The sequence below is a fragment of the Phoca vitulina genome, unplaced genomic scaffold (genome assembly GCF_004348235.1).
Source record: "Phoca vitulina isolate PV1807 unplaced genomic scaffold, GSC_HSeal_1.0 scaffold23, whole genome shotgun sequence".
Taxonomy (NCBI): Eukaryota; Metazoa; Chordata; class Mammalia; order Carnivora; family Phocidae; genus Phoca; species Phoca vitulina.
The window spans coordinates 23183253-23255341 of record NW_022589726.1 but is presented as its reverse complement, the minus strand read 5'-3'; the positions used below and the strand labels follow the sequence as shown (position 1 = coordinate 23255341).

The window sequence follows — 72089 nt, the reverse complement described above, 5'->3', positions numbered from 1 at the left end:
CAGCTGCCTCCTTGCTGTGTCTTTACATGATAGAAAGAGAGATAGAGTTCTCATGTCTATTCCTCTTCTTACAAGAACACCAGCCCTATGGGATTAGGGCTCCACCCTGATGGTTTCATTTAACCTTTATCACCTCTTCACAGGCCCTGTCTCCAAACTGGGGGGTTAGGGCTACAAAATATGAATTTGAGGGAGACACATTTCAGTGCATAGCAGAACACTGGAACTTTCATTCAATATCAACAAAACCATGTTCCTTTAAAGTAACACACTAGAAATCTATATTAATCAGACTAATGCAAAATTCAAATATACAAGGTATACAGAACAAGAAAATATTCCCAAATCAGGGGATCCTGGGTGGCTCAGTTGGTTAAGCGGCTACCTTCAGCTCAGGTCATGATCCCGGGGTCCTGGGATCGAGTCCCGCATTGGGCTCCTCGCTCAGCAGGGAGCCTGCTTCTCCCCTGCCTACCATTCCCCTTGCTTGTGCTTGCTCTCTGTCTCTCCCTCTCACTCTCTCTGTGTCAAATAAATAAATAAAATCTTTTAAAAAAAAAAAGAAAGAAAATATTCCCAAATCAATCATTCCATGATTTCTATTAGTTTATTTCGTTAGTGTTTTGTTTCAAAATATGATAGTTATTTTCTCAATATGTCTCTATTTTAAAATGATCTTTACTAATAAGATTTTTTTGGGGGGTCCACATGGGCCCAAGTATCCAGAAGACAAATACAAAATTCTGTCATCTAAATATTTGCTGACACAAAAAGAGATGTTGATAAACTCTATCCACACCAATAATTGTTTATTCCCTTTCAAGAGGTTCACAGTCTGTCAAACTATCTGAATTATTTCTAGTCTGCAAATAAATTTAATGGAGCAAATGCTTGTTAGGTCACACTTGGGAGAAGGTGGCACCTTTATTATGAAAACAGTCAAGGTCTGATTTTTAATCTGTAAAAGCAATACAACAAAATAGATTGGTCTAGATAATGTCTAAGCTTTTTTTCCTCATCCAAAATTGTAGAATTTATTATATTTTGAGATTTTGATTTTCAAAAAAACACAATCAGATAAGAAAATGTGACTTATTTTTGTCATGCAAATTTCATCCTAAACATGATAGATAGCATGCAACTTTATAGCAGTTCACTACTGGTAAAGGATAAGGTTCCAAAAAGTGGTTGGATCATTTGAGCCAAATTATTTGCCAAGCTAAATACTAGTTAATTATTATTGGAGTTGCGAGGTCCTGGATTATGTCAACAGTGAATGTTTGTAAAATACTATTCTGTGCAAAACAACAGTACTAGCATGGGAATAAAGATAGATGTATAGAATACAGACCTATAAAATAGAATTGAGAGTCTAGAAAAACCAATATGTCTATAGTCAACTTTTCTTTTTTTTTTTTTGAGAAGGGTGCCAAGACCATTCAAGGAGAAAAAACAATCTTTTCAACAAATGGTACTGGGACAGCTGGATAGCCACGTGAAAAAGAAGGAAGTTGGACCCTTACCTCACACCATATACAAAAATTCAAGATGAATCAAAGACCAAAACTAAATAGCTTAAACTATAAAGCTCCCAGAAGAAAACTTAGGGTTAAATTTTCATGACCTCACATTTGGCAGTGGATTCTTAAAGCAATAAAAGCACAAGCAAAAAAAAAAAAGAAAGAAAGAAAGAAAAAATAGATAAATTGGATTTCACTGAAACTAAAAACTTTTGTACATCAAAGGACACCATCAAGAAACTGAAAAGACAACCCACAGAATGGGAGAAAATATTTGCAAAGGGACTTGTGTCCAGAATTTATAAAGAACTCTTACAACTCACTGATTAAAAAGACAACTCAATTATAAATGGGCAAAGGATCTGAAAAGACATTTCTCCAATGAAGATAGAGAAACGGCCAATAAGCCCATGAAGAGACGCTCAACATTATTAGTCAGTCATGAAGGAAATGCAAATCAAAACCACAATGAGATACTAGAATCACTAGAATGGTTAGAGTAAATGTGTCAGATAATGTGTCAGCAAGGACATGGAGAAATCAAAACGCCCACATACTTCTAATGGCAATTTGTAATGGTACAGCCACTTTTGAAAACAATCTGGCAGTTTCTCAAGCATTTACACATAGAGTTACCATATGGCCCACTAATTTTACTCCTGGGTGGATACCCAAGAAGAATGAAAACATATGTCCACACAAAAGCTTGTATGTGAATGTTTCTAGCAGCATTATTCAGAATAGCCAAAAGGTGGAAACAACCCAAATGTTTATCAACTGATGAATGAACAAACAAAAAGGGGTGTATATACATAAAGTGGATTATAATGCAGCTATAAAAAAGGAATGGAGCACTGGTACATTCTACAACATGGATGAATCTTGAAAACATTATGCTACGTGAAAGACAACATATTATATGATTCCACTTATATGAGATGTTCATACTGGGCAAACTTACAAAGACAGAAAATAGATTAATAGTCCCTTAGGGCTGGAGAAAATGGGAACATGGTTTCTTTTTGAAGCTAAAGAATACAAGGTTTCTTTTTGAGGTAATGAAATGTTCTAAGACAGTGGTGATGTGAAATACTGAATCCATCGAATTGTACATTTTAAGTGAAGAAGTTGTATGTTTTGTGAATTTTATCTCAATAAAGCTATGGGAGAAGTCAATGAAAACTTGATTCTCCATACACTGGGAAAGAATCCATTGTGCTGGTACATTGTGGGGGATGGTTTATAGATGAGGCTTTGACCAAAGGCAGAGGCCTCTACATAGTTTCCTCAATTTTCTTTCATGGCTACAAATTTATGTCACTAACGGGTGGATGTTCATTGCCCTGTAGGTAAAAACCTGCTCTAAAACCACTGACTCTTTAGGAACAAAACCACTTCCAGATTTTATAAAATTTGAAGTAAATTGAAGCCCACAGTAAATTGAGTTTTTTAATTACTAAAAACTATTGGAGGTGTTTTTTTTAAGGAAAACTTCCTTTGTAATTTTTCCTCAGTATGCAAGAATAAGAATGTCTGTTTGAGATGTGCTAATATGCTTTCTAATAAAACAATAATTTAATCTAATTAAATGGCCAAGAGAATATTTTGGATGGGTAAGCTAACCTGCCTGAGGAAGGCATGGGGGCAGTAGAGAAGTGGTTCAAAGTACCATGGACTTAGGCTTCTGTCCTGACTCTGTCAAAGCAAGCTGTAAAAAGATGTCAATTTCCCTTTCTTGGCTTCTAAAATGGGTATAATTATAGTTCAATCTTCATGAAGTTATAAACACATTAATTGGAATAATAAAATGGATACAGATTTTATATGGTGCTCACACTAAAGGTTTTCATCATTATTATTTTCAATTAGGCATTCATCCCTTGGCGTAAAAGTATTCTATTGGAGGAATATATAGAATCTAGTGATTTATTCTGGCCCTCTCTTTTATTTTTTTTTTTAAAGCATCATGGCAGATTTGCCACTGACTTCAAGGTTTATACCACAGAAGATGTGCTTCACTTGTAATTGGAGCCAACATGATGTTTCCCTGAAGATGGGCCGGATGCCAATCACACACACTTGTATCCAGAACTTGGTACTCTACTTTGTCAGGGTGTGACTTACATCATAATTGCTCAAACCATATTTTGTTAAGTGTGAAAAACAAATGCTTCCCTTATGTCCTCAGTAATAGAAAGTCATTATACATCTTGAAGCTGCTTCATCTTTTTGTCAAGATATAGAGTATGGGAAACTAGATTGATGGTGCCTCTCTCCTTCCAACCTCTGCTCTCAACATCTACCATTCTCCTTTAGAAAGGGTGAACATTTTCCTCAAGGCATTGAGCAGCTTCACTGTAGGCTGTAGTTAAGTCCCTCGAATGTGGAAAATGAGGAATTGGAGATGGGGGCACAATTCTTGGTACTTGGATGGCAAGTGATTTACCAGTTTATCTTGCTTTCATTTGTAGAGCTTAGCTGTACAGTGTAAATCTTGTCAAAAACCTGTTCGATGATTCAAGATTTATTAAGAGCAATGCAATGTCCTGTGCATTTTTGAGGAGTCACAAAAAAATTAGTCAGTGACCTCCTGGAGATTATAACTCCCTAAATCAAGACCAAATATCATATGCCCATTTTCTCATCAGAGTGGAAAACACCTGAGCCTCATGGTAAGCATACCATAATATGGGAAGCAGAATGCAGAAAATAAGCTTATTAGATGAGAATGAAGAATTTAACATCTGCTGATTGAGAAATCCTACTTCCTAGGATAATTGCACAGTTATGTCGTAGCCTAGATTGTTTGACCAAATATGTGGCTTGTGAGTTTTTCACAAAATGAGGTGTTCCCTTTGATAGCAGTCACATTAAAGAGATCCATATTCAGCGACAATCAGTGGTCAAAAAACCCTTTGCTACAACTTCTAGGTAAAAAAGATGCTTTCATGTTTCTGAACACTAAATATTATTGTATAAGGTATAACAGCATTACTTGAGTTCTGAAATGGCCCCTTCTCAACAGTGTATAAACACAGCCTCATATACATCCAAGTCTGCCCAAGCAGAGGCCAGATAGAGGTAATTAATTTTTCATGACATCAGTTATCTGGGGAGAACAGAAATTGCAAAAACATTGCCTTTTAAAGATCCTATCTGATCTATGGTTAAGATATATACTTTCATTAAAATCAACAAAACAATGTACCAAAATTCTATTGCGTTTACCAGGATATAAAAAAGTTTTAGTAGCGGTTTCTTTTCCCCTTCCTTAATAGATTTTATATTCAAGTCAAAGATGAGTGGATCTAAGACAGCAAGAACAAAAGTTGAATATAGATGTTAAAATGCCTGTTCTTGTGGGGCAGCCAGGGCATCACGGATGTTAAAGTGACATTTTTCTTCCTGCTTTGTTTCTATTTTCTTTTAATTTACAAAATCAGATCATTCTAATCTAGAATTTTGAATTCTCTCTATTCTTAATATTTGCATTGTGATGCGACCTTTTCCCCATGTTGTTAAACACCCTCTGACGATGTTTTAGTGACTGCATGATAATTATATTTTACGTATGCATCATTATTTATTTAGCCATTTCCCTAACAAAATGTTAGACATTTTGTGGTCTCCATTTTGGGTTACTATAAATAATCGTTCAATGAACATCTTTATGCATATATATTTTAACAATGGTACTGATGTATAATTGACATACAATAAACTGTAAGTAAAGTGTAGAACCTAGTAAGTTTCCACATATGTATAGACTCGTAAGTTTCCACATGTGTATAGACTCGTAAAGCTATCACTACAATCAAAAAGCTTTCTCAGGTTCTTTAATCTCTCTTTAATTGCTCTTTACCCCCATCCTCAGAAAATCACTGATCTGCTTTCTGCCACTGTGTATTAGTTGGTATTTTCCAGAATCCTGTACAAAGGAATTATAAAGTATGTACTTCTTTTGTCTGGCTTTTTTCACTCAACATAATTATTTTGAGATTGATGTGTGCTGTTTTATGTTTTGAGAATTCATTCCTTTTATTGCTCAATACTCTTCCATTGTATGGATATACCACGATGTGTTTATCCACTCATCTGTTAATGAACATTTGGTTGTTTCCAATTTTTTGGCTATTATCAATAGAGTTCTTATAAACATTTATGTACACATCTTTGTGTAGACATATGCTTTTATTTCTGTTGGGTAGGAAACTGGAAGTGGAATGGCTGGGTCGTGTGATGGGTGTATATTTACCTTTTTCAGAGTTCCAACAACAGGGTGTGATGACAATTCCAGTTGTTCCAATTCTTACTGATTCTTATTATAGTAAGTCTTTCATTTTAGATATTCTGAATAGGGTGGGATATCTAGATATTCTAAGTAGATATTTTAATAGGGTATGGTGATATTACATTGTAACTTTAATTTGCATTTTGCTAATGGTTAATGATGTTAAGCCACTTTTTACATCCTTATTTGCTATCTGTATAACATCTTTGGTGATGTGTCTGTCCAAATCTTTTTCCCATTTTTTATTGCATTATTTGTTTTCTTATTATTAAGTTTTGAAAGTTCTTTACATATTTGGGATATAGGTCCTTTATCAGATGGGCCATTTGCAAACTTTTTTCTCCCAGTCTATCATTTGACTTCTCAATCAAACAAAACAAAACAGTGTCTTTTAAATAGCAGGTATTCTTGATTTTAGTAAAGTCTCACTCAGGTTTTATTGTATTGATCTTATTTCTGGTATTGCACTTGAGAAATCTTTGCCTAACTTAAGGTCACAAAGAATTTCTTCTATGTTATCCAAGTTTTATAATTTTAGATCTTACATTTAGATCAATGATTCATTTTGTGTTAATTTTTATACACTGTGCAAAGTACGGAATGAAGAGGGTTTTTTGTTCTTTTTCTTTGTATATGGATTGTAAGTTGTTCTATTTCCATTTGTTGAAAAGACTATCCTTCCTCTAGTAAATTGCACTTTGTACTTTTGTCAAAAATCAATTGACCATATGTGTGTATTGATCTATTTGTCTATTATGTTAACCACATCATGCTGCTTTGATTACTGTAGCTTTATAATATGTCATACTATCAGGTTGTGTTAACCCTCCACTTTTATTCCTTTTCTAAGTTGTTTCAGCTCTTCTAGGTCCTTTCATTTCCTTATGAAGTTCAGAGTCAACTTGTCAATTTTTACCAAAAAAATCCTGCTTGGACTTGGACTGGGATTACGTTGAATCTATAGATGAATTTGAGGATAATTTACATCTTACTAATATTGGGTCTTCTGATCCATCTCTCAATTTATTTAGGTCTTTAATTTTTCTCAGCAGTATTTTTCCTTTTTTTTCTTTTCTTATTGCTTTAGTTGAATCTCTAGTTCAATGATGAATGAAAGTGGACATCCTTTCCTTGTTTTCAATAATATAAAGAAAACATTCAGTCATCTTTCATCATTAGGTATGATGTTAGCTGTAAGCTTTTTTTGTAAAAATTGTTTTTTAGGCTGAGGATTTTCCTTTCTATTCCTAGTTTACTGTGGGTTCTTACGAGAAATATATGTTGGATTTGGCAAAATGCCAAATACAAATGGATTTTGCCAAATGTACCTACCTGAGATGATCAGTTTTTCATTTTAATCTTTTAATATGGGTGGATTATACTTACTGCTTTTCTAATGTTAAAGCAACCTTGCATTCCTGGGACAAATCCTATTTGCCATGATGTATTATCCTATTTATGTAATGTTGGATTCAATTCACTAAACTTTTATTAAGAATTTTTGCAGTAAGGGGGGCGCTTGGCTGGCTCAGTCAGTTAAGCTCTGACTCTTGGTTTTGGCTTGGGTCATGATCTCAGGGTGGTGAGAATGAGCCCTGCGTCAGGCTCTGTGCTCAGTATGGAGTGTGCTTGAGATTTTTTCCTTCTCCCTCTGCCCCTACTCTCTCCCTCAGATAAATAAATAAAATCTTAAAAAAAAAAAAAAGAATTTTTGCACTAAGTTTCACGAGGGATATTGGTGTATAGATTTCTTATCTTATAATGTCTTTTCTTTTGGTATTGGGGTAGTGCGGGCCTGCTAGACTGAGTTGGGAAGTATTTGTTCCTCTGCAATTCTCTTGAAGAATTTTTGTAAAGTTGGTATTATTTCTTCCTTAAATATCTGGTAAGAATCACTAGAGAAGTCATCTGAGCCTGAAGTTTTCTTCGGGGGAAAGCTTTAATTTCAAATTCAATTTCTTTAATAGATATTGAATTATTTAGGTTATTTATTTTTTGTAAAATGGGCTTTCATAGTTTATGCCTTTCAGAGAATTTCATCTAAGTTGTCAAATTTATTGGCATAATTTTTTTAGAAGTAATATTCCTTTATTATCCTTTTTATTATCTGTTGAGTCTATAGTGTTATTACCTCTCTCATTCCTGATGTTGTTTATTGTTTAACTTGTTTATTCTTCTCTTCCTCTCTTTCCCTCTCTTTTTTCCCTGATCAGTCTGGCTGGAGTTTGGTGGGGTTTTTTGAATTAATTGTATTGATTTTCTCAAAGAACTAGTATTTTGTTTCATTCATTTTATGTTACTTTTCTGTTTTCTCTTTCACTGATTCTCACTCTGATCTTAATTATTTCATTTCTTATGTTTACTTTGGATTTTATTTGCTTTTTATTGTCTAATACTTAAAGTGGAAGCTGAAGTCAATGATTTCAGAAACTTCTTTTTGAATATAAGCATTGTTGTGCTAGAAACTACCCTTTGATAATTCTGTCAGCTGAATCCCACTATATCCCACAAGTTTTGATATGTTTTGATTGCATTTGCTTTCAGTGCAAAATATTTTCTCATTTCCCTTTAATTAATTTATTACTCAGGGGGTATTTAGAAGTGTGTTATTTAGTTTCCAGATATTTGACGACTCTCTAGTTATCTGTCTGTTACTGATTTCTAATTTAATTCCACTGTGGCAAGAGAACATACTTTGCATGACTTAAATCCTTTTAAATGTATTTAATCATATTTTATGGCTCAGAATATTGTCTGTCTTGGTAAATGTTTCATGTAGACCTGAAAAGAAATATAATTCTTCTGTTGTTGGGTGAAGTGTTCTGTAAGTTAACCATTAGATCAAATGGGCTGATAGTGATGTCCAAGTCATTGATGTATGAAAGAGTATTTCATTAATAAAAAACCTGAAAGCAGTTCTTAGAAATGTTGTTCTGCCAATTTAGATCTTGAAATGAGAAGTTTAAATAGTTGGCTGATTATACCAGTTGATGGTTTCAGTCAGATCAACCTATGAAATGTTATGGTGGTACGAACACCATGGCCCAATTGCTGATGATACAGTAATTTAGTGATTTGGGGGGAAAAAAAGCTTTTAGTTGCAGAGACTTTTCCTCAAATAAAATTTTACCAGGAACTTCAATACATATATCAGATAAAAGTGGAGCTTTTCAGCTTTTATGTGGACTTCAATTACTCAATCTCACTCTGAGCCTTACTCTCCTTCCCCCAGAGTCAACCCCTGAGATAACCCAGCTGAAGCTTTCAGATACCACAGGAAGTATTGAAAACCATAGATCTACCCAAATACTCTGCTAAATAAGAAAAGAAAAATAATTCCACTCAAAACACCTACTGAAACAAGGTAAATAGACTTCAACTCTTGCATCAATAATATCGATTGATAAACTACCTAGTGGACTACTTGAAAAAGTTTCTGAAATTGATTCCTGTCTCAACAGTAAAATAAAGGGTCATGTTCAATTATTGATGTCTGCCAGGGGTGCAGGGGTGGAACTGGAAGAGCACATGCCTTGCATTTGATATTCTGGGGCCTGAGGTATAGACATGTCTGGTGTCTAAACCTGGTGGCACATATGATCTCCTGAGTTAAATTATAAGTGTGTTAAAGTAGGAAAACTACCCAATGGCATTAGTCAGGCTTTTTCAGATTGAAATCTGCAGAACGTGCTTAGGTAACCTTGTGCGATAGAGATTTCTATAAGGATACACAGGAAAGTGAGGAACTGCGGGAAGCCATCCCAGAATTTCCTTCATGGCAGGTCAGTGGTCCCAAACGTCTGGCAAGGGAACTGAAGTGGGGACAGCTCCTTCCTTCCCCAGTGCTCTGCCTCATTATGACCCACCTGCTCTCTTCTTTTCTTCCACTTCTCCTGCCATAACTAACTCCAATTCATGTTGTCTCAAGTTTTCTGCTTTCTATCTTCTTTCTGTATATTTCCCTACTACAGTCCTCTCTGTACATCCCAAGTTCAAATTTCCCACAGATAGTGATAGGTTAATGAGTGACCCTCCAGAATGCAGTGTCCCTTTGGGCATAATTCTTATGCCAGGTCACTGGGCAGCCTATAGATAAGTGTCCTTACATCAGGTGCCCATCCCTAGTCCAATCACCTGTGGCTAAGGTCGCAGAATCACAAGGTACAAAGGATGGAGAAGGGACCATGTGTCTGGCAGGAACTCTGAAGAATCCCAGCAGAGGGCAGCGTACCTGGCAGGCACAGAATAGGACCTATCCATGACAGCCAACTCCAACAGGATAGTGTACACGGACTGACCTGCCTGGTACCGGTTGACGAACACATTTCCTTATGATGGGCTGCAGCAGTGGTTTTCAGTCTACACTAGGCAGGAAGTCTTGAGTTCTGCCCACAGGAGACACTTAGTAGGTAGGACTCTGAGCGCCCTCTGCCCATTTTCAACCAGAGCAGTTTCATATGATTCACTATTACGTATTGGATTTTCAAATAAAACTTCATTTGAAGATAAGATTCTACTACTCACAAACAGGGGATGGAGAGCCACCAAGCTATAGGAGCAGAAAAACTTTTGTTTGGATAATTTTTTTTTAAGTAGTGAAAATTATATTTTTAAAGAACAGAGTTAATAAGATATACACTGAAATATAAGATATCAGTTAATGTACTTTACTCAGTTTTCTGTAAAATGCTTTTGGGAAGGGTAAACAGGAAAACAGAATAAGTTTACTTAACATTATGTTTCTTATCCCAATTGTTTTTATGTTTTGGGTGTTATGGGAATTGCTTAACCATAACTGTAAATATATATTTGATGAGTAGGATAAAAATGTTGATGGCAATGAGCAGATGGCACATTCAAAAACTTAAAATAACATATTATTACAACTATTTTACTTGATTTTGTTTACAGATACAGAACTGCCATATCAGGGTAAAAGTTTATGTTAACTGTTAGTTACATTAACAGTTAACTATGATGAACTGGGATACAGCACAGCAACCATACACATTACTTATATGTTAGATCAAGGCATACATTATATTTTATTATAACAATCATATTTGTTATGCTCAGTCTTTAGCGTAGAATGGTCATCTGCTAAGAACATTTTTTAAAACCTGAAGGCATCCTGATGGTATTTATAAATATGAATTACTTTTCTTTTTTTTTAAAGATTTTATTTGCTTATTTGACAGAGAGAGAGAGAGGAGAGAGGAAACACAAGCAGGGGGAGTGGAAGAGGGACAAGCAGGCTTCCCGCTGAGCGGGGAACCCAATGCGGGACTCGTCCCACGACCCTGGGATCATGACCTGAGCCAAAGGCAGACGCTTAACGACTGAGCCACCAAGGCGCCCGTGAATTATTTTTCTAATTGAGGAACCATATTCTTACTCTAGGACTGGGGACGTCCCAACCCCTGCCAATTACTTAAAACATGACTTATCCAGCAAAACTGTCAAGCCACTGTGACTTAATGACATGGCAGATAAAAGTATCTGAAACTCTCGTCCAAACAGTCCACTCCTTAGGTTGAACAAAAATACCCCCGATGGATCCTTCCCTTCAGAATGCTCCCCAAATGCCCGCTTTAACAAACACAAGGCAATAGCTTTCCTTTGCCTCCTCTCAGACTCCTAGCATCTGATTTAAGCAGAAAATTATTCAACTGGTCATCTTTCCTAGACACTTGTTAGAGTAAACATGTAAAAAGTTGCAGCTCCTCATCTGGGAGAACACTCAGAGGTGCGCACTGTTGTTCTATGTCTCCCCAGTCCTGGCGGGGATTATGCCAGCAGATTCTCACTGTTGGTACTACTGAGAGCAGAAGGGAAAGGGAAGGGAGGTTGGAGGGAACAACACAAGCATGGATCATTTCCAGTTTTTTTTTTTAGATTTATTTGTTTATTTATTTGACAGAGAGAGAAAGAGAGCACAAGCAGGGGGAGTGGCAGGGAGAGGGAGAAGCAGGCTCCCACTGAGCAAAGAGCCTGACGTGGGGCTCCATCCCGGGACTCCAGGATCATGACCTGAGCCGAAGACAGACACTCAACTGACTGAGCCACCCAGGCGCCCCTCATTTCCAGTGTTATCCAACATCCTGATTGTGTTGACTCCATTGTCAGGTTTTGCTTCATGTTTACATAAAAAATGAGGAGGTCAGGGTGAAAGCAGGTGTCTTGGACTTTACATGGAGAGTCATTTGCATCAAGGACAACTAACAACAGTGGAAACATGGCAATTTTTCCAATGCCTTTGTTTTTTTAATAAAACAATAACTGGCTGCCAGTACTCAATAAATAGTAAATCACCCCTTCCCTTCTCATGAACTCTCTTATTTGCCAATGAGCTTCTTCTAAACAAGTCAGTTAAGATGGAGCCTTGATGTATTTAAGTGGCTATGCATAAACATAGTTATGGGGCAAAAAAATAACCATGCCATAAACACATTGCAATAATTAATTTTTATTCCTGTGTGTACTTAATCCTGTAGTCTGGACCTTTGATACAGTTCATTCAAAATAAAAATAAGGCCCTAATATAATCTTAGGAAGACCTTTTCCTCTGAAATAAATGTCCCTGTGTAAATGTCCTAATGCTATGGAGGAATTAAATGGCTTACAGTTGGATTTATAGTTCAAACTTGAAAGCCCTCTTTCTATTATCAAGGAAACAGTACATCACACCCAGCATGGCCTATATGAAATCGTGAGGCTAAGGGGCAGGCTTCTGAGGCTAGGTTAGCCATTGTGCTGTACCATGAGTCAATTTTCAGATGGCTCTAAGTATACTCTTAAACCTACCCAAGACCTAAGAAACTGTGCTGTCAGTTAGGAGGGAGATTGAAGGGGACACAGCACACAACTCAGCCCAAATGCATCACTGTTCCTGGAATAAAATCCAAATCATGACCTTCTGGGGCTGGCAAGTACCATCCACTTAATGCTGAATAATAGGTATCCCTACCAAAGGAGAACGGACACCCAGCTGGTACACAATCAACATGGGCGCAATTTAGAAGTTAGCTCTTTTTGAGAGAGGGAGGCAAACCACGGGAGACTCTTAACTATAGAGAACAAACTGAAGCTTGATGGAGGGAGGTGGGTGGGGGGTGGGCTAAATGGGGGATGGGGATGAAGGAGTGCACCTGTTGTGATGAATCACTGAATTCTACTCAATATTCCACTATATGTCAACTAACTAGAATTTAAATAAAAACTTAAAAAAATAAAAAAAATAAAGAAATAAATAGCTGATGGGGATTAAGGAATGCACTTGTTGTGATGAGCACCGGGTGTTGTATGGAAGTGTTCTATCACTATATTGTACACCTGAAACTAACACTGTATGTCAACTAACTAGAATTTAAATAAAAATACACAAAAAATTTTAAAAAGTTAGCTCTTTTTCGTAAAGATTATCATTAGAAATATAGTATATTCAGGGGGAGATAATAAAAGAAATAGGACACTATGGTAATTTGTAACACCGATGGGTAGAGAATGGTGCAATACACTATTCTACTTTCATAGATGTTTAAAATGTTTCCTTCTGGAGCTTAAAATGCAGTTTAAAAAGTAACTCCACCCTCTTTCCTATAAAAGAGACTCTAGAGAATATTTTCTTTATATATAGTCCCACAAAATAATACAAAGTTAATTTAAATCACTGAAACACAAACTTCATTTGCTGACTGTTTTTGCATGTTTATAAATCTGCACAAGTTTTAGAATTTAATCTTTGAAAAGCCAAATCAAATAAGGCAACATAATATAAGCACATTTTCCAAGTCCCTCAAAGTCCATGATTTCAGTAGCAGAGGTTGCACTAAGAGAAGAAAGAAGGCTCTATCCCCGGGCGCCTGGGTGGCTCAGTTGGTTAAGCATCTGCCTTTGGCTTGGGTCATGATCTCAAAGTCCTGGGATCGAGCCCCGCATCAGGCTCCCTGCTCATTGGGGAGTCTGCTTCTCCCTCTCCTTCTGCTCCTCACCCCTGCTCAGTGCGTGCTCTCTCTCGCACTCTCGCTCTCTCTCTCTCTCAAATAAATAAATCTTAAAAAAAAAAAAAAAAAAGAACAACTCTATCTCTGTCCTAAAAAGATTTACTCTGATGGATGCCCTGATGTGACACCCCTCGTATGGGGCCCTAAGAGAAGAGAAATGAAATAGGTAGATAATTGGACCAAAAGTAGTTATGTGATTTCCAATTCGATAATAATGGCTTAGGTTGAATTATAGGAGTGGACTGGTTGGGGTGGGGCATATCATGCCGGTGAAATCTGGAAGATCATTGTGGAGCTTCTGGGGTCCAGACCCGATCACCTGATATTCACTGAGACCTGTTGTTAAAGATAAACAAAGCCAGGCAGTAATTAAAGCTGTGAGGGTAGATTTTATGCAGTCACAAACTATTGCAATAGGAAAAAGAACCCAACGTGAACTGAACTCAATGCAGTCAAAAGGCAGAAGCCGGGGGTGCTAAGGAAAGGACCCTGAAGGGTGTTAAGGGGGCTTGGTCCATGTGACTAGATCATCTGGATTTGTTAATTAATGTTTAGCGGAAGAGAAGCAAACATCTCCTATCTTTATGACCCACAGGAGGCATCATGCAGGTTAAAGCAAGACAGCCCCCAATGTAGGCCCTGACCCTTCCACGGAATCTGTTAGCAGAGTCATCTCCCTGAGTGTTCGCATTCCAAAGACTCTCAGGTCCCTGAGAAAACAGTTGGGTGGTAGAATCTCTCAAAGGGCAGAGAAAAAATTGACAATTGCAAGCTTTCTAAAGAATTTACCTGAAGATGGATTTCAGGGGCTGATCTGCTTATCATCGGGTTTTGGCCTGGAACAAATAGTAAATTCTCTGGGAAGCACTGAGCTTTTTCAGGCAGGTCCTTAAGAGGGGCTGGAGTAAACCTAGGAGAGTGGCCTTGAGCTGTTAGAAACTGTGCTAGAGTTGATTCAAGTAGATGGGAACGGATGAAATCGTTTGTGCTGAGAGTCTGCAAGGCCGAAGTTGAGATCAGGCTGAGAAGAGGGTTCAGAAGAGCCTGACTACAGCTCGGTCAAGGAGAAAGCCTTTGTCATGGCTCAGACTTGCACTAATATGATCCTGTTGCATATTAAATACATCCCCACTCCTTGAAAACCAAGATCATGGTACAAGCACAAGATGCCTCACAGCAGGTGCGTTACTTGCCAGGGCAAGAGAAAGAAAGGAAGTCCTAGTGGTGAGTTTTAAGATATAATTTCCAGGGGGCGCCCAGGTGGCTCAGTCAGTTAAGCTTCTGCCTTCAGCTCAGGTTCATGATCCCACGGTCCTGGGATCGAGTCCCATATCAGGCTCCCTGCTCAGTGAGGAGTCTGCTTCTCCCCCTCCCTCTACCCTTGCTCCTGTGCTCTCTCTCTCTTTCTCATGTGTGCACTCCCTCTCTCTAATAATAAATAAATACAATCTTAAAAAAAAAAAAGATACAATTTTCAGTGACCAAGATCCCTGATTGCTTCAATGTGAATTGTCATTCGAGATGTGAGAGCATCTACAGATGCTCAAGGATGTAATCCATGGCAAGATGATCATTTTATGCCACAGGGGAGAATCAAGAGGGGATGTAGAAAATGCAAGGCCTTTATTAGATTAGGACAGGAGATAACTGTGAATTTACTTTGTAGAAAGGACTGTTTATGTGTTTATTTTCCTTATCAACACAAAACCCCTTTCTTTGTCCTTCTCTTCCTTTTTATTTTTTTTCCACTTTACTGAAATGGAGAGAAGACATTCCTTATTAACACTTAAACAGAAAATAATATATGTACCTGGTTAGAAAATAGAAATTCAAACAAGGCAAACACACAAAATGAAATGACAAGCCACATCCCCTCACGCGAATTGACTCCTTCTTGTCCAGGCTTTCACATCAGAGGGAATTGCTACTCAATAGTGTTTTGTGATTCACTCAGGACACAGAGGGACTTGTATACGCATCTATGCATGTGCATGTGTTCATGTGTATTTTTCTACTTATATCTCTTCTTTTTTTAATCTATTGAATAGGGGATCATACTATATATCTCTGTACTTGTTTTTTTTTAAACTTATTACCAAATATTGAAAAACATTCCACGTATAGATCTACATTATCTTTTATGTACCAGTATTTGTATCTCTGGACCTTCTTTCTTTTATTTTGCCAATTTCCTACTGATAGGAATTGATTGTTCATAGTTTTTTGCCATTACAGATAATACTGTAATTAATGAAATTTGATATCCATAGAATCTAGGTGAACTTCCATCAATATATCTGTATAGCAAGATCCATGTGATGGGATTGTTCCTTCAAAGGATATATGCCATTAAAATTTTTATAGATAATAACAAACTGCCCTCCAGAAGGGTATTCAAATTTACACTTCCATCAGTAGGATACAAGAGCCTTTATTCCCCCAAACCTTCACCAGGAGTAAGTATCATCTAACTTCCTGCCCCCCCCCCATGTAATAGGTATTTCATTGTTTTGCTATTCATTTCTTTTATTATAAGCATCTTTCCTATATTTATTGGCCATTCGTATTTTTGTACTATAAGGTTCATGATCATATCTTATACCCATTTTTCTATTGGCTTGCTCACCTTTTAATTTATTTGAATGAGCTCTTTGTAAATCAAGAAAACTAGCCTGTCCATCTGTCAAAAGCTTGTAATGGTAAAAATAAATTATCTTCCTTCATCTTAGCAGACGGAATTATTAAGCCCTCTTATAAAAAGAATTTCAGTCTGATCCCATTTAAAAATGAGATATTGGAGATGACAAAAGCCAAACTATCACTTACTTCAAAGGATAAGTGAACAGTACTCAAGGGAAATTTGATCAATAAGAGTTGGGAAAGCAAACAAATATCCATGCCTTTATAATCTGCAGAAAACTTGCACACCAGAACTTCAAAAAGCTGACTCTTTCATGTAGTTCTTCAATACCTTTCAGAATCCTGAATCTTTCCAATTTTAAGTGATGCTGCTGACAAATGTTAAGTCTTATTCTGAACACCTCAACATCACTGCAAAATAGTGGTAAGCAAATCCTTAAACTAAAATGATATCAACTTATATTCGAAGATAAGGCATAGTACAGCAAGAGAACTATGCTGTCGAGTAGCCATTATGATTAGAGTCGGGGGACTTGTCTGTCACTTTCTTGTCATAAAACCTTAGGTAACTCCGTCTGGTTCTCTGTGTCTTAGTTTTCTCATCTATAACATTAAGATAATAATTTTTCTACCTATCAAATAGTTGTTTTGCAAATTAAAAGATCTCGTGGTAAAACATTTTTGCAAGCCACATAGCACTCTCAATTACTTTAATTGTTGGAAAGTAAGTAATATATTTATAAATCACATTCAGCAATGTCTCATCGGCTTCCTGATTGTCCTCCAGCTTGTGAAAGGTTGTGGTACTGATCACAAAACCTAATATAAAATTTTCCCATAATGTAGGTATAAAAAGAACCTTAAGTTAATTTTATTTTCTTCATATTTAAACAATGGCATATTTTGATTAAATGTGCACATTATAACTTCTTATTTGATCATGTTTAATGTATGTCTTCAAATACAGGAATGATTAGAATCAGAATCATCAACAAATCCAAAGCAGTCCTTTGCAAAGATGATTTATCTGTTAACAGGAAATGAAATATTTAAGGTATATAAAGTAAGACTCACAAGAATGCTATTAGAAAGATTTCTATGTAAGAAGTGTTTCTAAAACGTTCTTATTCTAATTTCTAAACATTTAGGGAAAGCTTTTTTGTCTTTCAAAAAAGGCATCTTTTTAATGCTTAAAATTACGAGGATTATGTAGTCCTAAAATCTACATTGTACCCAGAGATGCTAATATGGAAGCTGAGAGGTTTGGGCCATTTTAGAGATTTGAAACTTTATTCAGAAACACTCAACCTTGTCATTGAAGAGGGCCTTATTATTAAGTGCAAATGGCCTGTTTTGTGGAAATTGCCAGTAAACAGTGTGATGATCTGAGAAGCAGCCCTCATTCTGGAGGTTCGAGCAGCATAAAAGTCCAGGCTACCATTTGCAAGAGAATTCTTTCCTTAAAATGATGATGAGTTGAGTTAATTGTACCAGACAAGGCAGACAGGACATTTTATTAACATTTAGGGACTCCTCCCCAAGTATGCCTGCTCTTTCACCACACACACACACACACACACACACACACACACGTGCATGCGCCCACACACTTAGATGTTCCCATTCGGTGCCTGCCTCCTAGATAGAACCTCAAGCATGAGATAAAAGGAGTCTCTCAGCTCCGGGCAGGTCATTTTCTCAGGAGCCATTGCTTCTTGACCTCTCTCTTTGTTCAGATCTGGTCTACCTTTCTTAGCCTTTGTATTACTGGGTCTCATCTCATTATGGTACCAGTAGACTGCTATTGGTCCAAAACAGGTCTAGATTGGGACATTCCTAGATGTCAGATTTTGCGGTTGCCTTGTACATGACCATGTTTGAATCCCCAGCTTTCAGGAGCCTGGCTCCCACTTTCAGACAGTTAATTGTTTTCTCTGAAGCTTCTGTGTGTTCCTGGATTTCAAGTCAGCTCTAGCCACTATTGGTAACTGACATTAACTACAGTAGCTAAACTCTGTGATGGTTCATTATGTTTTGAATGGGTTCAGTCCAGATTTCACCATTATCTTAGCTGCAATTATTGCTATAGTGAAAGTCATTATGCCATCTAAGGGTGTTTTACACTTGCCTTGAGCCTAGAGTCAGAAACTGTGCTTCCTGTTCAAGTCCAAAGGAACCCCTTGCTTAACGTTCTGCACTCATATAAGTTAGCCTGCCCCCTGGTTACCATCTTCAATGAACAGATGTTTTAACATCTGGAGAACTTCCAACAGGCTTTATCTCCATGTGCATTTGGGATAATGTTTCTCAACTATTCCTGGCTATTTCTTACTTCTGGCTTTTTTTTTTTCCCTTCCTGCTTTTTGTTTTGTTTAGTTTTATTTTTAAGCATGAATCACTCCCTAACATTCGCTATACATTTACTTGTTTATTACCTGTCTCCCTAAATAGAATGTAAGTCTCCTTGCCCTCTGTATGCCCCTCCAATACCTCATACCGAGCCAATATCTGGCACATAGGAGCTGACAAAACATTTGCTGAATGGATGAATGAATGATTTGTGTAACCCTGGACAAGTTACTTCTTTTGAGGTTTCCACGTTGTTCTCTGCAAAATGAGACTATCAGACTAGATTAGATGATTTCTAAGGACCGCTCGCAACTCATGGTTGGGACTGCGAATACAAATAACTAAAGCCTGTTTGGAGAGTGATGGGAAGGGGCAGACACACAGATGGTGAGTGATCTGTGTGTTTCCCTGAGTAGAGGGGTCAGGGAAGGACTTTCTGAAGAAAGCCAAGTCATGTGCACATCCAGGAGAGGAGAAATTCTGTAGAGGGGACTGCAGATGGAAGGACGGGAGTGTGTTTGGCGTGGTCAAGAAACCGTTCGGGAGGCGGGTGTATCTGAAGTATAGTAAACAAGGAAGAGAAGGTTGGAAGCTAGGTGAGGAGGTAGACAGTGGCCAGGTCATGTTGGGGGTGAGTGGGGAAGGGGCTATATTGTGCTTGGTGTGAGAGGGCATGTCCATGGGGTATAGTGTATGCAGCGTGTGTGTAGTAAAGTCTTGTGTTTGTGTGATGTGTGTGTATGGTATGTGTATACGTGTGGTGTGGTGTGATGTGTGTTTATGTATGTCTGCTTGATGTGAGAAGTGTGTGTGTGTGTGTGCGTGCACATGTGCATGCGTACTACGGTGTGTGGCACGGTGTGGCGCAGTGTGTAGTGGATTTATTTGTGTTTGGTGGAAAGGAAATGTGTGTGTGTGATGTGGTACGTGTGGTGAGTGTGTGATACACCGTGCATGGTGTCTGGAGTGTAGCGCGTGTATGGTGTTGTGTACGTATTGTGTGTAGGGTGTGCAGGTGTCTTTGGTGTGAGAGGGGAGTCATTGTGGGGTGGCATGTGTGTATGTGGTGGTGTGTGTGTGTATTTAAGTTACCCCTATAGTTACAACAAAAGCTTGTCAAAACTCATGCTGCCGGCGTGTTTCAAAACCTCGGCTTGAAAAGAGGAGAAATATTTCATTTCTGATTGTTGCCTTCAGAACAAGCTCACGGGATTAAAGACCACCTTGCATACGTTACTGCATACTAAGAAGGAATCTTGCTTATCAGATGATCCAGATTTTCAATAATTCATTGATGCTTTCTGAGAAAGAACAGTGTTTTGTTTCTGCTACATCATCATGATCATTGAAATCTAATACCTTATAACATTGTAAATATATAATGCAGCAAAGCACATATTCCAAAACAAATCCATAATACATCTCAAGAAAGTACAGAGTCTTAAGATTCATTTGTTTATACTTCTGTTTCAAATGTGAGTTTGAAAGCCCAAGGGTTCTTGACCTATATTATCTAGTCTCTTATGTCCCTGGCATCTTGGGCTGCCAAGAAATGTGTTTCAAAGTGTCAGGGAGAGCAAAATATGTTGTCACTTTCAACTCTGTTTTATGTATGAATATCTGTACCCAAAACCTCTCCTCATTTAATCAGTGAAATGAAATGATATACTGTTTCCATCTTGACCCACATAGAAAACACAACCGAGACTGACGTACTAAAGATGTGCTTCACGACCAAGCTCTCAGTTATCCCAGAAGACAGTGGAAAATGCTTCACACATTTGACAGATGACATAACAGATTTCTTCCCTAGGCATGACTGTGGCGGTTGAGTGCCAAAAGGAAAATCTATCCAAAACACAACTGGGTAAACAGGGAAAGGGAGCAATAGCGGTGAATCCCCTCTTCTTGTTAGAGTTGTTGAGTGGTGTGCCCCTAAGTGTCCCAAGACATGTTTACTTGTTGAATATCCTGACCCAGAACGAAGGAGAATTGTCTTAGGTAAGACAGGTGTATTTCCTCTAGTGGCCTCGGTCTAGGGATCGTTTCTAGGTCGTTATTGGTACTTTCAGATGAAAGACTACACATCTCTAAGGTGTTTTATGTTTAAGAGACTGAATTCACTGGAGGTACTTGAAAGGACAGAACTGCATTGTAAAATGGCTGATTGCTTGAGCTCTTCAACCAGACGGTCATGGTTTGAGTTCTAGTTTTGCTCTTTACTAGTTATTGAACTGTGGGAAGTTTGTTTGATTTCCTCCTCACAAAGTTTCTATTGAAGATAGAACATGAGGCTGATTCTAGAGAGGGGATTAAATGAGCCAGTACATGTTAAAGTCCCTGGCACAAATTCAGCCCTCAGTGTTAGCCAATAAATATTCCACTTCTGTGTCAAGTGTTAAAAATATACGCAACATCTGATCATTAAAAATCCATACAACTTTCAAAGTGTTGTCACATGCATTATCTGACGTGCTCCCCACAATGACCCTTTATAGTAGACAGAGCAGATGTTGTCCCACTTGGCAAAAGAGGACAGATTAGAGATCTATGACTTCCCCAAGGTCTCCCCAGTGCCATGTCATGGAACCGGGATGCAAAGCCAAGTCTTCAGTGTCCCAGTGCTCCTTCCAGGGGGTCAGCTGAGCCAGTAAAATATTGAGTTGATATGTGACTCTAGAAAGAATATAAGAGATTCCAACAGAACTTCTAGGTTTCTGTGTAGTGGGAGTGTCGGGGATCCCCAAGACCACTCTCAGGCTCAGTGATTCTCTAGAAGGACTCACAGAACTCAGAAAAGCTGGTAAATGTGTGGTAATGGTTTTTACAGCAAAGAGTACAGATTAAAGTCAGTAAAGGCAAAGATGCACAGAGCAGGAGAAACCAGGCCTAAGCTTCCAGTCGTCTTTTCCCAGAGAATTGTACAGGCTGTGCTTAACGCTTCCAGCAGCAAGATGTGATGACACGTACAAAGTATTATTTCCAACCAGGGCACCCACCTGAGCCTTCATGTCCAGGGTTGTTAATGGGGGTCAGTCCCACAGGCATGGAACACCCGAGTGACTGACCTTAACTACTCAGTCTCCAAGTCTCCATGGATCAAACGGATATAGTGTGGCCCAGCGCCCAGGCAGATGGAACAGAAGTTCACCATAAATCACAGTGTTAGCATAGATGATCTGGCTTGGAACAAAGAATCAATTATACGAAGACACTCTCATCAGGAAAGATATTCCAAGGGCCTAGAAGTTACCTGCCAGAATTTAGTTAAGGCCAGTCTTTTCTTTAGGATGTGCAAGGTTTGAGCACTCTGAGTCTCCTGAGCTAATCCTATAAAGGATTACACAGCAGAGGGATAGTGTCTGGGCATCGTGAAGATACCAGAGCACAGCAGGAGGTTACTCAGAGGCAGACCCAGCCCAAAGGTGAGCCTAAGAACCAATTTCTAAGTTTGGTCCAAGCATCAATCCTGCAAGCCAATGGGCATTTTCAGCTATTGTGCTGGGCTACCAGAACCTGGAAAAGCTGTCTTTCAATCTGGCTATGATGGGAACCCCAGTCTCTCTTTGGGGCCTATTGGCATTCTGGGAGTATCCCACTCCGCACTCTGGGAGACCTCCCACACAGTGAGAAGGAGAGAGGCCTACTGTTACTCCATAACCAGCCCTGAAGTAAAGGCTTTATGGCAGGCATGTTCAGAGTTTCATTAGAAGAGTAAGAAAATGATGCCTGAGTGGCTCAGTCGTTAAGCGTCTGCCTTCGGCTCAGGTCATGATCCCAGGGTCCTGGGATTGAGCCCTGCATCGGGCTCCCTCCTCCGCAGGAAGCCTGCTTCTCCCTCTCCCACTCCCCCTGCTTGTGTTCCCTCTCTCTCTCTGTCAAATAAATAAATAAAATATTTAAAAAAAGAAGAAGAGTAAGAAAATGAAACAAGAACAACTCGGGCACCAGAAAACTCAACTCAGAACGGCTGAAACAGCTAAGGGATTTCTTAGCTCACATAACAAGGAGTTCGGAGGTAGTGCAGCTTCGGGATTGTTGAACTCAGCACCATGACATCAAGAACCCAAGTTCTATCTTCTGCTCTTCCATTCCCATCATGTTGGTTAGCTTCCTCATGGCTAAAAAAATGGCTGTAGCCGTCTAGGTATCGCATCTTTGCTGTCCATTATCCAAACTCAAAAATGGGACTTTTCCTTGTGTCTCTTTTAAAGAGCTATGAAACCTTTCCCAGAAGCCTCAGCTACCGGCTTCCTTGACAACCCCTGGCCAAAATGACTTCTTCTTAAGCCAATCACTATCAGGGAATGAAATTTTCTCCATTAGCTTGGTGTACTCAACCTTCCACACCTGGGACTGGGAATGGGACCAGCATTCCCTAAAGCCCATGGTTCCTTGGAAAAGTGTGGATCCTAGAAAAAAACTCAGGGTCTGTTGGAAGAGAGTGAGTTGGGGATTGTTATTGGATAGGCAACGAGAATTGTCTCCTGCAGCAAACTGCCAGGTAGATCAGCATAGCAAAGGCGATTCTCCACAGCTTCTGAAACTTACAGTCCTCATGGGGGAACCCCAGGGGTCATTTGTGTTGCCTCTGTTTCTTGGAGTTAAATGATTCTTAGGAGAAAAGTCCAAAGGCCTAAAAAGACATGTTGGATGCTCATATAAGCTTTATCTTTCCACTTTTTGTCCAGGTGTTCTCTGTGAAGGAGAGCCCTGGACTTTAGGAAAGAAGCATATCCTTCATTTCACCAATGTCTTCATCATTAAATCAGATGCGGCCACCCCAGTTGCTCCGATGCTGGTGCTTCTGACTAGAGTCCCTTAAATCTCAGGCAGATCTCCATCACCAGAGGGACCACAGAGGTTTTCAACATTTGTCAGCCTTCAGTGTCTTTCCTTATCCCGTGAGATTTTACAAAATTAAGACTTCCTATACTCTTTTTCTCTTCCCTTTGCCCATTTCATTTTCCATTGCCGACATACCCTCTGGTTTGGTAACATTCCGTCAGGAAACAGGATGGCTGAGAACCTTCCCCAGTGAACCTCAGTGTAGGATTCCATTAATCTAACAATCCATTTGGCTAGTCCCAGTCTTTTCAATTTACAGAAATAAATCTGTGCTCTCAACTGAACAACTTTCCAGCTATTATTTCTCAGTTGAAAAACCATTCAATTGCTTTCATAATTTGGTGTTTTGTATTTGGCTTCCAAACACCTATCCTAGAGCTGATAATACAGTTCACTTATCTTAAGTGCTTCCCCTCCAGAGCTATCCACCCACCCTCCTTATTGTGTTTAAATGCAGGAGGAGACAGCAACATCCTGACCCTCTATTAGAGCTCAATTCCTTTTTCTTCTCACTTCTGTCTCCCTTTGTCAAGTTCCCTAAGAACCAGCTCAATAACGGCCTCGCACTTTTGGTGATCTGTTATTGTTTCCTTATTCTGCCTCTTCCTATTGAATTTGGGATAACGGTCTTTTTATAGGTTGGTTTACCCAATAGTAGATGGCCTGTCTGTAGGTGAAAATATGCTTCACAATCCTTTTTTCAGACAGATGCCTTAAAAGTTGGTTCTGGAGCCTGTCAACAGGAAGGATTCCCGAGGAGGATGAGGAGTGAGGGAGGGTATCAGAATAATCACAATAACCCTTTGATGGGGACTCACACTTTAACAGATGAGCTTGTAGGCAGAGCTTTTGCTTCTTTTTCCAATTAGAAAAACAATACATGTTCATTGTCAAGAATTTAGGAGAAAAAAACCATATTTCCTTTCTATGGACAGCCCCTATCAGAAGAGATGAGGAGGAGTATATTGCAGGCAAACATTCTAATGAACAAGACTGAATCACATACTGTACTTGCACAATTGCGGTAATACGCATTCAAGGCAGAAAGACAGATTGTCCATCTTTATGCTGGCAATTTGTTAGCAAATTAGCACTCATCACTGACATCCTAAACATCTAAAGTACTTTCTTAAAGAAATATGAAGCAGGTTAATTCAGCAACATTCAACAACAAATACATTTCAGTTCCTACCAAGTTCCAGGTACTGTCCTAGGTTGGGGAACGTGGCAGTGAGCAGAACAAAGCACTCATGGAGCTTACGTTTTTGTAATACTGCATGTAATGCAATGTAAGGCGAAAAACAAAATGAACTTACAGAAATATTTGATTACTGAATTGGTAAATTTGTTTTTCACAGAGGTATGGGCTAGCAACTCTGAAACTACTTTATGTGCATTATAGGCTTGTGCAAATAAATAAATGAATTGTGGATAATAAGAGCCAAGTATCTTAATAAAAGAAAAGATATAAATAAGGACAAAAGGGAGACTACAAGCAACCTTGTGTTAGATGGAAATCAGAGATGTGAATGTGAATCATGGTTTTAAGTAGATAGAGATGTGTGTGCGTGTGTGTGTGTGTGTGTGTGTATTCAGATGTTTCCTAACTCTTTCATTGAAAGGGGCTGGCAATGATGACACCCCAGTAATGATGAGCACACCTGGTACCCACCACATCTTGGTTTCTAAACATCATTCTTCAATCAAAGGAACCAGGGCTCCTTGGAGAAATGGCTGATTCCAGGACTGGAAAGGGAAAGTCCAAGGATAAGCCTGGACTCAGTAGAATTCCAATTAATGAATGCTGAAGGAATGACAGAAAAATGATTCTTTGGTAAACATCACAGTAATAATTGTCACAGGCTAGCAAGATTGCCAAAATTAGTGGACAAACTATGATGAAAAATAGGATATTTGCATAGTCTCAAAGTATCTCTCCACAAGATACTTACTAGTTACAATGAGAAAAAAACCACAACTTTACAGTGGAGAGTCCTGGCAGACACCACCTTAACCAAATGATGAAAGTCAGCATCACCAGTGAGGAGACCTACTGACTTCGTGCACCCCAATAGGCTGCCTCGAGAAGGGCTCAATATCACTTCTTTAACCTTCTTGCCAAAAATGCTTAAGCTCTTCATACTCATGAGAAAACAGCAAACCAATTCAAACCGAAGGACTCTTTAAAAGAGCAAAGCATGGAAAATAAGGAACTGTTTCAGATTGGAGGAAATGTTAAAAACTTGAAAACTACATGCAATGGGGGACATGGATTGAATTTTGGACCAGAAAGAACTATTGACAAAAATTGAATAAGGTCTGCAGGTTAGTTACTAGTAGTATATAGATCTTCCAAAATAGCAATAGGCTACCAGTTAGTCAAAGTTATTAAGAAAATGACTATTACATGGAAGACAATAATCACATGTATTCATTTTAGGAAAAGGAAAAAAAATGCTTAGAATTTGGAAATCAGAGTTACAGCTGAATTCCATATGTTAAAGTTATGTGAAATGCTCCAATCAGTTTGATACAGCAATTCAAAATGATTCAAGTTCCATTCATCTCAAATCAGGCAACTTTCTCTCCCAATTCAACTGCTTCAAGTATGAGGACAAGGAACCATTAGATCCAACCCAAAGAAAAGAAAAGCCATCTATGCTGAAAGAGGAACAAAATTAGCACTCCATAATGGAACTTTGAGCCCTTGGATTGCCTTTAGCTAAAATTTTTCCAACTACTTTTAAGCATCCAGTTTTACCCTTTCCTCTGAATGATGACGTGCATGATATGTATGTCTCTGAATAAGGAGGAAAAAGAACTATTCTTTGTTTCCTTTGTCCTGTTTCCTTCTCTATGAGTGATCTTTTTATTCGAGTTCATTCCCATGAGAAAATGAACCCTGCATTGCTTTATAGGCAAGACCTGAACCATATGAACATCCTACACAGTCTAATAATCCGTTCTTGACTTTGATATTCTTTTGGTATATGTTTCAGTATGTTTGTTTCAGTACTCTGTTCGATAAGTTTGTTTAGTGGGGTGGGCATACTATACTGTATTCCACTAGGGTCACATTACTAGGCTGTCGCTGGGAGACAATTCTCCAGGGTCTCTGGCATTTCCGCACCTCTTGTAGGCAAGGTGCTCTCTTTCTTCCAAACTATCTGACCCGGAAACCTGTCACCTCCTAGCCTCCAATGAAACTGTGGCTGACAAACTTGTTAGCATGCAAGGAGAGCAAAATCTCACATCCTTGACAGTTTTTGACAGTCGTTTGAACCTGCTAACCACAAGTACTAATTTAGGCATGAGAGTTTAGGATCGGTGGTCAGTCCCGGAACTGCACTACATGACTTGCCAGTAAGCACCCCAAAAATACTCACTTGAGACAGGTTTAGCACCTCGAGGGAGTTTCGTTTCGTTTGTTTGTGTGTTTTTAACTATTTCTCCTAGAAGTCAGTGTCTCGTTTGGCAGGAAGAACACCCACCTTTGTTTCTTTCAGCCCGCCACCAGGTAGAGAAAGCTGTTTTCAAAAACCGGAGTTAGCTGGCATCATGGTTCTAATTCATGCCAATGACATTTTAGCCCCCTGAGAGGTCGGTTCCCCAAGCACGTGCCTCCTAACCTGCTCCATAATCTGGTTCTCTTTCTTACAAGAGCAAGTGCGTGCATGCGTGCGTGCGTGTCTCTGTGGGTGTGTTTGCATGAGCATCTTCCTACTTTCTCCCCCAGCAGTAAGCCTTGCCGCTATGATCAACATGTCTCTACAAGCCCAGAAAATTACATTCATTATATTCCTGGTTCCATTTTAGAAACGACTCTGAAAATCTCGAAGTCTCTTTTGTTTTGTTTCCCCTGAGAGCAGCACGTGCGGTGGGGAGGACAGTGGAGGAGACAGGGAAAGGTGGCAGCAGATGGTACAGATCACATAGGAGACTGAGTAGATGGATGACTTCGACGTGGCTTTTCTTTGGAACAGATGTGTTGCTCAGGAAGATGAGCTGAGTACTTGCCGTGAATCTTATCTTTGCCGTCAGAGATTTACTGAACGGGAGTAGTGTTTGGCTCTTTCGTTTATCTGTTGGCCGGTAACCAAACCAAAACGCTCCATATGCTGGAAGGGACTACCCTCTTTCGTTCAATGTAAGATTTCGCCCACTGTGAGATGCTCCATTATTTTCTGATCTAGTAAGAAAGAAAAATCGTTGCCAATTAACTCTGACACATTGCCTATTATAAGACACAACCTGATTTCGGGGATGTGACAACACGGAAAACCGTGTGTGGCTCAGGATGAATGACATAGGGTACCAGGGGTGCGAACTGTGCCGAGGCCACTTCAGGGTTTCATTTTCTGACTTAGCCTGAGAGTTCGGGTCCCTGAGTAAAGAATAACAGCTAGGACTTTTTAAACACCAACCTGTGCCTGCCCCATTTATGTTCATCCTCTAGACTGGAGGGGGCTGAGTCCCATTTTACAAAGCAGGAAACTGAGGGGTGAAGGGGAAGCTGCCAGGAGAAGGGGGGGATCCAGATTGCAACCCAGCCCAGGCTCGTCTCCACACGGAGGAGCCTTCGGTTCCTCTGAAGAACTGTCCCGCTGGAGCAGCTGCGCGGCTGGAGAGCGGCTGTGAGAGGGGTACCGAATCTAAATATTTGCGCATCTGTTTTAGAAACAAGTCCCACCCGCCACGCAGTTGTCACACAGCAATAATTGTGAGAGGGCGCTCCTCTCTTTAAGCTCGAGCTAAAAGTGCAAGGAGGGGCGAGGGGGTGGCGTTCGCCCCGCGCGGCAGCCATTGCTAGTGACATAATGGGGCTGATGCTTCTGGAAGCTACAGAGTGCAGCGTCATTGTTTACCTCCTGTCAAGTCTTTATTCCTACGGAGGAAGCCCTTGCAGAACTCTGCCTCCATCAGGCTTTTGGCCTTTTCAAGAGGCTGAGAGGTTAAAGCCTTTGAATTCTTAACGCATATGCCTAAAGTATTTCTAGTGCATTATTTAAAATATACCTTTCTCCCTCCCTCCCTCCCTCCCTCTCTCTCTCTTTTAGCTGTGGTTTGAAGAAGTCTTCACCACACAGAATTTTAACTGATGGCAAAAATATAAAGCCCTGAGGTAATGTTTTATCACTGTTTATTATTGTAGCCAAAGAAGAGGCCTTGACAAGTGTTGGCTGCTGCTGGGTTGCCATGGCACTAATCAGTCAAGCAGGGATGGGATTTTTAAAGCCTGCTTAACCCTTTTTCTTACCCATGAGTGCAACCCTGAAAGAAAGACTTGCATTTTGTGCAGTACTCTTGGGTGAAGCAAATCTGCCCCTTTGTAAGGAAGCCTCAGCCTAGCTGTCTGGGTTGTCGTGGCCCCTCTCCCCCCTGGCCCCAGCCACACGCTCTGCTCCAGCCTCATGGGCCGCCATCCCTTGGGCCTCTGAGCACAGATACGCATGGCTTCCTCCGCCCGGAACACCCTTTTGCACCTGTCCCGGCCCCAACTGCCATTCATGTTCTATTCTGTGAAGGTAGCATGTCCTCCAGGTAGCCTTCCCCATCCCTTCCTCCACACACTCTGGGTTAGAAACGCGTCCTAGGTGCTCCAAGAACACTCTGGATTTACCTCCATCTTGGCACACATCACCTTGAGTATAATTGTTTGAGACAGTCTTGGTGAAAGGCGTCTAGAGAGGGCGTGGGCTGTGTTCGAAGCTCTCCTTCGCTACTTACAAGTTGTGATGTTGGCCAAGTCACTTGACCTCTCTAAGCCTCAGCCTCCCTCTATGTGAAGGGAGAATAATATGAATGTTTACGTCACAGAATAATTGTGGGGGTTACATGAGGTAATCTAAACAAAATGCCTAGCACAAGGGAAATTTCAATAATCAGTAGAGTAAAAACTTGTCTCCTCCATGTAAGCTCCATGAGGGTAGGGACAATGTCTTTTATTTTTTTTTTATTCGGGACCTAACATAGTGCGAATTTCCTAAAAGTCTAACACAGGATGGCCAAGGATGGGTTTCTCTACATAAAGGAATTTTTCAGATAGCTACAGCTTACCCCTGAACACACACAAAGAAAATCCTTTCTTGTGTCTGCTTATTAAATTAATTCGCATATATTGGTGAAAATTGTGAAAACACAGCATGGCAAGAAACAAAATGAAAACCATCTGTGATCCTACCATCCACTGTTAATATGTTAGTGTACATCCTTTCATACACGCATGCATTCTTTTTAAGGCACATGTATACATTTATATTACATTGACATATTCTAATTTAATTTTCAAAACATTTGTTGACTATTTCTTTATTGATGAACAATGTTTCATAGTGTCAGTACTGCAGTGAACATCCTTGTGTCATGTGTCTTCGCAAACATATGGCATTGCTCATAAAATGTTTTTCGTGAACTGGTTGTGCCTTCCAGCAGTTTATAAGCATATCCATATCACTGTGCCCTTATCAGCACTGGCTTTATCTTTTAAAAAAAATCTTTGCCAATTTGGTACACAAAAAATAATATCTCATTTTCCCCCTCCTTCTGTAAATTGATCACACAGACCCTCATTTAGACCTTCTGATGACTCAGTGTGGTCATTTTGAGCATCAAGTACTCATCCCTCTGAATCTCCTTGCAGTTCCCAGGGGCTAATGAGGTGTGTGAAGCTCTTTGTCCCTACATTGAATGGCCCCAGATGGTTGGGCTTTTCTTCTTTGATTTTAGTTTCTTCCTACATTGCAACCACCATATGTGACTTCTGGCTGCTTCCAACAGAACATCGGCTCTTCTAATTCTCTATTTTTGATTCATTGTGTTTAACAAGCATTCACTGGATGCCTACAGGGTATGCGGTTTTTGGAAAGACTTTGAAGGATAAAGGAATACAAATAGTAACAGAACATATGAAGGACCTACCCTGAAAGAGGAAATAGAGTTGTAAATAATTATACAATGGAGTCAACTGGAGATAGACTGAGTCCTAAAATTAGGACTGAGGACAAAAAGGAACAAGATTCCAAAGTGGGGTCCCGTGTTTCTTTAAGCATGCTTTCAAATTCTACCCCAGGAAACTAGCACTGAGTAAAACCCTTTTAACCTTTGGCATAGAAACTAGATAAGATTATTGAAATCCTGTGTTAAATGAGATTAAGTAAACTTGATTTGGGGCTCGGGGTGCTTCTTCTGCCATAACAGCCCTAAACCTTCTGGCTCTGATTACAGGAGTTTCAGCGGTTCTTCAGAGAACATTCTTGCTTCTTTCTTTGGTCTCAGCTGTTTCTTTGGGGAGAGATTTAGTGCCAGGATATTCCAATTAAATGCTTCTGGGTAATAGTGAGAAATAGTGAAAAAGGATGATGTTAATAATGTGGCTTCTTTGTAACTGAACAATCTGAGATTCTTTCCTTTTATCCTCTCTTTGAAAAAGATGCTAATACAGGAGTGATACAACTGGTTGAAATGTAAATATTACTCAATATCTAAGATATTTTATTTACATGTGGCCAAAATACACATTTTGAAAACTTCACCTAACATATATTTCCTGATGTCTACTAAATATTGGACTATTGGTTTGCAAATTCCTAACTAGAATTGTTTTGTTCAATTTTCACCTAGATCTATTGGCATCACCTAAGCCCAAATGTGATCTGTAATTAGATGACTTTTCTTTTTTTTTTTTTCCTGTTGGACCTTCAGCATACAGTATAGAACCAACCTCACCAGGGGAATATCTGACTTAGTGGAACATTTACTCCATTTCCCTATAGCATATTATCCCATATAATGCTTCTTGTGATTGCAAAGATAAAACAATTTTACAACCAATAATGAATGAACGATGGGCAATTTTTTCTAGAATTCCTTTTCATCTTTGTCAGCTTTATGAAGATTTTCACATTTTCACATATATATTTCCAAAGAGTTGTATGTGTATTGGGAAAATATTCTGATGACTAATCTGACACATCTTCTTTTAACAACTCCAGAGAGAACATAGATCATTTATTGCTAGTTGTTTCAATAATTTTTCTACAATGAAAGGATTTATGAGGTTAAAAATTTCCATCCTGTATGTACTTGTTCGAGTACCTATTTATAAGCTTATATGACTAACTCCTTGATTTTTTAGCACCACTTAAAGTTGGTGGGCAAAGCTGACTTATTTGAGTTATGCCCCCATAAAACCTTGCTTCTTTAAAAAAAAAAAAAAGTTCCAGATAGCTGATTCAGGGCTATCCTTTGTTGCTTTATATATAGATTATGCTGCTACTTAACAATGCCTTCAGGGACTACTGAGGCATAATATTTGATTGGTCCTCTACTCAAAAAGCTCAATGTGTAGTATTAATTTGACTTTTTATTAGTAAACAAAATTATAAACTTAGTGACAAAGAGAAATCCTATGGTAACAGTGTAGCACAATTTCTTTAGGTTACATCTGAAAACCATCCTTTACTGTCATCGTAAACAATTTCTTCCAGCCTCCCCCCTACCACACACACACACACACACACACACACACACACACACACACAGATCTTAAACAAACACTAGTAAGGCTTCTAACAAGTCAAAGCCACATCTGTGGGACAACCCAGCCCCCATTAAGTTCCTACCTGGGAAAACTTAAAGTTGACAAAATAATTTACTGTTTGTTCCAGCCAACACCTGAAGACAGGACCCCTATTCCCCAATCTCTGTAAGACAGGAGAAGCCCTGCTTCCACCAGTTAGCAAACCCACATGGCCTAATCACGTTGACCTACCCGCTCCCCCCCCCTCCCACCAACCTGCTTTTTGTAATTTTCCACTTCTCTGACTCCCACTCAGTCTCCACACCTCTACACAGGTCAGCGTTGAGCTCGGTTCTACATTCAAGCTTTTTCTCTACTGCAGTAGTTACTCAAAAAAGTCTGTTTTTACTGGCTTTAACTAGTGTCCAGCTTTTTTTTTTTTAAACACATCCCACTGAAAACTCAAACTAAACCAATTAAAATATGGATATGTAGAAACTTTCAGGTCACCTCAAAAACATGTCAATAGCAGTAGTCTACAAATTAACCACAGTAAAATGGCAACTGGCCAGAGTTATGAAAACAGGTGATTTACAATCCATTCTAAGAAGAGGATTTAAAATAATGTTCCGCTCATCTCAATCATTCCTCCCATAAAATGAAAGAATACAAGAGGGAAGTCTTTTGACAAACAAGTAACTAGTCAGGATGAACTACAGTCAAACTTAAGAACATCACCCTTATCCAAAGGGTTAATTTTTCTGTTGGTGATGAGTTTTATTGCTGGTGGGCATTCCAGGAGTGTTCGTGCTGGATTTCCTCACTGGCCAACCGGGGACATGAGGTGGAGGAACTCCAGTGGACATTGTAGATGGTTTCTAACAGTCACTCCTCAGATGATTCTTCAAAGCCAACCACGCCACTTACCTGTGATTGGGCTGAGATGTCAGGTGGGGTTTGCTGGAGTTGTCTGGGGAAAGAGCCAGTTGTCTCTGCATCCTGAACATGGACAAGGATGAAGTTAGTGCCATAAATAGAGGGCAGAAATAGAAGGAAGCTGGATTCCAGATAATATTGTTGAGCCCCTGAATCAACCACCCCTCCAGCCTGCATCGACTAAGAGTAATATAAGAGAAGGCACTTATTGTTTATGACATTTGGGGTTCATATTCTGTTACTGGCGACCAGAGACATCTTAATCGAGACAGGAATCTGCATGGTGTTCTATAAGGTTCTCTCTCCACCAGCAGCAGCAGAGCCCACAAGAGGGAGGCAGGGCTCTCCAAGGAAGAGAGAGGGGCCTTCCAGCTCAAGGGAGCCCCCCAGGGGCAAAACTGTCTGTTTGATCTGAGCAGAGGAAGTTGGGTCTCCTAAAACTCAGCCTGACCAGTTGCCAGGGGACACAGAATTTTTGATAAGGGAAAGTGGTTAGGGAGGGGGCAAGGAGAAATCATTCTGAAACCAGCAAGTCTGTGAAAGCAGTTAAATGTGTATGTGTGTTGGGGTTGGGGGATGAGGCAGTGTTGGGTGAGCTAGAGGGGAAGATGAACATTAAAGAGAGGAAAGATAATGAAGACAATGATGTGAGAGGATACTAAAGGTTTCTTTTTCTTTTTTCTGAAAAAGTATGTTACATTTGGATCACCTGGTTTATTTGTTTATTTTTAAAGATTAGCTAGAACTTTGTTCTGAATCCATCTGGTCCTGGTGACTTTTTCAAATAATAAATCTTTTAAACAGAGCACCAAAAGGAAGCTATCTCCATCCTGATGGTGTCCTTGGCTGCAAACACCACTGGCCTTTCAGCCCCAGGATGGAACAGACTCAGCTCATTTATTCAGCTCTCCTAAAAAGCCAAGGAGACCAGTAGGCATCCCAAGAGCACCTACATGTGCTAGTGCCATTTTCCTCCCTTCAAAGGTCCTCTAGGTCATTTGATACCAGTCCTAGGGCTCTTTGCAGCAGTCTCCAGGCTCTGATTCAGTCTAGAGGGCAGAAGTCCTATGTCAGCTGCCAGATTTCTCCATCCAGCCCAGCTCAGACCAAGGCCATGCTCCCATCCTCTGGGTTCAGCTTGCCTGCTAGCTGTAGGACCCACTCATCTCCACGGGAGAAGCAGTTGGATTGTTGTGGTGGAGGAGGGACAAAGGACATCAACTTCCAAACTCTTCAAATGTTTAGGAGGAGAAAAACTGGAGCTGGAGGAGTCAGAAGGATCCTCTAGAAGATGAACAAACAGATGAATGTACAAACCTAGGACAGGAGAAGGGAAAGGTATTCCAGGTCAGTAGGTACATCCTACCTTAAGGAAGGTCGTATGGTAGTTAGCTTGGATGAGATTTGGGGCCAATATAAAACTGGTTGGATAAAATTGGATCCCGATCAAGGAAATCTATAAGTGCTAGATTGAGTTTGATCCTGGGTGTGGTAGACAGCAAGGGAAGTCAGGAAGACCTGAGTATAAATCTTGGTCCTTCATTTGCTGGCTTTGTGAACTTGGGAAAATTGCTTAAATTCTCTGACCCTCATGGAGATAACAATACCTTCTTCCAGAGCTCTTGCTAAAAGATCATGTCTGTAAAAGATAAGGAATGACATATCATCAACTCTCTTTCCTCTTCCAGTGGTATTGAGGAAGAAAGACATGGTCTCCTGAGACCCCAGAGGAAACAGAAATGTTGCTGCGGGGAATGAAGTTGAGAAGGTGTCAAGAGGAAATCGGTTTGAAACAGACAAGACTGGGAAGGTACCAAACTGTACTTGTGTGTTTGTTGGGGCCGTTTTTGGGGACACTAGCTGTTGAAAGAGCTAGTGGGGAAGACAGGATGATAGAAGAGGAAGAGGAACTAAGAAAATGAAGTAAGAGATCTTTAAGATTTCCTTTGCATGTGTGACTCTGGGTCACACATAAAAGACAGAGCAAATTGCACAGATCGACACATCAAGCACCCAATTGGATGATTTAAATTATGGCAAATCATAGTAGAAGAAAGAAACTAGCCATCAGAAGAGTTGTAAATAGAGTTCCTCCAAAGCTAATACATAGCTTACAGTACCCTTTGGGAAGTTCGGAATTATATATTGTTTTTTTAGCTTTGTACACAAACACATACATTTTTCTTCCCCTTGAACATGGGATGGGGGGAGGGGAGGGACAAAATGTCCATGATTTTAAATGGTATTTGAGCCATCCTGCTAAAGAAGATTCACAGTTACTAATTTTAGGATGCATGTGATTAATCTCTCAGATACTAGAAGAAAAATATAATGCCCAAATAAGAGACACTATTTTTTATCAGTTGTTTAAATATTATTCATCTAAAAAGAACTATTTCAGATCTTAGAAAAATGATCATAAGAACCTCACAAATACTTCTCAGGTTTTTCATATGTTTTGAAACACTGAGGAAACCATCTGCAGGAAATGTGGCAGATGCATTAAAGAGTATTCTTATTGAAACAAATTAAAATAAATATATGTGCGAAAGTGTCTAGCATGATGCCCAGCAAACAAGACAAACTCAATTAATGTTAGGGGAATCCAATTAAGTCCTTTAATCCAAATTTAATCCAAAATACTATCAGACAGCCCTTGGCTTTAGAACAGATTTGGGTCCAAAAATGTGGCTGGAGTAAGCCTCAAGGGTAACCATTGCTTATTCAAAGCTCCCGGAGACAGGCTGAGGATTATTTGACATTCACTCCTTGTTTCAATATTTAATTTAGTGGGTTACAAGGAGAATATTTCTGTTGCACCTTTAAAAAGTCCGTGATTACCTAAAGGTTGTTTTAGGTTGGCTGTTGTTTGGGAGGCTGTTGGGATTAAGATGGTGTCTCTGGTGATAGGAGAGTTCAGTGATCCACAAAAGCGGGGGTTCTACACACTCCTTCTCGCTGAAGCCTTGGATGGCTGTAAGATGTATTAACTAGAGTGTGTGTGGACACACTCCCCTCATTGAGTTCTCATTATATCCCACGTACTTGCAGACATTTTCTCATTTGATCCTCATAACAACCCCCTGAGATAGGTATTATTATCATCTCCATTTTGTATATGGGAGAACACAGTCTGGGGGTAAAACCAGTGCTGTGTGGGTAGATCAGCGGAATTTGAAATTAGATTGACCTCAGTTTAAATCTTGGCCCATGACTTTGGCATTTCCTACCCATAATGGGTCTCCATTTGCGAATTCTAGTTTTGTTAGAATAATTCTTAGAAGACTAGAATTAGAAGTTGAGGTTATAATTACCTAACGAATATTTTTTAATAACTGTTAACAGCAAGCTGTGGATATCAAATGCCTGTCGTGCACTGTTTGGGAATAACTGGCTCAAATTTGTCGTATTCATCAGGTTGTTTGGCATTGTGAAGTCCCAGTTTGAATTCACTCTGCACCATGGCATCAAGTCAGAACTAAATTTTCACGAGCTAGGACTCCCTAATTGATTTGGTGACTTTCTCTTTGTTTCTTAACAAGTCCCCTCCCCCCACCATCCCTCTCCATAATGTAGGTGTTCTGTATTCTACCTGCCTCCACCTGAAGATATATGAAGGGAAAACTGAATAAACATATACTATTATCTTATATCTACTCTTTCCAAAGCACTAGTTTCCTTCCTGAAGATCCAAGTTCCTATCTGGTAGCATTTCTTAGTGCAGGTCTTCTGGTAATGAATTCCCTTAATTTCCATTTATCTGAAAAATGTTTTTGTTTCACCTTCATTTTTTAAGTACTTTAATGGAGAAACAGTTCGCCTTCAGTTAAATGTCCAAATTGCAATGTTCAGCTTGATGAATTTTTATGTAGGTCTATACTCAGGTAACTACCATCCCAAGAAAGATACAAACATTTCTGCCACCCCAAAACTTCCCCTGTGCCTTCTTGTCGTCAATTCCCTTCCCCATCCCCCAGCGATGGTAGTCGCTAATCTGTTGTCAGTCACTGTAGTTTTGCCTTTTCCAAAATACTGTATAAATAGACTCATATAATATGTACCCTTTTGAGTCTGGCTTTTTTTGCTTGACACAATGTATTTGAGATTCATCCAAGCCATTACCTGTATCAGTGTTCATTTCTTTTCATGGCTGAGTAGTATTCCATGGTATGGATGGACCACAGTTTATCCATTCACCGCTAGGGAAACCTGGGTTGTTTTCAGCTTCTGGCAATTTTGGATAGAGCTGCTGTAACACTAGGAAACACGTTTTTGTGTGAATATGATTTTCAATGATCCGCATTAAATGGATGGAGGAATGCTGAGTCATAAAGTAAGTGTATGTTTAATGTTATAAGAAACTGCCAAACTTTGGGCGCCTGGGTGGCTCAGTTGGTTAAGCGACTGCCTTCGGCTCAGGTCATGATTCTGGAGTCCCTGGATCGAGTCCCGCATCGGGCTCCCTGCTCAGCGGGGAGTCTGCTTCTCCCTCTGACCCTCCCTCCTCTCATGTGCTCTATCTCATTCTCTCTCTCAAATAAATAAATAAAATCTTTAAAAAAAAAAAAAAAAAAGAAACTGCCAAACTTTTTCAAAGTACTGTACCATTTTATATTTCTACCCAAAGTGTAGGAGTTTTGGGTTCTCGGTGTTGATATTACCAGTTTCATTATGTTTTAGCCATGCTCATTATGGTTTTAATTTGCATTTCCTTGATCAATAACAATGTGGAGCATCTTTTCATGTGATCATTTACTGTCTATATATCACCTTCGTTGAAGGGTCTTCAAATCTTTTTTCCATTTTTTTTCCCCTGGGTTGTTTGTTTCCTTATTGCTGAGTTTTCAAAGTTTTTTTATCTACTCTAGCTACCAGTCTTTGATTAGATATGTGTTCTGCAAACATTTTCTCTCATTCTGCAGTTAGTCTTTATTTTCTTAACAGTGTCTTTCAAAGAGAAGCTTTCAGTTGTGATAAAGTCTAATTTATTATTGTCTATTTTACAGTTTGTGTCTTTGTGCTATATCTAAGAAATCTTTGACTAACCCAAGGTCACAAAGAATTTTTCCTATGTTTTATTCTAGAACTTTTACAGTTCTGCATTATACACTTAGGTCTCTGAGACATTTTGAGTTCCTTTTTACATATGGTTCAAGGTACCGTCAATGTTCTCGCTCTCTTTTTCTTTTTTGCATATGAATGTCCAGCTGTTCCAACACCATTTTTTCACTTCCTGAGTCCACTGCCTTCATTGATTCTCTGTTAATAGTTTATTTCATCTGTAGTATATCTTTCAAGAGTCTTATTTCATACTCACTTTGGCTAAGAACTGAGTTTTAAGCTTTAGTAATAAAACACTTGAAGGATTTAGGAAGGAACAATGAGAGGGAGGGAAGGAAATAAAGAGCAAAACAAACAGATTGTCTACTGACAATCTTTGGGCTGCCAGCCCTGGTGCGCCTCGCTGAGAGAGCACGAACCTTACACACAACCCAGGCTCAAGGAGAGGTCTGAGCCTGGGGTCCTACCTGGAGAAGGCATAATCAGGTGCCTGCCTCAGGACCAGGGCCCTTGGACAACCCCCACTGCATAAGGCTCTCCTAGGACAAAGGGTGTCAAGAGAGAAAAGAAGGCTCTGAATGGGGGCTAGAGGCCATGAAAGAATCTTTTCAGTTCTACCCAATTATACCCAGGTTTGAATCATTGTTTTCAGTGTCAAATACCAAGAACCCCCACACCTGAGTAAGTAATCTCCTGTTCTTGCTAAGACTCAGATTAGTAAATGTGAACCAGGCACACAGATGTCAATCTGGCAACCTAGTAAAAACCGTGGGCAGGAAGATTTCCTCTTCCTCCTCTCTCTCCTTCTCCCTCTAGGAGGAAGGCAACAGAAAGGAATAATTAGTCAACCACCCAAATAATTATTTGAGCTTCAGCTACCAATAATTGTGTCATCGGACATGGTGGCTGGCTACAAAATGCAGAGATGTGGCGCATCTGAACTATTACTGAGTTTGTCAAGTGGTTAGTGGACACCCCGCCATTATTATGCTCATCCTTGCAGAGGGAGGCCCCTTTGTTCCCTATTGCTTCCTAGTTATCTTTGCATTCTACAAGAGCAGCACGTGAGGTGACTCTGTCTTGTGCACTGTCTTTCTCTCACATTATTGTTGTCTTAAAGTCACAGAAAGTGCTGGTAAGATGAGATATTTGTATATTTCTAATGTCTGGGTCCTGGCCATCAACATTCTTAATCAAATCAAATTCACACATTCTGCCGCAATTCACCCATGTGATACAAAGTCCCCAGTCAATCAGTTGGTCTAGTTGCTCTAGGCAGACCTAGCTTCAGGTTGAACTGACACCACGCCAACCAGTTGGAAATCTGAAAACAGAGGTTTAGTGAACATTACGTATATAAGAAACTGAGATGACTACTAAAGCAATTCAGTAAGTAGCTGAATTTTCTATGCTTTCATAAGACTTGACTCCTATGGTATCCCACGTGGCCATATTCATGCCCATTTCCCCCATGCGTCACCAGCCCCTTGCGGACTATGTCTAGTTTATCCACACATCATAAATACCTCCCGATCATCCTTGCATCTAGAAGAGTGACTAATTCAATATGTGTTCAATAAATACTTGTTGACTTTGGTTGAAAATTGTTGAATGTACTGAAGACATAGAAGGCAGTTTATCTTATCTGCGGGTATCACGGAGCGTGATGAGTTTGGCACTGTTGGTGTCGATGACATAATCAACTGGCTGGAATTCAACCTGATCTCAGCAATTTGGAATGTTAGGCCGCTGAAACCAGAAATTAATAGGAATACAGGCAAAGACCTGTGTAAAATGTATTTGTAACTGGGCTTTCATAAGTCTAGGATGGATATCTGGTTTGACAGCTCCTGTCTAAGTGAAAAAGATCTGGCAGTTTTCAGTGCCACACACTCAATACAGGTATGATGTGGCAGTTTGCAATGCAAAGGCAATTTAAATGACAAGTACCCAAAGCCTGAGGTGCAGTTCAGGGAAGTAGCACACTCATTGCACGCTGCTGGCCAAGCCACAGGTGGGATGACACATGAGTTTCCAGCACTACATTCTAAGGGGAGAATTGGCAATTAGAGCATGTTCTGCAAGGTGGGAAAAGATGAGGCTTAACCCATGGTATGTACGTGGCTCTGAATAATTTGTGACTCACTGAGTTCAGGGAGTGAGAGGGGGCCCTGTAATTTACAATGTAGCTAGGAGAATATTTTCTTTCTGGGCTCAGGCGGAACTGTCTCTGTGAGCTGATGTTTGCCCTTGGAAGACATGTGCGCATAATCTAGTAGAGCTCTGTTAAGAGCAGGGAATATCGGGAAGTCAAAGAACAAAGTGCACCGAACATGCTACTTCTGGTACTTCATCTACCCAGTGCCTTCTAATTGCAGGCTTCAGCCGCGATGTTCTCATGCACAGATGCTGTGGATCCTCCTTGTGCCTCAGCTTTGGGCTCAAACTGCCTGTTCCCCCCACAACACCAGCAGCCTAGACTGATTCTTCTGGGACTGGCTCCTGACATGGGGAACCCTTAGAAAATATGGGTGCAGGGACAGGAGCAGCCATCTCAGGCTTCCTTGGCACACCCTTCTGCTTTGGATGCTCCTTGTGCCCTCTCATCTCTTGCAACCCCACTCTCCCCGGATCTCGTGTGTGACCATCATGTAGTAGCATCTTTCTGCCCTCTTCACCCTCTTGCACTGATTCTGAACTCCCTCAGACTTCCACTTCCTCTGCGTTCTGGAAGGTTGCTCATCGGCATCCTCCACCCACTGGTCTTGCCATACATCAGACCCAGTTGCTCTCAGCTCCTCCTCTTTTCCAGCATTTACTTTTTCAGAGCCTTAACTAATTTGTATGAATGTAACAATTTTGTAAGGAGATAGAAAAATAATTTATAGGGGCACCTGGGTGGCTCCGTCAGTTAAGCATCTGCCTTCGGCTCAGGTCATGATCCCAGGGTCCTGGGATCGAGCCCCGCATGGGGGTCCCTGCTTGGCGGGGAGTCTGCTTCTCCCTCTCCCTCTGCCCCTCTCCCCCACCCGTGTTCTCTCTCGCTTGTTTGCTCTCTCTCTCTCTCAAATAAATAAATCTTTAAAAATAAGAAAAGAAAAATAATTTATATATACTTCGCACACCTGAGATTTAATCCTTTTTTTTTTTTTTTAAGTGGCTTCCTGTCCTGCCTGTCTCATAGCATATCAGTTAGGTGCATAATCTCTGGGGTCAGACATGTGCAGGTTCAAATCCTGGGCCTGCCACTAACTTGTCATTAACTTGGGCAAGTTACTCAGTATTGCTGAGCATGAGTTTCCTCATCTGTAAAATGGGAATTACAGCTACCTAATGCATAGATTAAATGAGATACTATTAAGTAAAGTTCTGGCAGAGTATCTGGTACCTAGTAAGCCTAAAAACACTTATTGTTACTTATAACACTTCTAACTATATACGTTTTTATACTTTATATATAAATCTAGGTAATTTTATGTAACTAGATACTGTAATACTTACAATTATTTCACAATATCCCTTTAACATCCCTGCTCAAATTTCTCCTATTCTGTATCTTCATGTTTAGTAGAGGGTATTGAGTCACAAATTATGGAAAAATTTAATTGCTAGTTGAGTAGAATATTTACAGTTACCATATGGTACTGGTTTTATCTCAGAAAACTGATCTTAGAAATTTAATTTTCCTTTTCTTTCTTTCTTTTTTCTTTTTAAAAAAATGTTTTAACATTATATTATCCTCGAAGCAAAGTGGCCAAGTGCCCATAGTATCTGGGCAACAAAACCAAGTTCAATGTAAAAGTATTTATTCATTCTGGAGCTTTCATATCATTTGAGTTAGTAAATCAATATTAACTTGCACAGTATCCTTATATCCATGAATTAAATTAGTTCAAGGCTTTTTTCCAAAAGAGCCAAACCTCATAATTAATTTTATTTGGTCATTATCCAGAATATCATAATAATTTTTAAATGTCAGGTCAGACATTTCTAATACATAGAAATCCCATTTGGGAATTCGGAAACCTATCTGTTTGCTCCTTTTAATATTGGTGTGTCCTGGCTGATGGTTTTTTAAATAATATTATCGCTCAGTACTTTTTCTTCTTAAAAAGCATCTGGGTTTCAAACTAGCTAAAATCAGGAAAACTTAAAGAGAAGTCAAAGCCGTTCTCATTGGGATAGCAAGAAGATACAGTTGATGCTGAGTAGAGAAGGAAATGGAGGAGAGAAGACAAGAGAGCATCCCCTGGGCGCAGGCTAAGCGGTCCCAGATGGAGCATCCGCCATGAACTCAGAGAAGCCTCTGAGCAGGGGCAAGAGGCTTAGACTCCATGTTCTTCATGGCTCTGGGGGAGAGGAACAGGGCTGCTACCAGGTATAAGACACCTAACAAAAACAAATATTCATCTGGGAGCATGTGAGGAAACTCTGTGTCCCTAAGAAAAATTTCCACAGAAAACCTTTATATTCAACAAAGGGATGACTGGGCCCTGGGCCCTGGAGGTGCCCACCTGAATGATGCTCTGAAGGAAATTATATTGTGTGCAGAGCCCAAGGGTGTTAGATTTTGTTTCATCACTGCAGAAACAGGAGGAAAAGGTCTCCTTCTGTAGGAGAGCCTGTGGCCAGTTGACTGCTCATGGGCACACTCGCTCTGTCTCCTCACTGCATTCCCATCACTCTCACATTAAATTCTCCTGCGCATGTGGGGCTTCTGCTCCATGACTGAGTCTGGCTTGAGCAGGAGTGTCAAAGGGGAGGGCACAGATGAGGACTGTGGCATCTTTGCCCCAAATGATGCTTCCTAGCCCAGCCTCAGGGGGTAGGGGGTGGCAACTGGAAACTCAGGGAATGTTTCCAAAAGAACGTTTGAGACTCTGGCCAAGGAGTGAGTGCCAGATCCTGACAGAATTATTTCCATGAGAGAATTGGTAAGATAAAGGACAGAAGCTGAAGGAATACAAAGGACCCTGAATGTAGTCAGGTCTGCTTAAGGACCCATGTAAGCCAGTGTAGCAGGGATTTAGAGAAATGGCCTTTCTCCCCTCCTCTGCACTAAACCCAGCACCACACTCACACCCAGGAATATGGCACCTTTGGCATGAATACTGACATCCTTACCTCAGATAGTGGAGGCTGGCAGTGGTAGCCTCAGAATGGCAGGCAGCAGAAAGACATGGTGGACGCCATGTGGTAACTGTCTGACAGGTCTGTGAGCAAATGTGAAGCACCTCTTTGGGGTGTCCCCAAAATAAATAGGAATGAGTTGGTAGGGGGTGGGGGGAGATACTAAGTTACTCTTTGAGAAAATGGAGTGGTGCCACAGGAAATTTCATAAGCTGGTGAGGCCAGATAACGCTGGGTTTACACGTCCAAATATTAGAAAGGCAACAGTCAAATATCCCATTATAGTTCTTGCCATCATCTCAAAAAATAAAGAGAAGAAAAAAAAACAGAAAAGAGGGAAGGCACCTCAAATCTACCAGTGTCATGAATTTGGTGTAACATTGAATCTCTTCATGCTGAATGATATAAAAATGCATTCCATTTTTCACAAAATGTTTACAAAAGCCCGCAAAGCAATTGCCTATCATTTTTAATTTTGAAAAGTAAAGAAGGATTAATGATACAAATTTGTATCTAGATGATACAAATCACAAATGGCAGCACTGCCATAATTTGCTTTATGAAGTGCCCACTTACCTACCGTAGAGGCACAACCACAATTTAGACCCTAACAACTAATCTCCATCTTCTGCTCTCTGCTTCTGATCGTCTACATCTCTGAAAGGTTCGTGCAGGACCTTCTGTGCCAATGTTACTTAGTCTCAATTAAGAACAAGAAAATTAATATGGAGTTTAAATTGGGGTGACCTCTTCTCAAAGATGAAATAAGGGACTATCAAAGTTCATCAGAACATCTGGCAATGCTCGCTGAGGGAGAAATGTCCATAAGGTTTTATTATCAAAGGCAAAGTTTGCACGGATTACAATAATTCATAACCTCAGAGTCAGCACTTTTATTCTTACACTTAAAGCCTCAGTTAATTGAAATTAGTGGACCATTCTGATGAAAGAATATTTCTGGCTCATCATCCCTTTTTTAAAAAAAAGTCAGTACTTTGTCAGCATCTTTCTAAATATTTTGTAAGTCAACTGTTCTGTTTTAAGAGGCCCAGTTCCTTTCCACATAACTGAAATTGTGTTGATGATTACAAACCTTACAATGTCTCTGCTCCGTAATTCTGAACTCACACTTCTCATTTTTCCAGTACCATTCATTCATTCATCAGTCAATTTGACAAATATTTACTGAATGCCTACTATGTGCCAAGTACTCTTCTAGAGGCTAAGGGTATAACAGAGAACAAAACAGACAAAAATCACCTCCATGGAGATTAACTTCTAGTACAATGTTCTAGGGATAAGGAATAAGAGGCTGGGCTGATTTAAGTTATACTAGGGCATATCCTTGTACTTGATTTTTTATTAATCATAGAAGTCAACTAGCCTGATGTTATATGATGCTTTTTCCTGAAATATATACTTCTAATCTATTTAAATATAGTTTCACGGAGTTGGGCCCTGGCTAGTGAAAGTATTCTCCATTGTATTTCTCTTAATTATGGGCAATGAGAGAGAAAAACCATGGATAGTAGAAAGAACGCTGAATCTCTGACTTTTAAATCTAGAACTATTTTTACTCCCTCAGTCTAAGCTATCTCCATTACTGGAAAAATAAATTTTTTTAAGTAAAACAACTCCATTTTTTTCAGTGCTGAACAGAGGACAGAACATCATTATCAACCATCACAACCCTTCTGCAATCTTAGTCCTGTCAAGGAACATCCTGTAATTTCTCCTCCACCTCCAAAATCAGAACTGAATCCAAGATCAGTGCAGAACTGGGGGCTAATAATAGTCCACTCCCACTGATAACAGAAAGGCTGAGGTCTTCACAAACCTTTTCAAAGAACAGTTTGATGTAACTTTAAAGTCACAAATGGTTCTGTGTCTCTAAGCCAACATTTTGCAGAGGGCTGAGCTCAGTTAGAAATCTGAAAACTGAAAAGAACCAGTGAAGCCGGAAGCTAGTTCATAAAAGAGCAGCTGAAATGGCTGAAAGCTTGGGAGGCCTCCTGGTGAGGTGATGCTAGAACCGAACATATTGCTCTGAGTTGGCCAGGTAACAGAGAACACCTAGAGGAATTCAAAGTATGCTTTGCAGTGGGCCCTGCAAGCAATAGACCAAAATGCTGAGAAAGCTAAACTCATAATGATACTACGTTGAGTGCTTGACATGTATTATCTTTTTGAAGCCTTCCAATAACTCAGGAGGCAGAGATTATTGCTATTATTCCCATTGAATGGTTGAGGAAAACTGAGACTTTCCTAACTTGCACAAAGCCACACAGCTAATAATGGAAGAACTAGGATGTGAACCCAAGTTGGCTCTAAAACCCCCAGATCCTTGTTGCTACGCCATATAGCCTTAAGAGCAGAAATAGCCAGCTGTCCATAAGATAAAAATAAATGAGGACATATAAACAAACAAGAATTCAATTCTCATCACCCCAAAGATTGTAAATGGAATAGAATGTCTTATTGAGATGGATGGGGTTCAGGTCTGCCTGAAAGCTAAAAGCTATATTAAAATGGCTTTGGGGGGGTGGTCCCCTTTTTTCTGGTAATGATTGAAAGATGGTTTTTACTCATTATACCACTTGGAAAACATAGATGACATAAGGAAAATTAACATTTTGATTAAATAACATGTCTGATATCCTGGGAATGTTAAATACCCAATTAGAGAGTGAACTTTTGTCAATCAGGGAAAACTGAAGTACCTACAATTCAGAGACTCTAACATTATAATGTCAGGTAAGTGTTCATGTCTTAGTGATTCTGTATGGCTAAAGAGGTGGGCAGAATGCACATAGAAAATTTCTGAACTACCTCTGCTCTGTCTGAGGGTAGAATTCCTAAATGTATTTTGCCTTAATGTCTTAGAGAAAAGAGCCTTAAGGAAATTGGCATAAATCTTTCAAGGAATCTAAGATAACAATGTGCTTGTGTTTCCTGTGATAAAGTTAATCTGTATGTTGGGGACCCACAAAATGGTGGTCACAATAGTGGCCCAGCCCATGTCACAGATCTAAACCTAAATCGGCCTGCACTTATGGGAAACACCTGTCAAGGGAACTGAACACACACCAATTACAGTCCTCCGATCTAGCTTTTGATAGCTTACCTTACCCTAGAAAATAGGACCTGCTAGCTTTCCAGAGAAATCCCCAACCTCCTGGGCACTTGCAAGAGGTAGGTGTATGCCAGTAAACAACTGAGGGGGAGGGGGTTTGATTCATTATTTGCAGATTTCCATGATGTAAATACTCCCGCCATGTTGGATTGCAAGCTACCAAGGTGACATCAAGCCACCTCCTAGAAATGTAACCATCTGCTCCCCCAAGCCAGTACCAAGGCTCCAGCACATCATTGATTCTAGGCCTTTAAGGCAAGTTCAGCCAACATTCTTCTTGTCATAGACTTTAGGATTTCACAAGCAAAAATAAAAATTTTTGAAAATTAGAGGAAGAATAACCTAAAATCTCTTCCTCTCCTTCTTTCTCCCTCTCTCCCTCCTTCCTTTCTTTGCCGAGTGCTAAAAAAAAAATGACAATCTATAATCACCATCATTTCATAAAAGAAAGGATGTTTTAATGACAAAAAGTGAAAGCAACATAATTTTAGAATAAAGAATAGCCTTTAAATTTAATGAATCTAGATCTATGAAAATGTTATTACCTTATTTTTCTCATTTTGTTATTATAAACTAGTGGAATTTTGGTCTGTCCATTAGGATGTTTTTGGCTACAAATGACAAACAAACAAACAAAACAACAATAACAACAACAAACCTGGCAGTGGCTCAAATAGCTTGGGTCATTTTCTTATATCAAGAGGTCTAATGGTTGGTGGTTGCCAGCAGCAGTTCAGCTGTGCTGTGATGCTATCAGACTCCTCCTCTTACCCCAGGTCTTCTTTCCACTGTCTTCTTTATCTTGTGCTTGTAACCTCATATCCATTCGATGGCCTCTGTACTTCCAGGGAGACAAAAGGAACAGTGCAAAAGGCCTTGCTGGAGGTGGGATTTTGTCCCCCAGAAAGGGATGATGAAGTCCTAAACCCAGGTACCTATAAATGGGACCGTATTTGGAAATAGTCTTTGCAAATGTGATTAGTTAAGATGAGGTCAGACTGACTTAGGGTCGGCTCTAATCCAATAACAGGTATCCTTCTAAGAAGAGAAAACAGATAGAGAGAGTAGACCCCCATGAGAAGACACAGAGGAGACACGGAGGGAAGATGGCCACGTGAAGATGGCCACGTGAAGGCTGGGGCAGAAGTTGGAGTGATACAGTTGGCAAACCGAGGAATATCAGGGACTGAGGGCAACCATCAGAGCCAAAGAAAGGCAAAGGATTCTTCTGTAGAGCCTTGGGAGGGAGCAACACCTTGATGTCAGACGTATAACCTCCGGAACTGTGAGGGGATCATGTATGTTGTTTTAGGGTCCCCAGTTTGTGGTCTTTTGTTATGGCAACCCTGGCAAACTAGCAGAGGCCCCTCCATCACAAAGCCTTGTCTTGGGAAGTCTCCAAATTTGCCTTTATAGCCCATTGGTGAGAACTGGGTCAGATACCCAAACTTAGAAGGATCAATGGCCAAGGGGAGGAGATTTCCATGACCTATTCTGATTCATCCTTAAGCCTAGGTAGGGACTACTCTTCCTGTGATCAAGGGATCTCTCTCCACCATCTGAACACGTTGGAAGAAGGGCAGATGGCTTTAGGGAGGCAATGGGCAGTGACTGTCATACACGAAGATGGACTGTTTTGCTGCTTTGTGGACGACACATTAGCAATGCTACCCTATTGAACAGTGCTTGAGATTCACCCCAAAACAGATCTTCATATTCTCTAGAAGCACTCAGAGATTTAGGTGAAGGATCTGGGTAGGTGGTTCCAGAGTAAGAAGTTAGAAAGATGAGGGTATCTGAGAGGTGGTGTTCCCAGGGAGAAGCCATGTGATCTCATCTAAAACGAAGAGAGAAATTATGGAAGCAGCCAGTGTCCACTGATAGATGAGTGGATAAAGAAGATGTGGTATGTATGTACAATGGAATATTATTCATCCATAAAAAGAAATGAAATCTTGCCATTTGCAATGACATGGATGGAGCTAGAGAGTATAATGCTAAGTGAAATAAGTCAATCAGAGAAAGACAAATACCATATGATTTCACTCATATGAGGAATTTAAGAAATAAAACAAACAATCATAGGGTGGTAAAAGAGAGAGAGAGACAAACCAAGAAACAGACTCTGAACTATAGAGAACAAACTGCTGGTTACCAGAGGGGAGGTGGGGGGGGGATGGGGGAAATAGGGGATGGGGATGAAGGAGTGCACTTGTGATGAGCACCGGGTGATGTATAGAATTGTCAAATCACTATACTGTACACCTGAAACTAATATAACACTGTATGTTAACTCTTCTGGAATTAAAATGAAAAACCTAATTTAAAAAAGTTTTACTTAGCTAATAATAGCTGAAGTATCATTTCAAATTAAGTACCAAACCTTTGCAAAAATACTTGCTAAAATGGCGGTGGGGGGTATCAAACTATACATTCAGTATGATCCAACATTCCTTAGCCAAAAATACTGGGAAGAAAATAGCAAAATGTTAATAATGATTATCCCCAGGTAGTGAGATTTGTTTGATCGTTACAGTTTTCTCTTTTATTTTTCTGTCTTTTTCAAATTTTCTACAATGAGCATGGACGATAATGACGATGATATTTAACAGTTATGAAATGAACATGTGCTAAGAACTTTACCTGGATTTTTTTTTTTCATTTAGTTTTCACAATTCTTTGCAATAGGCACTATTGTTATCCCATTTGCACAGATGAGAAGGTTGAGGTACGGAGCCATCACTAAAGAAAACAAAAGAGAGTGAGAGAGAAAAACAAGAGAGAGATGATAATGTAATTTAGAGGAAACGTAGTGTCAGGAAACTGGAAATGAGAGGTTGGTGAAATGATCTGGTGCTCATGAAAATCCCCCATCCTTACTCCAAGGGAATTGTCACCCCAGTTTAACTGTAGGCAGCAACATATAGTAAGACATGCGTTTTTAATCTTCACCCATTAACAGGCTTAAACAGTTAAACCCAGCACCAGACAGTAAATGCATCCATGTTGTTAAACCTATTTTTTTCATAGCTAAGACAGAGATTAAACATGCTCATGAATTTAGCTCCATGGACCAACGGTGATAGGGGGAGTAGCTGCCCAAGCATCCCATCTGCTAGGCAGCTCCCAGCTGTACACATTCTGGAATTCCTCTCAAACATTAAATTCGCTGAATGCCTATCTGGGAACTATAGACGTGGTCTGGAGGCCAAGTCTTGTAGAGACTGTTACACTCCATTGGCATCTTCCTAGATCACCAGCCAAGCGCCGTTCTGCAGCATCCTCTACCTGGACCTATCCTTTATCCCACCTGCTCCATGTATAGGGTTTTAACTGGCCACGTGATCTGCCTTCCTCTTCCGGTTCTGCCTTCCTACACTGGTTCTTTGACCATGACTGCTTTATTCCCACAGTTTCCTCTGCCTGGGAGCACCTCCTCCTCCGTGTCCCCTCTGCTTCCCAGACATACATCTGTCATAGCAGCAAGACCTACTGTGGCATTTATTACATGTCTGTCTCTCCTTACTAAGGACTTTGGAGGCAGTCTTAGTGATACCTTAGTGATCTTTGTATTTCCAGCATCTAACACAGTTGGGGGGCTATTAAATATTGGATGGATAAATAAAGGCTAATCCCAAGGGAAGCAGATCATGTTATACATTCCTTAGCTGGAGCTCACGGGGCTCGGCGATGTGCCACACTGAAGCCTGACAGGGACAAGAATTCAGGAAGGGTGATTGACCACAGGTCTTCCTGGTTTGTGGAAAAGCGGGAGATGCACCGTGAGCCCTAGGGCGAACATCCTTTGAAGTAATCTGATTTATTTCCGCAAAATTCAATGCTTAGGTGTTGTGATCTGTTTCTAACGTGCAAATTTGCTTTCCTGAGAAATTGAAAGGAACTTGAGCAACTTCTTAGGTAGTTTCCAGTCCAAACGACTTCTCAGGGTGAAGGCTTTCTTTTTTTGAACGTGCACGTGGACAGGTAGCAGTCGGAACGGAGAGCGGCAGAGCCATGCCGCTGTGAGCGTGGTGTGGAAACTCTCATCATCCACGTGGAGACGTGAAATGTGAGCCGGAGCCACGCGGCTCCGTGGCAGTGGCGGGGTGGGCAGGGGACCAGAGGGGGCTGGCTGAAAGTGAAGTCCAGAGACTGTTGGAAACATACTCGTTTTACGTATTCTCCCTAAAAACGGACTTGTTGCTGGTTAATGAACTTTTTCCAGCGCGAGTTAGGCAATTGCTGGATTTAGGTGCCTGACTCCTGTTGCTTCTTACTGCGAAATGCCCCCGCATTGTTTTCCTTTTTCCTTTCTGCCATTTATGAGGTCACTGTGAACTTCCCGCACACCACAAGTGTGCAGGGGGGCACCGCCACCTGTCTCGAGACCTCCTACCGTTCCTCATGATTCACTTCACTGTGCTTTTTCATTTCTTATACTTTGATCATGTTTATCTTCTCTGTTTCCTTCCGCTTTATTGCTCACATCGTTTCCTACCTGAGTCTGGAAGTGACCTTAAGAAGCCATCTAAGCAGAAGAGAGGCATTGTGTTTTCAGACCTTGAGAAGACCGCCACTGCTCTGTAAGGTGCTTTTTGTGAACCCGAGAAAGGCATTCCTCTGGACAGATGCAGCCCCACACCAGGGTTCAGGCTTAGTGAGCAGAGAGCAGAGTGATTTCAGGGCCAACTCTAGTGCACACTCTTGTGCCATGAACAACCTGCCCAACCAGAAGGTACAGTCCTGTTTAGAAAAAAAAAAAAAAAGAGCCCATAATCTTGCTTAAATAAATGGTTACCGTGATCATTTTTCTCATGATAAAAATATTCTTCTTTAAAGGCCATTTAATGGATGACTGGCCTTGAATACACATTTATTTCTTCAATCTTCAGTAATTTAAGGACCTCCTTAAATACAATTCAAGGCTAAACAGTGACTTTCTGCGGCCATAACATCAAATGCAAACACCATGGACGTATCTGCTAAGCCGTCTCTTCTCAGTGCTACAGCACCATCACATATATTGTCTTCATTTCAGGAAACAACTGATGAGCAGGGATGATGAGCCAGACTTTTATATCCAATCTGTTGTTTCTCTCCAGCTTGGCATTTTCGCTTCAACTAGCCTTACGACGAAATGGGTGTCCTTGAAATTTCCAAACAGAAAGCTCCTGAACATAACTCTCTGCTGCTCCGGGCCTGGGGGCCACAGAAGAGAGCTCTTGGGTTGGCTTCTCTAGCCCCATCTGGCACTTGCCTGGCCCTTCCCTGCCCCTGCCCCCATACCCACTTCAAGACAATGTGCTCGGACACCTGCTTGAAGTGCACGGACCAGTTCAGTATCACTGGAGGGAATCTCTAGGTATAAACTCCACACAGGAAAACAATGATAAGATTTCATTCACACAGTATTTTGTTATTTAGAAAATATTTTCCTATGCGTTAGGTTCATGTAATCTTGAGTCGGAATTATCATCCAAAAAGCAGAAATGCATAAACTCAGTCTAGGGAAATAGAATTCTTTCAAGCTGTCGATCCCAGCCAGTCCTTTTCTATGGTTCAGGTTGGTTCATAAAAGGCGCGAGTGACCGCCCTGCCCCAGGGGGCCCCATTTTCTGGGTCTCAGTCTCCAAAATGGGTGCAGATCCCACCCCAGTTCCATTTCTTCTCACCCACTTCTTCCTGGCCCTGAACTCCGAGCCTGTGGCCTCCACACCTTTCTTCCTTCCAGCTCCCTGCAGCCTAAGGGTAAAATGCTTTCTCTCAACTCCCTTTGGACTAGAAACCTGGTCTATACCAGTTTCTAAGGGAAACCTTCTTTACCTGCAGCCACCTAAATCCTGAGTCTGGGACACATGATTCATTCACACAGAACCTTTATCTTTTTGAAATGACAGTAATATTAACTAATGCTTATTCCTGTCTGTATGATAGGCATGGAGCTCTGTGCTTTATGCATTTTCTCCCATTTCATCCTCACAACAAACAGGGATGGGGGCTACTAAGAGTATGCCCATTTACAAATGAGGAAGCTGAGGCTGAATTTAAGCCACTTTTATCAAATGGACCTAGCTGGCCTCACAGCCATGGGTTCTCTCTTTTCAGACTTGTTTCACCTCTTTATATTCTTCACGATTCCGTATGTTTCATTAAATCCATCTTCAGAGACACACAATTTTTGCTTAAAATCCCTCGGTTCCTCCCAGATTCCAAACCCCAGCATTATCATTCAACAATCTACCAGATCTCAGAGGGTTGCCTCCCCCAAATCCTCAGTTTGAGCTTCCTCAGACAATCTAGCATTGCTCACAGCCCAAGGTATTCACTTTACTCTCGTCCCAGGCAAAGTGGAGGAAGCCACATTTTCATTATAACCCAGAAGAAGAAATATTCACCCCAGGCCTGTGGCTCTCCACACAGGACTTGGAAATATGCATCATCTAGTCTTTGCCCTAAGGCGGAGGTTTTCAGCCCTGGATGCACATTAGAATCACAGGGAGCGCTCATAAAGCTGGATGTCTTGGCTCCCAGCCTCAGGGCAACTGCTGTGGGATTTCTCCAGGGTGGGGCCTGGGTGCAGGTGGTTTTCTCCTTTGTTTTTAGTTTCAGGTAATTCTAACGAGAACCCCTACCTGCCCTTCTCTTTGCCAAGCCATATTCATTGCCATTTTCTACAGCTGACTCAGAACCATCCAGATGCTATTTGGAGCACCTAGCACTCGCCAAATGGATGATTGTGCCTTCTCCATAGCTTTTCATTAACTCCTGACCGACAGAACATCAATTTACTTTGTCTCCTCTGTGTGACTACCTCCAATCTACCCCCAAATCACTGTGGAATATCTATACATTGTTCTAGAACTACTGTTTTCTCATTGCATCTAGATTTGCTTTACTTAAACAAACTGATAACTATCTCCAAGATGTAGGCTATGCTTTATCGTCTTTGCCTCTTTCCATAGTGCTGCAAATAGCTTCTAAACCACCATGGACAGTAAATGAATGCTGATTATGAGAAAAACTATTCTTCTTGCTTTCATTTCCCTTTGGTATGAAAGGCCATTAAATAGGCTGCAGAGAACAGGGTGTTTGGAGGCAGAAATAAGAGAAATATGTAGCCTGGAATAAAACCTAAAGATGTCCAGTAAGCAAAAGGGAATCTATAAATACTGCAGACTGATTACCTGTCAAAGTGGGTAGTTCTTTTAGCTATGAACTCATTGAAATGTTAAATGTTAACATCAAAAATTCCCTTCAGGAATAGTTGCTGGAGTTCCCACCTTACGCCAAAGGCTCCAACACTCTCTTTAGAATCTCTAGGAAAAGAATTCAAATTGGATGAGTCCAGACCTTTACGTTCATGTTGGAGCATAAACTTGGCAGCCTGGATCCTAGTCTAGGTTCTGCTACTAACTAGCTGTGACCTTGATATGACATTGAGGCCATCAGAACTCACAGACTCCCAGGGTGTCTAGAGTAATAATGTTAATATAAATAGCTAACATTGATGGAGTACTTACTGTGTACCAGGTCCTGTGCTCACCATTTTTCATGCCTTGTTTCACTCAGTCCTCACAGCCCCTCCCAGAGATGGGTACTATCATTATCCCCAACTGAGGAAACTGAGCCTCACAGAGATTAATGTGTCCAAGGTCATGTGGAAACACATTTTGGTGCAACCATGTTCACTCAACCCTAGCTCAAATGCCCATCCCTCTTTCCCCACATCTGCGTGTTCATTAGCTCCTGACCGAAGAACATCAATTTACTTTGTCTCCTCTGTGTGACTACCTCCAATCTACCCCCAAATCACTGTGGAATATCTATACATTGTTCTAGAACTACTGTTTTCTCATTGCATCTAGATTTGCTTTATTTAAACAAACTGATAACTATCTCCAAGATGTAGGCTATGCTTTATCATCTTTGCCTCTTTCCATAGTGGTGTGTGTTCATTGTTTTTGCAGGTCTTCCCCAGCACGCTGAGAGTACTTTGAATTCCGGGCTTGGCAATTAGAGACACTCAATATAGATACCAAGTTGGGGGTATAGACTCTTACTGAGTCCTCACAACATCTCTGTAAGTAGAAGTCTTCTTGCTTTTATGGCTAAAGGCTCAGAGAGGCTAAGTAATTGACTCAAATTGGCACAGGAAGTAAAAAGTGGAATCAGGTGTTGTATCCAGGCAACAGAATGTCCCCATCCTGTACTGGTATCACCGTCCATTTTGTTGTCCAAGCCAATCCAGAAACCCCTCTTAAATTAGTCAAAGTAGGAGGCCACTAGGTTGAAATAGCTCGAATGCCCTGGCAGCCTATGTAAGCAAACCAAAATCTAAGCCCAGATTACAAAATGGAAACCTAAGTTTAGCCAGTCACAAGTGGCCAACTAGGCTTTAAGCTAGAGCCAATCAATGACATCCTTGCTTTGCATCTACCTTTTCTCTAGAAGGTAAGTCTCTCCGGGAACTCCTGTTGGTAGGGTTCCCCTAACGGCTTCTGATTTGGCACGGCCCCCAGAACTGATTTTTTGCTCAAATAAACTTAAAATTTTGAATACACCTCAGTTTATCTTTTAACACCAGGGAATCATTCTCTACAATACTTCCCCAATGGTGATTCCTTTTTTTTTTTTAATATGGAATGCTTCACGAATTTGCGTGTCATTCTTATACCCTCCTCCACTCCACTCACTGCTCAGTTCATCAGTCTGTCCCCACCCCTCGATCGCGTCTATAATTCAGATTACTGCCTTCACATACCCAGGTTCCCATGATAGCTAGAGGGGAAGATCTGGAACGTTGGCTGACCCCCAACACAAAAACCTTAAAAATTGTGAATGACTTGTATAAACTACAAGCATTTCTTTTTTTTTTTTTTAAGATTTTATTTATTTATTTGACAGAGAGAGAGAGAGAAGAGCAGGGAGAGCAGCAGAGGGAGAGGGAGAAACAGGCTCTCCGCAGAGCAGAGAGCCCAACGCGGTACTCGATCCTAGGACCTAGGAGATCATGACCTGAGCCGAAGGCAGACGCTTAACCAACTGAGCCACCCAGGCGTCCCCAGCATTTCTTATCATCTCTTTTAGAGACAAAGACACTTCCACACACTTAGTCCTGAATTGCCTAAATCATGGTTCCATGGGAAGTTAGCATTGTATTTTCACCCACTGACATTAATTTTGGTCTGAGGATCAGCATACTGCTCTAGTCCTGTAAATCATATGAGGCAACCAGATAGTCTCCAAGATTCTAATCTTGTTTGTTGATCATATTTCACCGGTTTATTTCATTGTCTGCCATTTAGGAACTAATCGTGATAACTGCACTGGTTTTCTTGAGGTGTCGTTGCTTTTAACCCATTTCGTTGCTCAGTTTCTCTGGGGCTGGGGCCTTGTGTTCTTGCCCTCACTGAACTGAATTCCCCGTATCCCGCCTACCTGTCTTTGAATAAATATCACGTGCTGTGATAATGAGGTGCTTCTGCTGTGCTTTGCCACCTGTAGGGGGGACACTTGGCCACACTGCCTTAAGACCTCCCTGCAGTACTTACTGCTTGCCCTTTGCAGCCAGCATCCTTCAGATAACTTTCTCCTATGTCCCTGAAACAGATCGGTTTCCGCACTGCCTGCCTCATCTCCGAGGTGGGTCTCCTTACAAGCATGAGAAAAAGTTCAGACCTGTAAATGTCCCTTTGATATCTACTTATTGCAAACACAAGAGAAACTTCTTCAGAGCAAAAGGAGTCCGTCATTTTTGGCAGACTGCTCAGACTGCTTCAACAATGAAGCTTCTCCGAATATTACGGTCTCCTGCTCTTCTGGGAACCGTGGAACAAAGTACTCTAGTTAATATTCTCAGATGACCTGCCAAGAAGGAGGGTCACTCTGGTAGGAGTTCCATATGCTATTTAAAGAACAGATGTTCCTTCGATGGGAGAGCAGCAATATATGGCCAGGGTTTTAATGAGGCAGGGAAAGGTGAGATGTGGCAAAAGGAGATGTTGAATGAAATTGTTCTCTTCAAAAATAATGCTGGCCATTTATTCTGTTTTGTAATTCCATTTAAGCTTACTGGTTTCATTTGGAGTATTGTGAATTATTTACTAGCATTATATATTTAACTTGTTAAATGAAGAAATGTGTTCTCGTATGAGAGGAAAAGAAACCAGTTTGAGTCTTTTGGAATTAGCCTTTAGGAATATTTCTAAAAGTTGGAGCTGTCACGAGGGAGAAAATGAGGGTCATGAGAAGAGGAAAAATGATCTCTCTCCATATTCATTATGTTTACATTTCAATTCTGTCTCATAATTGATGGTTATAAGACTATTCCTTTTCCTTCTACCTCCCTTTCTTCCTCCTGTGATTGTCTAAATTCATTTAGAGGCAGTCAATCCCAAAAAACTAGATGGTGGTAGATAGAGGAGGGGGTGGGCATTATGCTCTAGTAGGCGTAGTTCCTGTAAGTAACGTGCTGCAGTGAGAGTCCGAAACAAGATTGCTCAGGTCAGGCCAGTCCAGTTCAGTGTCAGACACAGGGCAAGTCAGGAAGATCTAAGAAAATCTTACCTGAGTCTATCAGTTATCTGTTCCACTTTTTCTGTTCACTTTCTCACCTTCCATTCGATTTTTTGTGTGTGTAGTTAAATATTTATTTTTCACTTTATTATGTCCATGCAAATAGCATTCATAACTTAATATTGACTGCACAATGATTATTATTAAATTTTCTTACCATTTGCTTTTGTCTTGTAGGTAATAATTGCCTTTAAAAAAAAAATTGCTTAGTTTTCTTTCTCTCCATAACAATTCTTCTCACACCTTCCAATATTCTATTAGACCAGTTTTCCACAAGATCCGTCAAACTAAGAAATGTATCAATTCTGATTCCAAATAAATAAATTCTTTCAGGGGTGCCTGGGTGGCTCAGTCAGTTAAGTGTCCAACTCCTGGTTTCGGCTCAGGGTTGTGAGATCAAGCACCATGGCAGACTCTGTGCTTGAGACTCTCTCCCTCCCTCTGCTTCTCCCCTCCCCAACCCCTGCCACGGGCATGCTCTCTCTCTCTCGCTAAAGTAAATAAATAAATATTTAAAAAATAAAATAAATTCTTTTAAATTTGTGAGGGCCATAGCATATAGTTCTTTTATGAAATTTGAAAATCGTGCCACTTTTGAAATAGAGTATTTGTAAGTGTCCTTTTTAAAAAATATGCAAACCATAAAAAATATAGGTAAACCATACCATCTTCAAGTGGGAGCACTTTACTGGACTCAGTAGAGCTCAGGGACTAAGTTTCTAGCATTAGAGTACCTGTCTTCAAATCTTGGCTCTGCCTGAAACAAGATGTACCTGAAACAAGATGCTCACCTATTTGTGCCTCAGTTTTCTCAACCATAAAATGGAGATAATAGTAGTTACCACAAGGACTGTTTGAAATTGAACTTAAATAATACATGTAAATCATTTTATAAAATCCCTGACACATAGTAAATTATCAGCAAAAATGAGATATTGTTTAACAGAATAACAAAGGAAGAAATAGTCAAAAAAATAAAAGACTTTACGTAAAGCTTATGTATGAAAAAATATGAACACATAATTAAATGGAAAAATAATAAACTGGGGAGTACTGGGTGGCTCAGTCAGTTAAGCGTCTGCCTTCAGCTCAGGTCATGATCCCAGAGTCCCAGGATCCAGCCCTGCGTCAGGCTCCCTGCTCAGTGGGGAGTCTACTTCTCCCTCTGTCCCTCACCCTGCTCGTGCTCTCAATCAAATAAATAAATAAAATCTTTAAAAAAAAAAAAGAAAATAATAAACTGGGATAAAAACATTTATAGCAAGCATGACAGAGCAAAAAGTTAACATTTAATATATCATAAGTCTTAGATAAAAGAAAAAAACAAGAAATGTACATGAATTGGTAGTTTACTAAAGGAATAAAATTGGCTATATGGAAACATATCTGCCCTCACTTGAAATAGAAATTACATATTAAAATATAATAATATACAAAAAAATGAAAGAAGACACAAATTACTAATATCAGAAATGAAAGAAGGGGCATCACTATGGATACCACAGACTTTAAAAGAATAACAAAAGAAAATTATGAATAACTCTATGCCCCCAAATATAATATTCCAGGTGAAATAGACCATTTCTTTGAAAGATACAATCTACAAAAATTCATACCAAGGAGAAATAAACAATCTGAGTAGGCCTATGTCTATTAAAGAAATCAAATCAGTAGTTAATAATCTTTCAAAACAGAAAATACCAGGCCTGGATATGTTCACTGGTGAATTTTATTAGACATTTAAGGAAGAAATGATATCAATTCTCTACAACCTCTTCCAGAAATAGAAGCTGAGGAAATACCTCCTAACTCATTTTATGAGTTCATTGTCACCCTAATAGCAAAACCAGACAAAAATATTAAAGAAAGGAAAACAACAGACCAATGTCTCTCATAAACATAGATGCAAAATTCCTTGACAGAATATTAGCAAATCAAATTTAACAATATATAAAAAAAAATTATACATCATGACAAGATGGGTCTTATTCCAGGTATGTGAGGCTGGTTCAATGTTTGAAAACCAATTAATGTAATTCATCACATCAACAGCTAGTAAAAAGAAATCATATAATTACATCAATAAATGTAGAAAAACATTTGAAAAAACCCAACAGCAATTCATGATATAGAAAAACAAACCAAAAAAACCACCCTACCAAACTAAGAATAGAGGGAAACACTGAACTTCCTCAACTTGATAAAGAATATATACAAGACACACAAAAAGATGCTCAACATCATCACTCATCAGGGAAATGCAAATCAAAACTACAATGAGCTATCACCTCACACTTGTCAGAATCAAAACAAACCAAGAACACAAGACTCAGCCAGCGTTGGTAAGGAGGTAGAGAAAAGGGAATCCTCACGCATGGGTGGTGGGAATGAAAACTGGTTCAGCCACTCAGGAAAACAGTATGGAGGTTCCTCAAAAAATTAAAAATAGAATTGCCAGATGATCCAATAATTCCACTATTGGATATTTACCCCAAGAATACAAAAGCACTAATTCAAAAAGATACATGCACCCCTATGTTTATTGAAGCATTATTTACAATAGCCAAATTATGGATGCAGCCCTAGTGTCCATTGATAGATGAATGGATAAGAAGATGGGATAACTATATATATATATAATGGAATATTGGCCATAAAAAAAGAAATGAAATCTTGCCATTTGCAACAACATGGATAGAGCTAGAGAGTATAATGCTAATTGAAATAAGTCAGTCAGAGAAAAGACAAATACTGTATGATTTCACTCATATGTGGAATTTAAGAAACAAAACAAATGAACAAAGCAAAAAGAGACAAACCAAAAAACAGACTCTTAACTATAAAAGACAAACAGATGGTTACCAGAGGGAAGCTGGGAGGGAGGATGGGGAAAATAGGGGAAGGGGTTTAAGAGTACACTGACCATGATGAGCACTGAGTCATATATAGAATTGTTGAAGTGCTACATTGTACATCTGAAACTAATATAATACTATATGTTAATTATACTGGAATTTAAATAAATAAATAAATAAATAAATGACTCTCTACAAAATATCTGCACCTAACATCCTACTTAATGGAAATTAGATGCTTTCTCCCTAAGATTAGAAATAAGGCAAGGTTGTCCTCTCTCACCACTCCTTCTCAATATTGTACTGGAAGTCCTAAGTAATGCAGGAAGATTTTTTTATAAAGAAAATAAAGGTATACAGACTGGGAAGGAAGAAATAAGCTGTCTTTGCTTACCGATAACATGACTCTCTGTGTAGAAAATTCCAAGAATCAACAACCACAACAGCAAAAAAATCCTGTGATTATAGCAAGTGATGACAGCAAGGTTGCAAGATACAAGTTAATATACTAAAGTAATTGCTTTCCTATATCCAAGGAATGAACAGTTAGAGTTTGAAATTTAAAACACAACACCATTTATATTAGCACCAAAAAGAAAAGAAAAACCCAATTATAAATTTAAAAACTGATGTACAAGATCTATATGATGAAAACTACAAAACTCTGATGAAAGAAATCAAAGATCTAAAGAAACGGAGAAGTATTCCATGGATAAGAAGACTCAATATTGTCAAGATATCACTTCTTTCCAATTTGATCAGCAGATTCAACTCTATCCTAATAAAAATCCCAGCAAGCTATTTTTTGACTATCAACAAATTGATTCTAAAGTTTATATGGAGAGGAAAAACACCCAGAATAGCCAACTTAATATTTAAGAAAAAGAACAAATTCAGAGAACTGACACTATCTGATTTTAAATCTTTCTATAAAGCTGTCGTGATGCAGTATTGTTGAAAAAATAGACAAATAGATCGATGGCACAAAATAAAGAAGCCAGAAATAGACCCACATAAATATAGTCAACTCATCTTTGACAGAGGAGGGGCAAAGGCAATTCAGTAAAGTAAGGATAGTATTTTCAATAAATGTTGCTGAAACAATGGTACATCCACATACAAAAAGAAAAAAAAAAAGAATTGACACAGACCTTATGCCTTTCATAAAAATTAACTCAAAATGGATCATAGACCTAAATGCAAAATACGAAACTATAAAACTCTTAGAAGATAAAATAGGAGAAAATCTAGGTAACCTTGTGTTTGGCAACAAGTTTTTAGATTCAACATCAAAAGCATAATCCATGAAAGAAAATTCGGTAAGTGGGACTTCATTAAAATTAAAAGCTTCTGCTCTACAAAAGACACTGTTAAGAGAAGGAAAAAACAAGCCACAGATTAGGAGAAAATATATTTTTTAAAGATTTTATTGATTGATCGATTTGAGAGAGAGAGGAAGAGCATGTGTGAAGGAAGGGGCAGAGGGGGAAGGAGACAAGAGGGACAGAGATCTTAAACAGACTCCCTGTTGAGCATGGAGCCCACCCTGGGGCTGGATCTCATGACCCTGAGATCATGACCTGAGCCCAAACCAACAGTCAGTGGCCCCTAGGAGAAAATATTTATAAAACACTTAAGTGATTAAGAACTTATATACAAAATGTACAAAGAACCCTCAAAACTCAATAATAAGAAAACAACCTGATTTTTAAAGTGGGCAAAAGATCTGAACCTTACCAAAGAAGATATGGATGGCAAATAAGCATAGGAAAAGATGCTCAATGTCCTATGTCATCAGGGAATTGCAAACTAAAATGAAAATGACACATTTATTAGAATGGCCAAAATCCAAAACAATGATGACACCAAATACTGGTGAGGATGTGGAGCAACAAGAACTCTTCAGTGCTGGTGGGAATGCAAAATAGTACAGCCACTTCAGAAGACAGTTTGGTAGCTAATATTTCTACCAATCTCTATTTTGTTTTTTGTTTTTGAACTTTAAATGCATATTGCTAAGTGAAAGAACCAGTAAGAAAAGGGTACATACTGTATGATTCCAACTATATGACATTCTGGAAAGGGCAAACTATAGAGACAATAGAAAAATCAGTGGTTGCCAAGGTTTCTGGGGGAAGGCAGGATGAGTAGGTGAAGCACGCAGGATTTTTAGGGCAGTAAAACTATTCTGTATGATACTCTAATGGTGGATACATGATACAGTGATACATGATGATATGTGACACCAGGAAACACGGTGGATACAAATATACATTTGTCCAAACCCATAGAATGTACAACAGAGTGAACCTTAATGTAAACTAGGAATGTTAGTTAAAATGATATATCAATATTGGTTCATCACTTGTAACAAATGTACCACACGAATGCAAAATTTAATAGGGGAACCTGGGAGTCGGGGCAGGGGGGAGTATATATGGGAATTTTTACTTTCTACTCAATTTTTCTATAAACCTAAAACTGCGCTAAAAATAGTCTATTACTTTAATATATATTTTATATATCATTGTATATAATGATATAGCATGTTTCACTTATGACATTTCAAAATTATTTTTATATTGCAATATCCACTGTTAGGATGAAATCTACTCTCCACTCAAATATATTATACATTTATATTTATACATCTGCATATATAATTTGTGTGTATGTATCTACTTTATTTTTTTAAAGATTTTTTTTATTTATTTTGAGAGAGAGAGCACACGAGTGCATGAGTGGGGGCTGAGGGGCAGAGTGAGAGGGAGAGAGAAACAAGCAGAGTCTGCACTGAACATGGAGCCCAACGCGGGGCTCGATATCACAACCCATGAGACCATGACCTGAGCCAAAACCAAGAGTGGAATGCTTAACCAACTGAGTCACTCAGGCACTCCTGTGTGTATCTACTTTAAAATCTCTATTTGCTTCTCAGTGCCCTTTACAAAAAAAGCCATATTCACTCCTGTGCTTATAGAACCTACTACAGTGCCTAGTCCATAGCAGATACCCAATAAATATTTGCTAACTCAATGTTTGTTGAATGTCGAATACTGAATGTAGATGACTAACTATGAATGCACTAAAATGTGCTATCATGTAGTTTGGACATATTTCTCCATCTTATTTATAAAGTTGTAATGACAGGCATTTCCAAACGCCTTGCTGGTATCAGGACACAAGGTGCCTTTAGCATTCTCCTGGTATGTCAGACCAATCACTCTGATCTCAGTTCAGCTTGTTAGAGTAGGTGGAAAAATCATAAGGACAGTTAAACAGTAAAGGATACACAAGATGTGGATTAAAAGGCACAGTTACTCATTTAAATTCTATTTCCCCAGGTTCTTAAGAACAAAATAGAGAATTGCTGGAAGCTATTTGGAAGGCTTTTTAAAGTTCTCAATAGTGTGGTTATTAATACTGCCCTAACAGTATTATTATTGTTATTATTATTATTATTATTCCTTAACAAAGAAAACAAGTATTTTTCAGTTCATCTTTGAGTAAACCTGAGCTTCTATCTGAAAACAGGCCATTGAGCTCTGCCCGATTGTGAAGAAATATTAAAAGCCATTTGAATCAACTACAATATCAATCTATTGGTGTTGCAAATATCCAATTATCTCTATTCATTGTAAGCACCACAAATAAAACAAAAACAATACCTAGATGCTGCTTACGAGGAATTCAGGCTTTGAGAACCTGATTTCAATGAACTGCAAAGACAAAGAAATGAGAATTCATTAAAAACTCTGTACTTAACAGAAGGGTTAAAATTTGCCAGGATAGGGACTTGCTACTCACTCAATAGCACCATCTCAGCTTCCTTTCTTGGGTTTGTAAGACTCCGAAATTGTGTCCAAATTTGCCTATCAAGAAATGTCGCTACATTGCAGAAGCACGTGGGTTTCCAGGCAAGGCCAGGCTGGATGTTGCCTAGGAAACCATTACTGGTTTCTGCTACAGCTAAAATGGAAAATGTCTGTTCCTGAGGCAAGAAAGGCATCAGAATTCTGTCTCGGGCCCTTCTGTAGTTTCTGCAATCCTCCCTGCTTACCTGCCCTCTATCCACTGCTCCTATTTGACCTGATTCTGTGTGGTTCCTGATTCCCAGACATTCACTTGAATTTGACTCCCTCACTATCTAGACAGAAAGTAAAAACCTAATGACTGCAAACTTGTTTGGTTTTACCTACATAGTACTTTTGTTTATTTATTTTGACCAATGTTTAAAAATCAGGATATATCTCACAAAAACCTTTACAGTTTTTCTTTTTGAAAAATTGGAATACCTGTCAATAACTGAAACCATATTCTCTCATGGGGCAATCTGCCAGAACAGAATGGCTAATGCCTACTTAAATGACACGTGTTCTCTAGTTTGCCGCAATCCCCACTATTCCCTATTATCTCCAACAGTGAGGCTGAGTATTAAGTTTTCATTTACCACTCTACTTTCATTTTTGTTTTTCTTTACAATGGAGAAGTATTTCTCTTTTCCCATGTATTTACAAGAAGTGGCAAAATGAGATATGAGAGGTTTAAGAATTTCTAGAAAAAAAATACCTTCTTGGAGGAAACAAATACTATTTCTGTATGTTTAATATGGAAAATGAGTATACATACAAAGAACAGACCCTGCCCATTTACCCTCTTATATCTTATGTCTAATAGCTACAGCCATTGGAGTTTGTGACTTCTGCTCTAGTTCTCAGATATCTGGGTTTTCTTGGAGTGGATACTATGCTCTGGATTTATCCCCAGTCCTAGCTTGCTGCCTCATTTCCTTAATTCGCCCCTGCCTACAGACCAGGAGAGGCAATCATACCTCTAATAGTAAAGGCTCTGGGTGGTTCTACTTGCTCCTCCTCATTATCTACAAATAAGCTGATTTCCACAGATGAGCCATAACATTTCCTTCTAATTTAGCAATAAATGCTAGATAGTCCATGATTCTTCATATAAAAGAATCTGCATATCCCAGCTCACTTATCTCCCTAATCATTTGATTTTCTTTGTAATTGTGGTTGTGTGTAGATTATGCTATAAACATCAACTAATTTAGCCAATGTTTTTTTGTTGTTGTTTTGGTTTTGTTTGTTTGTTTGCTCATGAAAAAGAAGGAAAGGGAAGGAAGGAGGGAGAAGAAAGGAAAAGGAACACAAATAGCACTCAGCGAACTGGAATATTATCATTAGGGATGTTTAGACTGCATAACCCAGAATGACCTCTTCAAGGAGATGACATGTGAGCAAAGATGGGACAAGATGAAGGAATGAGCGTGGGGTTATGGGGTCTCTACAGGGCAAGAGCCTGCCCCTAACAGAAGCACACGGGCATGTTCTGGAAAGAGCAGATGGGCAGATGGCATCAGGCCTAGTGGGTAGTGTTCTACTTCCTCTCCCCTTGGTAATTCTCTCAGCCTCCTGGAGACAAGGCAAAAGTTCACTTCCGTTTTCTGCACTCTCCCTTAATGAACCTTAACCTAAAGGTGATGGACTGAGGGCTAAATGGGTTTAGGTCTTTGTCCCCCAAATGTAAAATAAATGATCAGGGTAGTCCAGGTTGGGTTCGAATAAGCATGCTGGATCAGGCGGGATGAGGCAGGGAGCTGGCAGCTGGGCCCCTCTGGTAGCACAGAGAAGAGTCAAAACTAGATGTAATGAGTGCGGTCAAGGAGGAAGCCCCGAGCCCCTTCCCCAGGGCGGTGGGAGGGCGTGGGGCCATGCCCTCCAGCGGGCTGCCGCTGCAGCCTCCACCCAAGCCCGCTGACGGGAGTGCCGGTTCTCCCCCGATAGGATAACGATGACCCAGCACAGCAGCAAGTCGCCAAGGGGAGCTCCCAACTGCCTCTTTCTGCACAGGTGACAGTGCGGCATGCCCCCTGACTGCCCTTCCTTCCTCCTCTGGACCAAGTGATGAAAGGACAGGACAATAGGGAAATCCTCCTTGCATTAGCAGGTAAGTATGCGACCCTCATCAGACACATCCACAACATAAAGTATTCGCATCAGCCTCGTGAGCTGGGGCCTAGCCCCTGGCCATCAACCACATGTCGTGTATTCTTAAGACATCCACTGAGAACTCACTCAGACAACACGTTTTAGCATTTTTTCCCCCTTTGGGACTTTCCCATTTGAAGAAATAATAAGCTCGCTCTCCAGTTTTCTTTAACAAACTAAACATGTGACAAGCAAGGTCTCAGATTTTTTCTTTGCCTATTTCCTCCTAAAATTTAAGTCTGCGGTTAGGTAAGCTGTGCACGACAGTTTCTCCTTCAGACCGTGGGCTAACGCAGCTCTCTGAATAATACCCCACATTTTCTTGTTTTTTCCTGAGGAGCATAAGCAATCAGAATTAAATTGTACATAAATGAGGTATAAGAATTTTTCCCAGGGTCTTGCATCTGCACCTGCACCCAATGTCAAGGACTTCTGAACCTGCTGTCACCAAACAGACGCCTGAAACCAAAGCCGTGACACGTTAGGTGGTAAACCTGGTGCTGAGCCCTCGGGGCCAGGCTCCATGCCCCTACCGGTCATAATTAAACGGTCTGCTCGCCTTTGCCACAATATTCTAATTCTGTATGTCACCATTCCCTCCGTGGAACCCTGTAGGTATGGAGCCGCCAACCGGGAGGTGTGAAGTGCCCAATTGGGGGCAGGGCAGAGAGCACGGGGGTAGGCTGAGGCAGGCTGGAACTCCAAGTTCCTACTTCGTAGCTAACCAGCCTGGGCGGACACCCTGCAGGACTGGTTTAAAAAGTAACAACTAGTGGACATGCATGTCTGGAATGTAAAGGAGACGCCCAGTAAATGGCTGGAGTAATTATTGTTGCTGATTCTGTAAAATGAGTTAATATAAATTATTAACATTCTGAGCACTCAGTTGATGATATACACAGTATGTGTTCAGAATGGTATACTCAGTATGTATTTGTGATTGATTATCATGATCTAAGGGAACCCAGATGCCTTGTCAATTTGGGATCTTCAGACCTCACCGAGGGAATGCTCTGTAGGTATCTGACTACAATCCCTGATTAGGAAAGGCAAGCGACTGAGTATTTTCAGAAAAATCCTGACATGATTTAGTAGGTTGAATTCAGCCTCTGAAAGGGAAATGAAATGATAAGATATGCATCTTAGAAAGAGCAAAGACTGCAGGTTGGAGAATGGGGCAGAGGAAGAAAAGAACACATGTGGGAAGATACATTAGGAAGCCACAGCCAGATTTCAGATTTGAGCTAAGTAGCTGCTATAGGGAGAGAAGAGCACTGATCACAGAGTGGTCTAGAAAGGAGAATCTACTCTAGTCCTGGTGGAGGAAGGCAAGGAAGGAATCCAGATGATCTTGCAATTTCTGTCATGGAGCAATTAGGTAAATACTGACTTCACTTACGGAGAGGACGAACAAGCTTGGGGAGTAATTAGTTTAGAATTTACTCTAAATTGGATCCTTACATCGTCACAGAGTTTATTCAACCGGGAACAAAGAGACATTTGTTTCTTCTTAGCTATTTTTGTCATGCATTTTAAAACTGCCCCATGATTTAACTAGCATGCATCACCAAGAATAAATGCATATATAGAAAATAAACAGTCTTTTGTTCTCATACAAATATATAAGGTGGCTGAGTCCACAGTTAAGCAACACCTAGAAATCATGACTAAGAAAATAGGATATTGACATAGGACTCAAAGATTTATAGTCAGGGGTCAGGGAAACTGGTAAACATCACATTCAGAGAAGTGAGAGTAATTTACAGTTCTCCATATTTTTAAGATTTATTTATTTATTTTAGAGAGAGAGGGAGAGAGCATGAGCGGTGGAGGGGCAGAGGGAGAGGGAGAAGAAAAATCCTTGAATAGGCTCCGTGCTGAGCCGGAGCCGGACACGGGGCTTGATCCCAGGACCCTGAGATCATGACCTGAGCCAAAATCAAGAGTTGGTCGCTTAACCAACTGAGGCACCCAGGCACCCCTTTATTCTCCATTTTCATTTGTTTGAATATATTTCAGAGATTCAACAATAAAATATTAAGAAAAAGAATGTCCTAAAGGAGGAAGAGAGGAAGGTAACAAGACATCAGCAATGACATTGGTTTTGTAAATGGTAATTTGGAAAAATATTTAAAAGTCTGCTATTTTATTGGTATAATAGTGATACACAATTGATATATAAAACAAATAATACAATTTGGGTCAATCATTATAATTATAAAGCAAAAACACTCATTTGTAAAGAGTCTGACCAGAAGCCACTTTTTGCAGTGCTATTTTCAGTCATTTTCATATTTTTCGTAAAATTTTTATTTTTTTTAAAGATTTTATTTATTTATTTGACAGAGACACAGTGGGAGAGGGAACACAAGCAGAGGGAGTGGGAGAGGGAGAAGCAGGCTTCCCGCAGAGCAGGGAGCCCGATGAGGGGCTCGATCCCAGGACACTGGGATCATGACCTGAGCCGAAGGCAGCCGCTTAACGACTAAGGCACCCAGGCTCCCCACGATCTGACAATTTTAAATAGTTTTTAAATAGTTTTTCTCTATAAAAGTTCACAAATTCTCTATTATTTGGAGGTAAGGGACATTGCTAAACCATTCAAGGCCCAATTCTCCTAGGATATTAAATTATTCTTTATGAAAAAGGTTGTAAACCTTTTTTTGCCACCCCACCCCCCCCTGGAAATTTATGAACTGTGTCTCTGGGACTATGAGCCTGAGACTCAGGAGGCCTGGTCCTTAGTCCAAGCTCAGTGGCTAGCCTGGCTGGGATTTGGGCAGTTGCTAGACCTCCCGGAGCCTCAACTTGGCCTAAGGCCCTTTCCTCTTCCCCACTTGTCAAGTCTGTTCCTGCAGGGATAGGGACACACCAGTCCACAGAGCTGTGCCATCAAATGGGGTACCTGTCAGTGTTTATATGCTATTCAGTGGTAGTCATCTAAAGCCTATTTTTATGTTACTGAAGCATGGATATATGTATACTAATTTCTAGAATAAATTGAACATTTACCACGTGCCAACCACTCTGCTTAGCACTTTGCATATTCAATCTCCCCTGAGGGATTTGGGCCAGAGAAGTTAAGTAACTTTCCCAAAATCACACAGCTCGCACGTTTCAGACTTGAACTCAACTTTTCTGCCTGCAAAGGCCATGCTCTGAACCACTAAGCTGTATTGGAGCAGAACAGAGAACTTGCATAAAACATACGAATTCTAAGAAAGTCTGTAGAAAATTTTAAGAAGTCCTGACAGAATGGGGTCTTCTATGAAGTCCTCTCTTATAATTTGGCTCTTCTCAGCCTGTAACTTCCCAAACTCTAACTCCAGCCTTGCTCTTCAACAACACAGAAGTGTACGTGTACTGACTCAGTGCAGAACTTAAGTCTTAAAAAGCCACTAAATTGAACTCATGACAAGTTTTAATCCAGTCTCAAAATTCTCAGGATACTATCAGAGAAGACTTTGTGCCTCAGTAGAAACAAATTATTCATACGTGCTTGAAAGTGCTAAATGCAAGTGCTTTGAAGAGAAATGATCCATCAAGGATACACAGGCTGCTTCAAGCCACAAAAAGAAAACACATACTGTTTGGTGACTTGCCAAATTTGATCCTTTTTTAAGGTAGCCACTCACAGATTTGAACATAAACACACAGCAGTTTGCTGAAATAAGTATATTCTAAGTACATATTTCGTAGGTTGATTTCTGGCCTGCTTGCACTCCGTTCCAAGACGATAAGAAAAATAACAGGGTTCCTGGAAATAGAAAATGTGACTTAAGTGATATCAGCTCATATAAAGATCAGCTTAAACTAATCTGTGGCTGGAACTATTAAAAGAGTTGTTAATATTAAAGGAACATCATTTTTATCCCGATACTCATATTTTTTGATGTCTAAAATATTTGGCTTTTATGGGTTTGCTTTTAAATAAAGCATAGTTTAAAATACATTATAAATTTGTAATGGCATATTAACATACATTAATGGACACCGAAAGGCAAAACCTCAGTCCTGACTGAGTCCCGATTCTGCTACCGGCATCCCATGGGGTTAAAACAGACCAGAGAAAACCAATCCGTGGTGAACACTCTCAATTCAAACAGGGGCTCCCAGCCTGCAGTGGGCCTCCATGCTGCTCAGTAATTATAGCCCCCTTCATCTCCCAGATGATGATTTCATACCTTCTCCTTGATCCTCAAACCTCTAATAGCACCTGCCTCAGGTTCACTCTCAGCGGGTGACGTTGACTTCACTGCCTATTTCTCTGAGAACATAGCAGTCGGGAAGAACTCTGCAAGCTGGTGCCTCCACACCGACCCATACAGCAGCCTCTTGCCCCTGTACCCAGCCTTTTCCCATGTATGCTCCTAGCCGAGGCCAACCCCTCTACTTGGGCACTAGATCCCAACCGTTCACCAGCATTGCTCCTGCATCACCTGGTTTTCCCTATTTACTGACTTACTCCTATGAGCATACAAATATACTATTTTTGTTCCCCTCTTAAAAGAAAATAAAATTCTCTTAACCTCCCTTCCCCCTTGTGGAGGAAGAAAAATTTTCCTCTGCCCGTCAAGATTCTTCTGGGTGGTGTAAGAAATTAACATGAAACAGATTAACAGGGCAAAAAAAAAAAAAAAAATTAATTCATATGCACAGAGGTCTCATAGATATGGGACCTAAGAACTGACCAAGGCAGGCAGCTTTTATACTTTCTAGACAAAGGAATGGAAGTTTATGAGGAATTGACAGGACAAAGAAAACTTATGTTTGGGACTGTCAATTAGCAAGGAATATAAAGAGAATTTGGGCTGGGGTGGTAAATTAGCAAAAGTAACAAGGTTTGCTTATGTAAGCTTCTTCAGCCCTGAATTCCCTGTCTCTGATGATAAGGATGGGTCTCTTCCTCCCAGTGTCGGGAGGGTACCTTTCACATGGGAGATTTATGACCTGCTTTCTAGAGACCTAGGATGGTCAGACGGTTTTTGTTATACTGGCTGTTTTTTTTTTTAAAGATTTTATTTATTTATTTGACAGAGAGAGACACAGTGAGAGAGGGAACATAAGCAGGGGGAGTGGGAGAGGGAGAAGCAGGCTTCCCGCCAAGCAGGGAGCCCGATGCGGGCCTCGATCCCAGGACCCTGAGATCATGACCCGAGCCGAAGGCAGACGCTTAACGACTGAGCCACCCAGGCGCCCCATACTGGCTGCTTCTTAAATAACGTTAATTAAAAATAATCATTATGCCATTGCCGCATATTTTGGGGCATCCTGCCCTGGGCTCCCACGCTTTCCAGCGGACTTCTCATTCTCTACTCCCCTTTGTTTATAGTAAAACTCCTCCAGGATGGTATTGTCCCTGATTCTCCTCTTTGTCTTTCGTAACCACTCTAAGCAGGCTTGGTCCCTACCACTCAGTCAAGGTCATCAATGTCCTGCCCAGCCAATGGTCAAATATCCCACTTGACTTATCAACTATCTCTGACACAGACTATGTTTCTTGAGTCCTCCCTTGAAACACTCTTTCCCCTCAGCTTCCAGGATCTCCCACTCTCCTCGTTTTCTTCCTGCTTCATTGACTCTTCCTCCTCAGTCTCCCCTATGAGTTCTTCCACTAGCGTAGGTTTTAATTCTCAAACCTCTTTTCCTCCCTAGCTTCACCCTCTCCACTGGTGACAGCATCCAAGCCAAACTGGTATCTCCGGCCTGGCCCTCTCCCCCTAACTCCAGACCCGTATATCCAAATCCCCATTCAACATCTCAATTTAGATGTGTATAAGGAATCTCAAATGTAACAAGCCCCAAATCAAACTCTTGTCTTCCACCCCCTAAACCTGTTTCTCCTAAATTTTCTCCGAGTAAATGGCAACTTCATCCTTCCTGTTGTTCAGGCCCAAAACTACAGAGCTAGGCTTGCCTTCCTTCCTTTTTCTCATACCCTATCTTCTCTCCACAGGCAAATTCTATCACCTCTACCTTCAAAATGGATCTGGAGGCTGACCACTTCTCATTCCTCAGCTATGTCACTCTGGTTCAAGCCTCAACCCTTGTGTTATTCAATAACCTCTAAGGTAGTCTCCTTGCTTCTCCTGCTCCACAGAGTCTATTAGTAAGATGGTGGGAATTTTCTGCCCAAACCCCTCACAATGGCTCCTAGAGTAAAAGCCCAAGTCCTTTCAATGGTCCACGACCTACTTCTCTTTCTTCTCTGACTCCATCTCCTGT

At 40.1% G+C, this 72089-nt stretch overlaps 1 protein-coding gene and 2 long non-coding RNA genes across 3 annotated transcripts in view; 1 reads left to right on the top strand and 2 right to left on the bottom strand.

Moving 5' to 3' along the window:
- Positions 1 to 26212: 26212 nt before the first annotated feature.
- Positions 26213 to 47144, bottom strand: LOC116642459. The gene is made up of 3 exons (XR_004301341.1): positions 47088 to 47144; positions 33097 to 33168; positions 26213 to 27840 (listed from the first exon to the last, which is right to left on the bottom strand). It is a non-coding gene; the product is annotated as an uncharacterized LOC116642459 (long non-coding RNA).
- A 2-nt stretch (positions 47145 to 47146) lies between these two features.
- On the bottom strand, positions 47147 to 63743 carry LOC116642458. Its single transcript, XR_004301340.1, has 4 exons — positions 63667 to 63743; positions 63528 to 63578; positions 49073 to 49171; positions 47147 to 47265 (listed from the first exon to the last, which is right to left on the bottom strand). It is a non-coding gene; the product is annotated as an uncharacterized LOC116642458 (long non-coding RNA).
- Positions 63744 to 65746: 2003 nt separating this feature from the next.
- Positions 65747 to 72089, top strand: part of PCED1B (PC-esterase domain containing 1B) — a 21835-nt gene continuing 15492 nt past the window's right edge. Inside the window, exon 1 of the mRNA XM_032420713.1 lies at positions 65747 to 65823. The gene's annotated coding sequence lies outside the window, so the exon portion shown is untranslated. The remainder of the gene's footprint in view (positions 65824 to 72089) is intronic.